Source organism: Jaculus jaculus, chromosome 9 (assembly GCF_020740685.1).
Source record: "Jaculus jaculus isolate mJacJac1 chromosome 9, mJacJac1.mat.Y.cur, whole genome shotgun sequence".
Lineage (NCBI taxonomy): Eukaryota > Metazoa > Chordata > Mammalia > Rodentia > Dipodidae > Jaculus > Jaculus jaculus.
Genome location: NC_059110.1, coordinates 86,868,094 through 86,939,472, shown reverse-complemented (window position 1 = coordinate 86,939,472; position 71,379 = coordinate 86,868,094). Strand labels below are relative to the sequence as shown.

Sequence of the window (71,379 nt, the reverse complement as noted above, 5' to 3'; positions counted from 1 at the left end):
TTCACTATGTAGTCTCAGGGTGGCCTCAAGCTCAAGGTGATCCTCCTACCTCTGCATCCCAAGTGTTGGAATTAAAGGCATGCGCCACCACGCACAGCTTCAAGATTTTTTTTTAATGCAAGAGTGAGGAATTGAGAGAGAGAGAGAAAGAGAGAGAGAGAGAATTGGCATGCCAAGGCAATGGAACTCCAGATGAACCCCTTACGCACATGTGTGACTTTGTGTGCTTGCCTCACTGTGCGTCTGGCTTACATGGGACCTGGAAAGTTAAACATGAGTGCTTAGGCTTCACAGGAAAGCGCCTGAATCGCTAAGCCATCTCTCCAGCCCAAGAGTTTTTTATATCTAGATAATTTATATTAAAATATCAATAAATCAAGCCCAAGGCCTGAATGTACATGATCTTGGGTGAGGTCTCATACCTCTCCCAGACATTTTCTGATAACCTCAAACAATACCATTAACTGTTTTTTTTGTATGGCTTTTTTTTTTTGAGGGGGGGAGCTATGTGTGTATGGTGTGTGTGTGTGTGTGTGTGTGTGTGTGTGTGTGTGTGTGTGTAAGTGTGTATTTGCTATGGCACATATGTGGAGGTCAGAAGACAATTTTCAGGGATCAATCCTCGCCTTCCACTTTGTTTGAGGCAGGGTGTCTCGTTCATTACTATGTTTTCCCAGCTAGTTGGTCAGTGAGCTCCTGGGGCATCTCTTGGCTCCACCTCCCTTCCTGCTATAAGCAGCCATGCTGGGATTATGGAAGCTCACCTTAGCTTCTGGCTCTTTAAAAATGTGGGCCCTCGTATCCAAACTCAGGTACTCCTGCATGAACCTTGATCTTAGCCATGGAGTCATCTCTCCAGCCCCTAACGTGGTCTGCAGTAAAGATGTCCTAAAGCCCTGCATCTCTGGGACCTAGGGTTTGACCTTATCAACTGAAGTCCTCTCAGGTGTGGCTCAGGAGCCAGCCTGGGATCTCATTTATGTTCCTTAGCAGCTCTTTGAAGATAACAGCTTCAAACCCACCACACGGGTGTGTGTGACTATTGTGAACGCAATGAAACCCGACTCTCTTTGAGAAGCTCACACCCAGGCTCTGTGGTGTGTCTTATTTTCTCCCAAGTACCTCTTTTGCTCTTTTTTGCTCTTAACCCTCTTTTTTTTTTTTTAAATTTTATTTATTTATTTATTTGAGAGTGACAGACACAGAGAGAAGGACAGATAGAGGGAGAGAGAGAGAATGGGCACGCCAGGGCCTCCAGCCTCTGCAAACGAACTCCAGACGCGTGCGCCCCCTTGTGCATCTGGCTAACGTGGGACCTGGGGAACCGAGCCTCGAACCGGGGTCCTTAGGCTTCACAGGCAAGCATTTAACCGCTAAGCCATCTCTCCAGTCCTCTTAACCCTCTTTTCATTTCATTTTATTTACTTATTTATTTGAGAGAGAGAGAGAGGGAGAGAAAGAGAGAAAAAGAATGAATGGGTGCTCCAGGGCCTCCAAGACACTGCCAACAAACTCAAGATGCATGTGCCACCTTGTGCACCTGGCTTACATGGGTCCTGGAAAATCAAACCTGGGTCCTGAGGCTTCACAGACAAGTGCCTTAACCACTAAGCCATCTCTCTAGCCCACTGACCTTTTTTTTTTAAATTTTATTTTTTATTTTTTATTTATTTGAGAGAGACAGACACAGAGAGAAAGACAGATAGAGGGGGAGAGAGAGAATGGGCGCGCCAGGGCTTCCAGCCTCTGCAAATGAACTCCAGACGTGTGCGCCCCCTTGTGCATCTGGCTAACGTGGGACCTGGGAAACCGAGCCTCAAACCGGGGTCCTTAGGCTTCACAGGCAAGCGCTTAACCGCTAAGCCATCTCTCCAGCCCCCACTGACCTTTTTAAAATCTATGTTAAACTTTTTCTTGAGATAGGATCTTGGTCTATCCCAGGCTGACCTGAAATTCACTATGTAGCCTCAAACTCAAGTGATCCTCCTACCTCTGCCTCCCAAGTGCTCAGATTAAAAACCTATGCCACCATGCCCAGATGTTTTTGGGTTTTTTGGGGGAGGGGTTGTTGTTTGTTTTGTTTTTTTGAAGTAGGATCTCAGCCTAGCCCAGGCTAATCTGGAACTCACTCTGTAGCCTCAGCCTAGCCTCAAACTAATAGTGATCATTCTATCTCAGCTTCTCCAGTGGGACTAAAGGCATGTGCCACCCACCTACCTTTATATTGAGGTTTTTTTTCATAAATTCCAACACTGTTTATACTGGCTTGTCCAAAATTCTTTATTTTTATTTATTTATTTGAGAGAGGGAAGGAAACACACAGAGAGAATGGTTACACCACAGCTTCCTGCCACTGCAAACAAACTCCAGATGCATGGGCCACTTTGTGCCTGTGGTTTCATGTGGGTACTGGGGAATTGAACCCAAGCTGTCAGGCTTTGCAACCAAGTGCCTTTAATTGCTCAGTCATCTCTCCAGCCCATGTCCAGAATTATTTTGTGTCAAAGCCAGAATCTGTTTTTCTTTGTTGTTGTTGTTGTTGTTATTGTTTTGTTTTTTGAGGTAGGGTCTCACTCTAGCCCAGACTGACCTGGAATTCACTGTGTCGTCTAAGGGTGGCCTCAAACTTACGGCAATCCTCCTACATCTGCCTCCTGAGTGCAAGGATTAAAGGTGTGTGCCACCATGCCCCGCTTGTTTTTTTTTTTTTTAATTTATTACTTTTTATTAACAACTTCCATAATTATAAACAATATCCCATGGTAATGCCCTCCCTCCCCCCACTTTTCCCTTTGAAACTCCATTCTCCATCATATCCCCTCCCCCTCTCAACTCTTATTTGGATGTCATGACCTTTTCCTCCTATTATGATGGTCTTGTGTAGGTAGTGTCAGGGACTGTGAGGTCATGGATATCCAGGCCATTTTGTGTCTGGGGGGAGCACATTGTAAGCAGTCCTACCCTTCCTTTGGCTCTTACATTCTTTCCACCACCTTTTCCGCAGTAGACCCTGAGCCTTGGAAGGTGTGATGGAGAGATATTACAGTACTGAGCAATGTGGTCACTTCTTTCCAGCACCATGATGCCTTCTGAGTCATCCCAAGGTCACTGCCATCTGAAAAGAGAAGATTCTCTACCAAAAGTGAGAGTAGCATTAATATATAGATATGAACATTAAGAGAAGTGCTTACTGGGCAGTTTGTCGAGCATAGTATATACATTTAGCCAGACAGCAGCAGACGTTACACCCCCAGGGCCCATGACCACCCCTGTTTTAGGTTTTCAATATCAGGGATATATTCCCTCCCATGGAGTGGACCTCCAGTCCAATTAGAGGGCAGTTGGTTTCCACCATGACAGATGCGCCACTATTGCACCCATTGGCTCATTTGGCCTGGTTGGCAAAATATAAGGCTTGCAGTGTCCACTGTTGAGTGTCTTCGCTGGTGATTTCTCTTTCTCCCATTGAACTGCATGCAGAATGACTTCTTCCACCTTTCTGTCAGCTGGTCTACATGGAGGAGGTTATCAGTTCAGTTCCAGCAGGGTTTCTCAGTGGCCTTGCAGACCAAGTATGTGGAGTCTTCAGCAATAGGGTCTTACCATCTATTCCTGATGGGAAACCAAGGGCCTCAGCAATGGCCAGTAATGTTTGGGGGGTATGAGGGACCTCCCTGGAAAACAACTCACTGGAAGGTATCCCATCCCTGGCAATGAAAATTTTCTAATAACAATCTGCAGCCCCTGAGTGTTCCATTTTCCAAAAAGTAGGTTTCCATATGATTTATTTATATTTTCTTAGATTTTGATTAGCCCTCTCTCCACCTTTCCTTTACTCAATCTCTTCCCCTGACCTCACTTGGGCCTTTTCACACCCATTAATCTATTCCTCTACTTACATATATACAATACCATCCTACTAAGTACCCCCTCCCTTCCTTTCTCTTCCCTTTATATCTCTTTTCTAGCTTACTGGCCTCTGCTACTGAGTTTTCTTCCTCCTCACACAGAAGTCCAATCATCTGTAGCTAGGATCCACATATGAGAGAGAACATGTGACACTTGGCTTTCTGGGCCTGGGTTACCTCACTTAGTATAATCCTTTCCAGATCCATCCATTTTCCTGCAAATTTCATAACTTCATTTTTCTTTACCACTGAGTAGAACTCCATTGTATAAATGTACTATATCTTCATTATCCACTCATCAGTTGAGGGACATCTAGGCTGGTTCCATTTCCCAGCTATTGTGAATTGAGCAGAAATAAACCTGGTTGAGCATGTATTCCTAAGGTAATGAGATGAGTCCTTAGGATATATGCCAAGGAGTGCTATAGCTGGGTCATATGGTAGATCTATTTTTAGCTGTCTCAGGAACCTCCACACTGATTTCCACAATGGCTGGACCAGATTGCATTCCCACCACAGTGTAGAAGGGTTCCTCTTTTTCTGCATCCTTGCCAGCATTTATGATCATTTGTTTTCATGATGGTAGCCAATCTGACAGGAATGAGATGGAATCTCAACGGAGTTTTAATTGGCATTTCCCTGATGACTAGGGATGTAGAACATTTTTTTTAGATGCTTATATGCTATCCATATTTCTTTTGAGAACTATTTAGTTCCATAGGCCATTTTTTTTTAGTTTTGAAATTAAATTTGTTATAAAATGGTTATATATATATATATATAATTTGTTTTCTTAATACATTCTGAAAATATTTTAAAAGTAAATGGATTTAAAAATTACTTATTTTGTTATATTCTATATTTTCATTCTTTTTTTTTTTCTTTTCGAGGTAGGGTCTCCCTCTAGCCCAGGCTGACCTGGAATTCACTGTGTAGTCTCAGGGTGGCCTCAAACTCACGGCGATCCTCCTACCTCTGCCTCTCAAGTGCTGGGATTAAAGGCGTGCGCCACCATGCCTGACATAGCCCATTTTTTAATTGAGTTGTTTGATTTCTTATTATTTAGTTTTTTGAGTTCTTTGTATATCCTAGATATTAATCCTCTATCAAATGTATAGCTGGAAAAGACATTCTCCCATTCTGTAGGTTGCTTTATTCACAGTGTCCTTTGCCATACAAAACCTTTGTAATTTCATAAGGTCCCAGTGGTGGCGCACGCCTTTAATCCCAGCACTTGAGAGGCAGAGGTAGGAGGATCGCCGTGAGTTCGAGGTCACCCTGAGACTCCATAATGAATTCCAGGTCAGCCTGGGCTAGAGGGAGACCCTACCTTGAAAAACCAAAAAAAAAAAAAAAAAAAAAAGAAGTTCCAATGGTTAATGTGTGGTTTTATTGCCTGAGCAATTGGGATTATATTCAGAAAGTCTTTGCCAAGACCAATATATTGAAGGGTTTTCCCTACTTCTTCCTCTAGCAGTTTCAGAGTTTCAGGTCTGATATCAAGTTCTTTAATCCATTTGGACTTATTTCTTGTTTATGGAGAGAGAGAAGGTTCTATTTTCATCCTTCTACAGATACATATCGTTTCCCAGAACCATTTGCTGAAGAGGCTGACTTTTCTCCAATAAGATCTTTTGGCATTTTTGCTGAATATCAGGTGGCTATAGCTACCCAGACTTACATCTGGGTCCTCTATTCTGTTCCATTGGTCTACATGTCTGCTTTTGTGCCAGTACAATGCTGTTTTTGTTACTATGGTTCTGTAGTATAGTTTAAAATCAGGTATGGTGATACCACCAGCCTTATTTTTGTTGCTCAAAATTGTTTTAGATATTCGAGAATTTTTTTGTGCTTCCAGATGAATTTTTGGATTGTTTTTCTATTTCCATGAAGAATGTCATTGGAATTTTGATGGGGATTGCATTAAATGTGTAGACTGCTTTTGGTAAGATTGCCATTTTGACAATATTGATTCTTCTGATCCAAAAACAAAGGACATTTTTCCATTTCTAAGTGTCTTCTGCGATTTCTCGCTTGAGTGTTTTCAAGTTTGCATTGTAGAGATCCTTCACTTCCTTGGTTTGGTTTATTCCAAGGTACTTTAATTATTTATTCTTGATGCAATTGTGAATGGGAGTGATTCTCTGATTTCATCATCTCTGTGTTTGTTGTTAGCATATAGGAAGGCTACTGATTACTGTGTGCTTATTTTGTATCCTGCTACATGGCTATAGGTGCTTATCAGCTCGAACAGTTTGCTGGTAGAGTCTTTAGGTTCCTTTATGCATAGAATCATGTCATCTGCAAATAACTGAATCTTTTCCTTTCCAGTTTGTATCCCTTTTATGTGCGTCTCTTGCCTTATTGCTATGGCTAAGACTTCCAGTACTATATTAAATAAAAGTGAGGACAGTGTACACCCTTGTCTTGTTCCTGATTTTAGTGGAAATGATTCCAGATTTTCCCCATTTAGTAATATGTTGGCTGTAGGCTTGTCAGAAATAGCCTTTATTATGTTGAGATATGCTCGTTCTATTCCCAGCTTCCTGAAGGGATGTTGGATATGTCAAATGCTTTCTCTGCATCTAATGAGATGATCCTGTGATTTTTGTCCTTCAGTCTATTTATATAATGTATTACATTTATCAATTTGTGTATGTTGAACCATCCCTACATCTCTGGGATAAAGCCTACTTGGTCAGGGCGAATGGTCTTTCTGATATATTCTTGTATTCTGTTTGCCAATATTTTGTTGAGAATTGTTACTTCTATTTTCATGAAGGAGATTGGTCTGTAATTTTCTTTTTTTGTTCTATCTTTGCCTGGTTTTGGTATCAGGGTGATACTGGCTTCATAGAAGGAGTTTGGTAGGATTCCTTCTTTTACTATTTTATAGAAAAGTTTAAGAAGCAATGGTGTTAGTTCTTTCCTGAAGGTCTAGTAAAATTCCCCAGTGAATCCATCTGGGCCTGGACTTTTTTTAATTGGGAGATTTTTTTTTCCCACATTTTACCCACTAAGAAATCAAGCAACTCTAAAATGGAGCAAACATCTCAACACCAAATGCTTTTAACTCATGTACAAGCAAATACACATTTCTCCTCTATCCATCAGACCACCACTTGCCCCAGTCGTTGGCCTGCACCTCCCCACTGGCCTTCTTTGAAACTTGCTCTTTACTTTCTTCGTCAAAACTCTTACAAACGACTTCTCCAATTCCCCCACAACCACCAAATTCCTGTGCCTTTCAGTTCACATGGGCAGATTCCTTGGACAGAAAACAAGACAGACAGGTAGTTTCAATATAGGAAAAGCATTCAGAGATTCCTTGTTAAGCTTTTGTTTTGTTTTGTTTTGTTTTGTTTTTTTGTTTTGTTTTTTCGAGGTAGGGTCTCACTCTGGCTCAGGCTGACCTGGAATTCACTATGTAGTCTCAGGGTGGCCTTGAACTCTCTGAGATCCTCCTACCTCTGCCTCCCGAGTGCTGGGATTAAAGGCATGCTCCACCACGCCCAGCTCTCCTTGTTAAGCTTTTAAAACACAGTTGCACATCCTGAAGCTTAACTTCATCACATAATTAAAATAACTAGGATAAAATAAGGAACATCAACCCAGAGTTCATGCTTCCAAGCAATCTAGAATGCTTCTGGTGACCACAGGTTCACAGCTTGCAAGAGGTCATGTCCCGTGCTCTAACAGAACAAGCTTAGAGTCCCTCACACAGGATACTGCATGATCGGGCCTTGGGAACTACACCTAGAGAGAAAAAGGGAGGACCCTAGTATTATGGGGCATGACGGCTCTCTGAGAAGAGAGGTACACACTGCTCTTTTGTGCAAGGGTCCCAAGCTGTGCCTTCCTGGCAGGGAGCTCTGTGCTTTAACCAGGCTTCCACCCCTCCCTCAGGGCTTCCTCCAGTTTCTGCCCGTGGGCTGCATAGCGCCTCTTCAGGCTCTGCAGCTGTTCATCTTCTTCCTTGTCCAAGATGCGCAAGAAGTTCTGTAGTTCTGGAAGGCTGAAAGCTTTCCACTCTCCAATTTCATGTTCACGAAGAACAAAAGTAAGTTTGTCGGTTCTGGGCCCCGCTACCAAACGCAGGTAGAGTGGCTGAGAGCTTGCAGGCATACACTTGGTCTTCCCTGTGACAACGCTTACAAAGTGCAAACTTGGCTGGGCTCTCGGTCACAAGAAGCTTCTTGAGCAGGGCCTCGATTACTTCTCCCACAGTGTTGGTGCTGCTGATATGAACCTGTTCATACAGCCGTTGCTACTGGGTGCCAGCTTCCCAGGGCTGGTGGAGGTTTGCAGAGCTTCATCTGCACTTTAATGAAGCCAGTGTAAATCCCATTTGAATTCAAGGTCATCTTCAACTTGTCTGTTACAGCTAAATTATATTTATGAACCTTCTCTTTGATTTCTTCTTGGCTGAGGTAATTGTGAGTTTCCTTGTCTTTCTCCACATCTTGCTGGCGGGTGTCCTCCAGGCTGCTGTAGCCGCTGCTGCTCATGCTGCTGGTCCCGTGGCGCGCGGGCGGCTTCCCCCGGGCGCAGGCGGCCAGGCACGGGGGTCCGGAGCACGCCCGCCCCCCGCCGCGAACTCCCCAGGCGCCTTTGGGCCATCGAGATTTTTTTTTTTAATAACTGTTTGGATCTCCATACTTGTTATAGGTCTATTTAAGTGATTAATCTCATCTTGCTTTAATTTTAGGTAGGTCATATAAATCAAGGAAATCATCCATTTCTTTCACATTTTCATACTTAGTAGAATATATGCTTTTATAGTATGTCCCTATGATTTTTTGAATTTCTCTGACATCTGTTGTGATGATGCCTTTTTCATCTCTAATTTTATTAATTTTTGTCTCTTCTCTCTTTCTTTTGGTCACATTTGCTAAGTAAGGGTTTATCAATCTTGTGTATCCTTTCAAAGAACCAACTCTTTGTTTCATTGATTCTTTTTTTATTTATTTTTTATTTTTTGGTTTCTATTTCATTAATTTTTGCCATAATCTTTATTATTTCTTCCCATCTACTGATTTTTGATTTTCGGTTTGCCTTGTTCAAAGGCTTTAAGGTGAAGCTTTATGTCATTTTACTTTAGACCTTTCTAATTTCTTTTCCTTTTCTTTTTTTTTTTTTTTTTTTTTTGTTGTTTTTTTGAGGTAGGGTCTCACACTAGTCCAGGCTGACCTAGAATTCACTATGTAGTCTCAGGGTGGCCTTGAATTCATAGCGATCCTCCTACCTCTGCCTCCTGAGTGCTGAGATTAAAGACATGTTCCACCACACCCGACTTTCTCATTTCTTAACATGGGCACTTAACACTATAAATTTCCCTCTTAGGACTGCCTTCATGTGTCCCAAAGGTTTTAGTATGTTGTGTTCTCATTATCATTTAACTCTGAATTTTTTTTTATTTCCTTCTTGATTTCTTCATTGACCCATTCATCATTTAGTAGTGCAGTTTAGTTTCCATGATTTTATGTATGCTCTATAGCTTTTCTTGCTATTTATTTGTAGTTTGATTCCACTGTGGTCAGATAGTATGCAAGGAATGATTTCAATTTTCCCATATTTGTCAAGAATTGTTTTGTGTTCTAATATATGGTCTATTTTAGAGAACATTCCATGTGCTACTGAAAAGAATGTATATTCTGTAGCATTTGGATGAAATGTCCTGTATATATCTGTTAGGTCCATTTCTTCTATGACCTCATTTAATCCAGATGACTCTCTATTTTTTGCTTGATGACCTGTGAATTGATGAGAGTGGGGTGTTGAAGTGCCTCACTAACACTGTGTTTGGTATAATCTGTGACCTTAGTTCTAATAGTGTTTGCTTGATGCAGTTGGGAGCCCCTGTGTTAGGTGCATATATGTTTAGGATTGTAATGTCCTCTTGTTGGAGTGTGCCTTTAATCAATATAAAGTGACCTCTCTTATCTTTCCTAACTAATGTTGGACTGAAGTCTACCTTGTCGGATGTTAGGATACCAACCCATGCTTGTTTTCTAGGCCCATTTGCTTGAAACATTGTTTTCCAACCTTTTACCCTGAGATAGTATCCATCATTTGTAGAAAGTTGAGTTTCTTGGAGTCAACAAATTGAAGGATCCTGCTATTTAACCCAGTCTTCAAACCTGTGTCTTTTGTTTGTGGCATTGAGGCAGTTGACATTAAGAGATATTATTGAAAGGTGTGTATTTATATTTGCCATTTTTTGTAGTTCTTCCAGTTTTACCTTTGTTCTCTTGTATTAACTAGTATTTGAGTATGGTTTGTTTTTTCCAGGTTCCTTATATGTGTGCTTTTCTTTCTCTTTAGCATGGATGATTCTTTCAAGTATTTTCTGTAGAGCTGGTTTCATCTTCAAATATTCCTTTAGCCTGCTTTTGTCATGGAATGTCCTTATTTCTCTGGCTATTTGAATGGATAACTTTGCAGGATAAAGTAACATTGGTTGAAAGTTGTACCTTTAAGAACTTGGAATATATCACTCCAAGCCCTTCTGGCTTTTGAAATTTGTGTGGAGTAATCTGCTGTGATCCTGATGGGCTTGCCTTTGTATGTGACTTGATTTTTCTGTCTAACTGCTTTCAATATATTTTTCTTGGTTTGTATGCTTGGTAGTTTAATCATAATTTGGTGAGGTGAGGTTCTTTCCAGGTTTTTTCTGGTGTTCTAAAGGCTTCCTGTATCTGCACTGGCACCTCTTTCCCAATTTGGGGGAAGTTTCCTTCTGTGATTTTGTTGAGGACATCTACTATGCCTTTGGAGTGAAATTCTTCTCCCTCTACTATACCCTGAATTCTTATGTTTGATCTTTTCATAGTGTCCCAAATATCTTGAAATTCCCATTCATACTTTCCTATTAGTTTGATTTTCTCTTTGTTGGACTGTATTAGATCTGCCACCTGGTCTTCTAGTTTAGATATTCTGGCCTCTCCTTCATCCATTCTACTGGTGAGCTTTGCTACAGAGATTTTTTTATTTGATTGATTGTATTCTTCATTGCTAGTAATTTTGACTGGTTTTTCTTTATTATTTCTTTTTTTGTTTTTATTTTTATTTTTTAATTTTTATTAACATTTTCCATGATTATAAAATATATCCCATGGTAATTCCCTCCCTCCCCACCCCCACACTTTCCCATTTGAAATTCCATTCTCCATCATATTACCTCCCCATTACAATCATTGTAATTACATATATACAATATCAACCTATTAAGTATCCTCCTCCCTTCCTTTCTCTTCCCTTTATGTCTCCTTTTTAACTTACTGGCCTCTGCTACTAAGTATTTTCACTCTCACGCAGAAGCCCAATCATCTGTAGCTAGGTTCTTTATTATTTCTATTTCCTTATTTATGTCTTGTATTGACCTCTTTATTTCATTAAATTGGTTTCCTATATCTTCCTTGATTCCTTTGATTTCCTCTTTCATTCCTTTGACTTCTTCTTTGACGTCTTTGAGCATATTTATAATCATTCTTTTGAAATCTTTCTCAGGCATTTTCTCTAACTCATTCTCACTGAAGGTTATTTCTGATGAATTTATACTTTTGGTGGATTTATAGTCTTGATTTTTGGTGTTTCTTGTATTATAATGTACATTATTTCCGCATCTTGGATTAATTTAATGCTTGGATTTTCTAGTTAGCTGCAGTATTATTAGATGTATCAATCAATCTGATGTTATATATCTTTAGGGTAGGAGCTTAATGTGCTAGGTGTGGCTCTTACAACTCTCAGAGTATCTACAAAAGTGACCCAGATGTTGGGTTTTCCTGCTATGAGAGTATTCAAGTAGGCTAAGTGGGACAATATACAGGTAGATTCTAAAATTTAAATAAACAATGTATGCATTCAATGAAAAACAGCATAGAGTATTTATACAAGAGTAGGTATTATGACAACCAGATCCTCTAACAAAGTCTCAATCCCTTAGGGTGTGTGTTGCCCCACACCCTTAATCCTGTCAACTAGGAGGTTAATATTTCTGGTCTGTTGAGGGTACCAAGTCAGCTTGTGACCAAGTGAGACCATTCCCTAATGAACAACAGAAGAGGAAACAAAGCCACTATAAATTAGGAAGCAACAAATAACATGCCCAAAATATAGCTTATTTAAGAATGGCAAATCCGACCATCCATCAGATTTAACATACAATTTATCCTGATATGGAAGGTGCAATTAGCAGTTCCAGTTCAAGCCTATGTACCAGGCTTATTTTGGGGTTCTGACCTGGTGTAATCCCAGGCTGGCTGGGTCGCTGGATCATTGCTCTGGTCACTGGTGCTGGATGCTGTGAGCTCCCTTCCCCAGGTCTTCGGTGCTTGCTGGCACTTGTGCTAGCAGTGGGGGAGGGAAGGATGTAGATGGTGGTTCTAGTTCTCCCGCTGGTCCACGTGATCTTCTACCTTGTGATTTGGTCCTCCAATGGTCGCTGCAGTCCTCCCTTCACATTTCTTGAGTTTGCAAGGAGCTCCAGTGTGAGTGGAAAATCCCCTCACCTGGCTTTTCCTGCAGCTCAAACCCAGCTTGCAGTTGTGGACCTTCTGCCATTGCAGACCTGGTGCTGCTGCTTCTGGAGCCGCTTCTGCCCGCCTATGTGGGCTCTGGATGCTCTGGACCTCTCCTACTTCTCTGCTACAGTTGGTAATTTTTTATACCCCCTACTTTTTAGTAGAAGACTGTACTTTGCTGGGGTTTTTTTGTTTGTTTGTTTTGTTTTGTTTTTGGAGGTAGGGTCTCACTCTGGTCATGGCTGACCTAGAATTAACTATGTAGTCTCAGGGTGGCCTTCAACTCACGGCAGTCCTCCTGCCTCTGCCTCCCAAGTGCTGGGATTAAAGGCGCGTGCCACCAAGCCCAGCTTAATCTTAACCAGAAGTCCTAATTATTATTTTTTTTATTTTTTTTGTTTATTTTTATTTATTTGATAGTGACAGAGAGAGAAAGAGGCAGATAGGGAGAGAAGAGAGAGAATGGGCGCGCCAGGGCCTCCAGCCACTGCAAACGAACTCCAGACGCTGCGCCCCCTTGTGCATCTGGCTAACGTGGGACCTGGGGAATCGAGCCTCAAACCGGGATCATTAGGCTTCACAGGCAAGCGCTTAACCGCTAAGCCATCTCTCCAGCCCTAATTATTATTTTTTTAGTGTGAGAACGAGAATTGGCATACCAGGTCCTCCAGCCACTGCAATTGAACTCCAGACCTGTGCACCACCTAGTGCACATGTACGACCTTGTGTACTTGAGTCACCTTGTGTGTCTGGCTTAGGTGGGATCTGGAGAGTCAAACATGGGTCCTTAGCCTTTGCAGGCAAGTGCCAGAACCACTAAGCCATCTCTCCAGCCCCCAAATCTAGTCTAACTTGCATGGAGGTCCCTAAAAGATGAATGCAACTCCTCAGGTTGCTATGGCTGACAATGTGAAGCTGTGTCTCCATCGTTGCCCCTATGGCACCTTGTCTCACCAAGCGATGCACTGTGCGGCCTCAGGACTACAAAGTCACCGCCAGCAAGGAACACCTCACTGAATGTGCCTGCCTGACCTTAAACTTCCCAGTCTTCAGAACCACGAGCGAAGTAAACTGTATGAAGTATTCAGTCTGTGGAATCTGGTTTTAACAACAAAAACAGACTCAAACAGAGACACTGAGGAGCCATGAATGGTGGCACATGCCTATAAATCCCAGCACCCAGGAGGATAAAGCAGAAAGATTGCAAGTTCAAGACTGGCTTTGGCTACATAGTCAGACTATCTTATAAAACCAAAATACAGAGGCTTGGGGAAATGGCTTGGCGGTTAAGGCATTTGCCTGCAAAACTAAAGGACCCTGGTTCAATTCTCCAGGACCCATGTAAACCAGATGCACCGGGGGCACATGCATCTGGAGTTCATTTGCAGTGGCTGGAAGCCCTGGCACGCCCATTCTTGTTCTCCCACTCCCTTTCTCATAAATAAATAAATATATTTTTAAAAAACCAAACTACAAAAACAAGACAAAAAAGCAAAAAGGGGGTGGGTGGGGATGTGGCTCAGCAGTTAAAGGCACTTGCGTGCAAAGCCTGCCAGCTCAGGTGTGATTTCCCCAGTGACCACATAAAGCCAGATGCACAAAGTGGTGCGTGTGTCTGGAGTTTGTGGTGGAAGGAGACCCTTGTGTCCATTCTCTCTCTCAAATAACTAAATAAATTTAATTTTAAAATGTAAAAAAAAATGGGCTGGAAAGATTGTTCAATAGTTAAGATAATAGTTAAGTTAAGCACTTGCTTGCAAAGCCAGATGACCCAGTTTCAATTCTTCAGTACCCACATAAAACCAGATGCACAAAGGGGCATTTTCAGTGGCTGAAGGCCCTGATGTACCCATTCTCTCTGTCTGTTTTCTTCTCTCTATCTTTCTCTACTTGCAAATAAATAAATACATTTTTTAAAAAGACAAAATACAGATGCACAAGGTGGCACGTGCATCTGGAGTTCATTTGCAGTGGCTAGAGGTTCTGATGTTCCCATTCTCTTGCTCCATCTGCCTCCCTCTCTCTCTCTTTCAAAATAAATTAAAAAAAATTAAAGGCAAAAAAAAAAAAAATAGAGAGGGGAAGGCTGGGGATGTATCTCAAGGGTGAAGCATTTGCTTAGCATGCACCAGCCCCTCAATTGAATCCCCAGCACTCAGAAAACAAACAAGCAAAAAACACTCCCGTATGTTGTGGCAGGTTATAGGGGAAAGACTACTTTGAACAGCAAGTGACAAAGGTATTCTGATGTCATGCAAAGAGCTCAGTATTTGGAATTGAGTGATCCTGACACAAAATCACAACTCTGCCATCTACTAGCTATGAAACCTAGGGCAGTTAAATAGGGCTTTAGTTTTCCTGTCTGTAAATTGGAATGGGTGAGGATCTAACTAAATTCCAAAACATTGAAGAGATATGTCTAATAAGAAGCAGTAACTGTTATTATAAAGTGTATGTGGGGACTAAAGACATTGTCATGGAGAATTGCTACTCATTAATTAGTGCATGGATATATTTTTAAAAACTCTTTCTATATCACCATCTTCCTATATACCACCATCAGCTCGTTTGAGGTAGGAAAGTCCAGAGATGGTAAAAAATACTATCCTGCTAGTCATCAGGGAAATGCAGATTAAAACTACATTGCGATTCCATCTCACTCCTGTCAGATTGGCCACCATCATGAAAACAAATGATCATAAATGTTGGCGGGGATGTGGAAAAAAAGGAACCCTTCTGCACTGCTGGTGGGAATGCAATCTGGTCCAGCCGTTGTGGAAAACAGTGTGGAGGTTCCTAAAGCAGCTAGAGATTGATCTACCATATGACCCAGCTATAGCACTCCTAGGCATATATCCAAAGGACTCATCTCATTTCCTTAGAAGTACATGCTCAACCATGTTTATTGCTGCTCAATTTATAATAGCTGGGAAATGGAACCAGCCTAGATGTCCCTCAACAGATGAGTGGATAATGAAGATGTGGTACATTTATACAATGGAGTTCTACTCAGCGGTAAAGAAAAATGAAGTTATGAAATTTGCAGAAAAATGGATGGACCTGGAAAGTATTATACTAAGTCAGGTAACCCAGGCCCAGAAAGCCAAGCGCCACATGTTCTCTCTCATAGGGGGATCCTAGCTACAGATGACTGGGCTTCTGTGTGAGAATGAAAATACTTAGTAGCAGAGGCCAGTAAGTTGAAAAGGAGACATAAAGGGTGGAGAAAGGAAGGGAGGAGGATACTTAATAGGTTGATATTGTATATATGTAATTACAATGATTGTAATGGGGAGGTAATATGATTGAGAATGGAATTTCAAACGGGAAAGTGTGAGGGTGGGGAGGGAGGGAATTACCATGGGATATATTTTATAATCATGGAAAATGTTAATAAAAATTAAAAAAAAAATAAACAAACAAACAAAATACAATTTAAAAACTAAAAAAAAAAAAAAAATACTATCCTGGGGCAATGGTTTAGCAGTTGAGGCGCTTGCCTGCAAAGCCTAAGGACCCAGGTTCGATTCCCAGCTCCCTTGTAAACCAGTGCACATGTTTGCGTCTGGAGTTCGTTTGCAGTGGCTGGACGCCCTGGCATGCCCATTCACTCATTGTCTCATCCTCCCCACCAAATAGTTTAAAAATAATACTGTCCCTAGGGTGATGCATGCGCTTCCCGAGGTTTTCCAGTAGGAGGCGTGAGCTGGACTGGGGTGTGTGGAACGCAGTGCCACAGAGAAGCCTTGCTTGTGCCACACCAGCCCTGTATGTCACCAGTGGTTCTAAGCCTGAGCCCAGAACTGTCCTGCGGCATTCCTGAGGAAAATTAGGTCTCAGTGGCTTGTGTAAAGCAAGGCCATATTTTGCCAGAAGGGCACTGTTCTGGCCCTTGCCATCACTGGTGCCAGCCACCCTTTCCAGCAGGCTTTGGATTTGCCCCCACCTCTCAGCTGCAAGTGGCTGCCAGGGTTCTGGGCCCCAACCTCCCGGTGGAACTGAAGGAAATGGTGGAAAGAATGCTGAGTTGTAGTTGAAGGGTCAGGTCCCCACTTAATAGGGGCGAGACCTGGAACCACTCATTTTCCTTTTCTGAAGGCATGGTGGGCCTCTCTGCTCTGTCATTATGGCCACAAACTGCAGCTGTGTGGAGAGAGTTGAGGGAAATATGGAGAAGGAAGCGGAGAAGGAGGAGGAGGAGGCAGCGGCAGCCACAGGCAGGACACACCCTTGCAGGCTGAACACATAAAGTGAAATAAAGAACCTGGAATTCTAGTCCAGAAACTGCAGCCTTCAGACAGCTCTTCACTTCTCTGAGCCTTAGTTTGCACAGCATGAAATGAGAAAAGTGGCCTGACTGCATTCTAGACTCTTCTACAGATGCACTGTTCCAAAACTAGAACTCTCAGGACATCCCCTGCTTCCTTAAGGGCACCAGCGAGTGTTAACTGTGTGGAGATTGGGGCTAAAACCACAGAGGGAAGATGCTCCTCTGTAAGGGGATCACTTTGACATCTTTTTCAAAAAAACATTTTTGGGCTGGAGGAATGGCTTAGTAGTTAAGGCATTTGCCTGCAAAACCAAAGGAGCCAGGTTCGATTCTCCAGGACCCACATTAGCCAGACACACAAGGTGGCCATGCATCTGGAGTTCGTCTGCAGTGGCTGGAGGCCCTGGTGTGCCCATTCTCCCTCTCTCCCCCTTTTTCTCTCTGTCAAATAAATAAATAAAAATAAAATATTTTAAAAACATTTTTATTTATTTGCAAGGGGGGAGACAGAGAAAGAGAGAGACAGAAGGACTCCAGCCACTGCAAACGAACTCCAGACACATGTGCTACCTTGTGCATCTGGCTTATGTGGGATCTGGAGAATTGAACCTGGGTCCTTAGGCTTTGCAGCCATGCACCTTAAGCACTAAGCCATCACTCCAGCCCCTACTTTAATTAAAAAAAAAAAAAAACAGGGGTTGGAGTGATGGCTTAGTGCTTAAGGTGCATGCCTGAGAAGCCCAAGGACCCAGGTTCGATTCCCCAGTACCCACATAAGCCAGATGCACATGGTGGTGCATGCATCTGGAGTTAGTTTGCCATGGATAGAGGCCATGGTGGACTCATTCTCCCTCTCTCTGTCTCTAATAAATAAATAAACAAAAACAGGGAGGCTGTGAAGATCACTCAGTGGTTAAAGGCACTTGTTTGCAGTCCTGGCAGCATGAGGGTCAATCCCAAACCACCCAAGTAAGCTGGATGGAAAAATAAAAAGTGACACAAGGGTCTGGCATTTGCTTGCAGTGATACATGTACAGAAATAAATAATAAATAAATAAAGCATACTTTTAAATTTTATTTATTTATTTATTTAAGAGACAGAGAATGAGCACGCCAGGGCCTCCAGCCACTGCAAATGAACTCCAGACACATGCGCCACCTTGTGCATCTGGCTAACATGGGTTCTGGGGAATTGAACCTGGGTCCTTTGGCTTTGCAGGCAAACACCTTAACTGCTACGCCATCCCTCCAGGCCCCAAAATTTTTTTTTAAGTATGCTTGGGGCTGGAAGGATGGCTTAGCAGTTAAAGTGTTTGCCTGCAAAGCCAAAGGACCCAGGTTCAATTCCCCAGAACCCACTTAAGCCAGATGCACAAGAAGACACATGCATCTAGAGTCCCTGGTGTGCCTATTCTCTCTCTCTCTCTCTTTCCCTCTGCCTTGTTCTCAAATAAATAAATAAATAAATAAATAAATAAATAAATAAATAAAAATTCTGGTGGTGGTAATAATGGAAACCAGAAGCCATAGATTGTTACTAGAAAATTTTCAGTGCCAGAGATGGGATGCCTTCCAGTGAGTTGTGGCCAGGGAGGTCACTGACACCCCCAAAACATTACAGGCCATTGCTGAGGCACTTGGTTTCCCACAAGGAATAGATGGTACGACCCTATTGTTGAAGACTCCACATACTTGGGCTGCAAGGCCACTGAGAAATCCTGCTGCAGCTGAGCTGAAAACCTCCTCCATGTAGACCAACTGACAGAAAGCTGGGAAAACTACACTGCAAGCAATTCAAAGGGAGAGAGAGAAATCACCAGTGGAGACACTCAACAATGGACACTGCAACCCTTAAATGTGGCCAGCCAGGCCAAATGAGCCAACAGGTGTAATAGGCGCATCTGTTATGGGGGAAACCAACCACCCTCTAATTGGACTGGAGGCCCGCTCCATGGGAGGGAATACATCCCTGATACTAAAAACCTAAAACAAGGATAGTCATGAGCCCTAGGGGTGTAACATCTGCTGCTGTCTGGCTAAATGTATATACTATGCTCAATAAACTGCCCAGTAAGCACTTCTATTAATGTTCATACCCATGTATTAATGGTACTCTCACTTTGGGTTAGAGAACCTTCTCTTTTCAGATGGCATTGACCTTGGGATGACTCAGAAGGCATCACGGTGCTGAGAAGAAGTGACAGAGGAGTGCTCAGCCCTAAAATACACATCTTCCAAGGCTCAGGGTCCATTGCGGAAGAGGTGGCGGAAAGAATTTAAGAGCCAAAGGAAGGGTAGGACTCCTTACAACGTGCTCCTCCAGACACAAAATGGCCTGGATATCCATGACCTCACAGTGCCTGACACTACCTACACAAGACCATCATAAGAAGAGGAAAATATCATGACGTCAAAATAAAAGTGAGACTGATTGAGAGGGGGAAGGGATATGATAGAGAGTATAGTTTCAAAGGGGAAAATCGGAGGGGGGGGGAATTACCATGGGTTATTGTCTACAGTTATGGAAATTGTCAATTAAATAAAAATTTTAAAAGAGCATTAAGTAGAAATTTATATTAAAAAAAGAATAGAAACCAGAACTTCATTCATGCTAGGCAAGCTCTACTACTGAACTGCATATCTGGACCTGCCCTGACATCGTGTTGAAGGAAGTCAGTAGTGTGTGCACATAGTTGTTGTGGAGTACTGGGTGCTATGTGAGGGGTACTGGGTGCTAGGTGAGGGGACCCGGTGGGTCACTGAGCAGAGCTTGGGGCTATAGCACACACTGGGCCACCAGGGAGGGGACTTACATCCCTATTTTGCTCTCCAGGCTCCCCAAATCTAATTGCGGACATGCCCAAGACAAATCTAGCTGTCAAAAGTACAGTTTGTGCCAGAAACCAGAGCAGACTACGTGTACTAAAAGTGGATGTGGGCACAGCGTAGCCAAGACGGGCTGGGACATCAGACAAGAGTGGCAGATGTGGTATGTTGTTGGAGGGAGTGGGGAGAGTTTTCATGGAGTTAAATGCAGGTGGCTTGCAGAAGTTGAAGCTTGGTTCAGCCCAGCAGGAAGCTGCATGAGGAGGCAGAGAGAGGCTGGACCGAAAAGGGGGGTGCACCTGCCAGGAGCTAAGAGGGAAGGGAGGAGGAGGTGGAGAAAACCACCCTTGCCTCAGGACTGACTGTGTGCCAGGTTGCGCTTTATGCCTCAGGACTTACTGTGTGCCTGGTGCACTTCATGCTTCAGGACCTACTGTGTGCCTGGTGCACTTCATGCTTCAGGACCTACTGTGTGCCTGGTGCGCTTCATGCATCCTCCCGCACACAGCATGCCTTCAGTGTATCTTTCTCATGTTCACATTACAAATGAAGCATCTGAGATTCAGGCCTAGAGCAGGTTGTGTAAGGAGTTGATCCAGGATCAGAAGTGGGATCTCCCAGCTTAAATAAATCCCCCATCTCGGATTTATTTGCTTAGAAGCTGCTCCAGGGCTATGAAGACAAGAGGGTTCCTTGGTAGAAGAACCAGGTTCTTCCGAGCAGGTTGCTCCTCCTCTGGGCGGCGTTCCCGGTGTTCTCTCACGCAGAATGCCACAGTCCACACAGCACCATGCCCAGCTCTCTCGGCCTTATCACCGCCCCCACCCAGGACAATCTGATTAAGCCCTGCTGTCATTCGGGGAAAGTCCCTTACCAAAGGCTCTATTCTTCATAAGCACCTGTCCTCAAGGTCAGAACCAATAACAGGAGGGAAACTTTGTCATTATTATCATGGGGAAAAGTCTGGTCAGACGGAATTTTGCTTACATCATCAGCTGCCTTTCCTTGGTGTTGGCCCAGGAAATAACCATTGCTGTCAGTTACTGAGTGTCCCACCCAGGGAGGGTCTTCTATTGTGTAGCTAATTCTTCCAACAATGCTGCAGGACAATTTCAAAGTTTGTTTTTACATATTTTTTAAATTTTTATTTATTTGTTTGGGAGTGACAGACATAGAGAGAGAGAGAGAGAGAGAGAAAATGGGCACACCAGGGCTTCCAGCCACTGCAAACAAACTCCAGACACGTGCGCTCCCTTGTGCATCTGGCTAATGTGAGTTCTGGGGAATCAAGCCTTGAACTGGGGTCCTCAAGCTTCACCGGCAAGCGCTTAACAGCTAAGCTATCCCTCCAGCCCTTAAATTATTTTTCTAAATTATTTTTATTTATTTATTTTTTTATTTATTTATTTATTTATTTTTGGTTTTTCAAGGGAGGGTCTTGCTCTCTAGCCCAGTCCACCCTGGAATTCACCATGTAGTCTCAGGATGTCCTCAAACTCACAACAATCCTCCTACCTTTGTTCCGGAGTGCTGGGATTAAAGGCATGCACCATCACTCCTGACTCTGGTTTATAGTTTTGAGGGGCAGTTTCACCATGGCAAGGAAAGTATGGCAGTAGCAGATAGCTGGACATCAGATCTTAACAGCAGCAGGGAGAAAGTAGAAAGAATGGGCCGAGTGCAGCAAAACAGGCTGGCTTAGAGCGCCTGAAGGCCTCCTCCCAGTGACACACTTCATTCCATCTCCCAAAGGCCCTACAACCTTCTCAAGCAGTGCCACCAACTGAGAAACTCAGTATTCAAACGTGTGAGGCTATGGGGGATAATTTACACTCAAACCACCACACACATCTAAGGAAGCAACCAACCAAGTGAGACTAAGGCCAGGGTGGTGGTCTACACCTATTTTCCCAACACTCAAAAGACTAAGGCAGAAGGATTGTAAATTTGAGTTTCAGCACAGGCTACATAGTAAAACTCCATTGAAAGGAAGAAAAGAAGCAAGGAGGGGAAAAAAAAAAAAAAGAATTTGTTGAGAAAACATAAATATCCAGACTATACAAAGAACTCCTATAACCCAACATCAACAACAACAAATACCTAAATTTTAAAATGGACAATTTGGACTGGAGAGATGGCTTAGTGGTTAAGGCACTTGCCTGCAAAGCCAAAGGACCCAGGTTCAATTCCCCAGGACCCATATAAGCCAGATGCACAAAATGGTGCATGCATCTGAAGTTTGTTTTCAGTGGCTGAATGCCCTGGCACCCCCATTCTCTCTCCCTCTCTCTGCTTCTTTCTCTCTCTCAAATAAATAAATAAAAATAAATTTATTTTTTAAAAAAATGGACAATTTGCAAAGTCTGCTGGCCCTGATTCATTTCCTCAGCTGCCCACATACAGCCAGTCAGACATTCATTTGCAGTGGCAAGAGACCCAGCTGTGCCCATATATGCACATACATACATATGCACAAATACATAAATTTAAAAAAATTTAGGGCTGAGGAGATTGCTCAGTGGCTAAAGGCGCTTGCTCGCAAAGTGTGCCGGCCTGGGTTTGATTTTCCCAGTACCTACATAAAGTCAGATGCACAAAGTGACACGTGTGTCTAGAGTTTGTCTACAGTGGCAGGAGGGCTTGTGTGCCCATGTTCTCTCTCACATGCGCAAATAAATAAATAAATAATATTTTAAAATTCTTAAAAAGGTAATGGACTAAAATAATTATTTCTCCAAGGAAGATATACAAATGCTCAACAAGTATATGAAAATTTGCTCACAAACCAGGTGTGGGGGCACACACCTTTAATCCCAGCACTCGGGAGGCAGAGGTAGGAGGATCGCTGTAAGTTCAAGGCCCCCCTGAGACTACATGGTGAATTCTAGGTCAGCTTGTGCTAGAGTGAGACCTTACCTCAAAAAGAAAGAAAGAAAGAAAGAAAGAAAGAAAGAAAGAAAGAAAGAAAGAAAGAAAGAAAGAAAGAAAGAAAGATTTAAAAAAAGAAAAAGAAAAGTTGCTCGGTACCACTAATCACTAGAGAAATGCAAATCAACAGCACAATGCAGTAGTTCTCTACACACATTAGAATGGCTGCTACTTAAGGATATTAAATAGCAAAGGTGCCGTATTGGTGAGAATGTGGAAAAACTGGCACCTCTGTGTTGCTGGAAGGAATGTAAAATAGTATAGCCACTGTGGAAAACAGTATTGAAAGTTCCTCAAACTATACACACGCACACACACATATACACACAAACATACATACATATACACAAACATACATACATGAGCTGGGAATAGTGGTATACACTTGTAATGCCAGCATTTAAGAAGCTGAGACAGAAGGATTGACAAGAGTTCAAGGTCAGTTTGGCCTGCATAAAAAGTACAATTTCAGCCAGGTTTACATAGCAAGATCCTGTCTCAAAAATAAATAAGCCAGGCGTGGTGGCACACGCCTTTAATCCCAAACCTAGGGAGGCAGAGGTAGGAGGATCACCAGGCCACCCTAAGACTACATAGTGAATTCCAGGTCAGCCTGGGCTAGAATGAAACCCTACCTCAAAAAACTAATAAATAACTCAATAAATAGCTGGGCATGGTGGTGCATGCCTTTAATCCCAACACTAGGGAGGCAGAGGTAGGAGGATCACCATGAGTTCAAGGCCACCCTGAGACTACATAGTGAATTCCAGGTCAGCCTAGGCTAGAGTGAAACCTTACCTCAAAAAACCAAAAAAAAAATATATAAATAAATAAATAAATAAATATAGGGCTGGATAGATGGCTCAGCAATTAAAGGTGCTTGCTTACAAAACCTGACAGCCCAGGTTTGATTCCCCAGTACCCACATAAAGCCAGATGTACAGAGTGGTGCATGCATTTGGAGCTCATTTGCAGGGGCAAGAGGCCCTGGTACAGGGCTGGAGAGATGGCTTAGCGGTTAAGTGCTTGCCTGTGAAGCCTAAGGACCCCGGTTCAAGGCTCGGTTCCCCAGGTCCCATGTTAGCCAGATGCACAAGGGGGCGCACGCGTCTGGAGTTCGTTTGCAGAGGCTGGAGGCCCTGGCGCGCCCATTCTCTCTCTCTCCCTCTATCTGTCTTTCTCTCTGTGTCTGTCGCTCTCAAATAAATAAATAAATAAATAAATAAATAAATAAATAAATAAATAAATAAAAAAGAGGCCCTGGTACATCCATTCTCATTTTCTCTCTCTTTCTGTGCTTGCAAATAAATAATAAATTAAAATATTTTAAAAATAAATATAGGGCTGGAGAAATGGCTTAGTGATTAAGGCATTTGCCTGCAAAGCCAAAGGACCTTAATATGATGCCCCAGGATCCATGTAAGCCAGATGCACAAGGTGGCACATGTGTCTGGAGTTCGTTTGCAGTGGCTGAAGGCCCTGGTGCACCCATTCTCTTTCTCTCTCTCTCTCTCTTTCTCTCTCTCTCTCTCTCTATTGGTCTTTCAAATATATAACTATTTTAAAAAATAAAATATACCAGGTGTGGTGGTGCACGCCTTTAATCCCAGCACTCAGGAGGCAGAAGTAGGAGGATCGCTGTGAGTTTGAGGCCACCCTGAGAATGCAGAGTGAATTCCAGGTCAGCCTGAGCTAGAGTGAGACCCTACCTTGAAAAACCAAAAAATAAAAATAAATAAATAAATAAATAAATAAAATATATAAGTATATAAAATATTAATAATGGTTCTAAGAGTGTACAAAATATGATTTTGCTCCTTAACAAAGTCATAGACTTTATACCCCCCCAAATAAGATACCATACATGACAGAATGGTTTAGTATAACTTCCTTTATACTCATATTGAGTATTTAAATTTTTTTTAAACATTTTATTTATTGGAGACAGACACAGAGAGAGAGAGGTAATGGGTGCATCAGGGCCTCCTGCTATTACAAATACACTCCAGATGCATGTGTCACTTAGTGCACCTAGTTTTATGTGGGTACTGGGGACTAAACTCAGACTATCAGGGTTTACAAGCAAGTGCTCTCAACTGCTGAGCTATCTCTCCAGCCCCCCCCCAAAAATTTAGTTTCTATCTTAGTTTGTATTATTATGCATTTACAATTGATCACAAAAACTAAATAAATGGAAATAGAATTACCATAATATAAACACTAGCACTACTGGAGGATGGATAGATAGATAGATAATCTTAGTTACTTCTCACATCACTGTGACCAAATAAGGTTTTTTTTTTGTTGTTGTTTTTAATTTTTATTTGAGAGCGACAGACAAAGAGAAAGACAGATTGAGGGAGAGAGAGAGAATGGGCGCGCCAGGGCTTCCAGCCTCTGCAAACGAACTCCAGACACGTGCGCCCCCTTGTGCATCTGGCTAACGTGGGACCTGGGGAACCGAGCCTCGAACCGGGGTCCTTAGGCTTCACAGGCAAGCGCTTAACCGCTAAGCCATCTCTCCAGCCCCAAATAAGGTTTTTATGGCTCCTGGCTTGAGGGCACAGTCAGTCATGGTTGGAAAGGCATGGCAGCGGTGTGGCTTATGGCTGTGGTGGCAGGAATGTGGGCTACTTGCTCACATCTCAGTGAAACAGGAAGCCTAGATCTCAGAGCCCAGTTATAACTTTCTTAGGCCCATAGCTACAGTTCTATATCTACCAGATAGGCTCCATGCCCAAAAGGTTCCACAATTTCCCAAAACAGCAGTCCCAGCTGGAGACTTAATGTTCAAACACATGAGCTTGTGGGAGACATTTCACATTCAAACCACAACATTCTGCTCCTGGCCCCCATAAGTTCATGGTCATTTGATAATGCTAAATATATTCAGTCCAACTCCAAAGGCCCCATAGACCTATAATTCCAGCACTGTTAAAGAGTTGTCTCTGAGATGCAAGACAATCTCTTAACTGTGAGCCCCTGAAAAATCAAAAGACAAGTCGTATACTTCCAACATACAATGCCACAGAGTAAATGTTTCCCTTTCAAAAGGCAGGAATGCAAGGATGGCAAGAGAAGACCAGATGAAGCAGAGCAGCCATAAAACCATGCAGCTCCATGTCCTACATCTGTGGCTCACAGTGGCATCATGTGGGCTCCAAAGGCTCAAGTAGCCCCTACAGCTCTGCTGCCTTTGGCCCACACAGCCGCTCTCTTGGGCTGACTCCACTTGATGGCTGGAGCTTTCCTTAGCAGACGGCTTTCCTTGGCATCATTAACATCCTGGCTTGCCGCCCCCTCCGTTACACTTTAGGCTTCATTTTCACATGTATCCCCATCACAGTGCTGGCTTCACATCTCTCTCAGTAGCTCCATGCAAGGAATCTAGCACACTGCCTGGTTCAGTTGCTTTCTGGAGCCTTGGTACAAACAACCATGACCCCACAACTTTTGCATTCTACATTCCTACAAAATTGGCATCATGTGCATAACTCCAAGTTCTGCTGCCAGTTTGAAATATAGCCTTGGACCACTGTTACCATGGCTGCAACAGCTTCCAAGTAGCTGAGGGGCTGAACCTGGGCAGTCATGTTCAAGCAGGGGCTCCTTGTTACAGCACCTTTGGTTTAGTCACTTTAAAAAATATTTCATGGGGGCTGGAAGAATGGTTTATCAGTGAAGCACTTGCCTGTAAAGCCTAAAGACCCCAGTTCAAGGCTTAATTCCCCAGCACCCAAGTAAGCACAAGGTGGCGCATGCATCTGTAGTTCATTTGCAGTGGCTGGAGGCCCTGGCATGCCCATTCTCTCTCTCTCTCTCTCTCTCTCTCTCCCTCTTTCTCTCTGTCTGTCACTCTCAAATAAATAAATAAACAAACAACAAAAAACATTTTATGAAGATGCTCAACAATGGACATTGCAAGTCTTAAATTTTGCCAGCCAGGCCAAATGAGCCAATGGGTGCAATAGTGGCACATCTGTCATGGTGGAAACCAACTGCCCTCTAACTGGACTGGAGGCCTGCTCCATGGGAGGGAATACGTCCCTGATACTGAAAACATAAAACAGAGGTAGTCATGAGCCCTAGGGGTGTAACGTCTGCTGCTGTCTGGTAAATGTATATACTATGCTCATCAAGCTGCCCAGTAAGCCCCTCTCTTAATGTTCATACCTATATATTAATATTACTTTCACTTTTGGTAGAGAATCTTCTCTTTTCAGAAGGCATCATGGGGCTGGAAAGAAGTGACAGGAGTGCTCAGTACTGCAATATCTCTATTAGACCTTCCAAGGCTCAGGGTCTATTGTGGAAGAGGTGGCAGAAAGAATGTAAGAACCAAAGGAAGGGTAGGACTCCTTGCAACGTGCTCCCCACAGACACAAGACACAAAATGGCCTGGATATCCATGACCTCACAGTGCCTAACACTACCTACACAAGACCATCATAATAGGAGGAAAAGATCATCACATAAAAATAAAAGAGAAAGCCGGGCATGGTGGTGCACGCCTTTAATCCCAGCACTCGGGAGGCAGAGGTAGGAGGATCGCCATGACTTCAAGGCCACCCTGAGACTCCTTAGTGAATTCCAGGTCAGCCTGGGCTATGGTGAGACCCTACCTCAAAAAACAAATAAAATGAAGTTATGAAATTTGCAGAAAAATGGATGGACCTGGAAAGGATTATACTAAGTCAGGTAACCCAGGCCCAGAAAGCCAAGCGCCACATGTTCTCTCTCATATGTGGATCCTAGCTACAGATGACTGGGCTTTTGCATGAGAATGAAAATACTTAGTAGCAAAGGCCAGTAAGGTAAAAAGGAGACATAAAGGGTAGAGAAAGGAAGGGAGGAGGATACTTAATAGGTTGATATTGTATATATGTAATTACAATGATTGTAATGGGGAGGTAATATGATGGAGAATGGAATTTCAAATGGGAAAGTGTGGGGGTGGGGAGGGAGGGAATTACCATGGGATATATTTTATAATCATGGAAAATGTTAATAAAAATTAAAAAAAAAACAAATAAAATAAAATAAAAAGAGACTGATTGAGAGGGGGAGGGGATATGATGGCAAATGGAGTTTCAAAGGGGAAAGTGGGGGGAGGGAGGGCATTACCATGGGATGTTTACAATCATGGAAGTTGTTAATAAAAAATAAAATAAAATAAAAATGTTTAAAAAATTATGAGAGAGTGAGGGAGAGAGAGAGAGCAGCTTCACTAGGGCCTCTAACTACTGCAAATATATCTCACATGCATGTGCCACCATGTGCATCTGGCTTACATGGATATTGGGCAATTGAACCCAGATCCTTAGGCTTTTCAATCAAATGCCTTAACCACTGAGCCATCACTCCAGCCCCTAATTACTTTGTTTTAAACATTCTCCATTTACTTATTTACTTATTTGTTTTAAGTTTAAAAAATATTTATTTTTATTTATTTGAGAGAGAGAAAGGGAGGGAGAACAAAAGAGACATAGAGAGAATGGGTGCACCAGGGCCTCTAGCCACTGAAAATGAACTCCAGATGAATGCACCACCATGTGCATCTGGCTTACATGAAACCTGGAGAATCGAACTGAGGTCCTTAGGCTTCATAGGCAAATGCCGTAAGTACTAAGTCATCTCTGCAGACCTCATTTTCCTTTTAAATGAAAGTGTTTCAAATGAGTTTGCATTGTTACATGCTGGAGTTTTCAATTGGTGGGTTCTGCCCTCAAGGTACCTTTCCAGTACAGACTGAGCTCTGTCTCTCTCTGTTTGCCTTTCTGTTTTGATTTTTCAAGTCAGGGTCTTACTCTAGCCCAGGCTAACCTGGAACTCACTTTGTAGCCCCAGGCTGGCCTCAAACTCATGGTGATCCTCCTACCTCTGCCTCCTGAGAGCTGAGATTAAAGGTGTGTGCCAGCATGCCCAGCTGAGGTTTCCCTTTAATGGCACTAATCTCTAACAATTAAAGCCCCTTCTTTGTCCACACACACACCTCATCTAGAACTTTCATCAGAACTCAAAAACCTTTCCTCTCCAAACTGCACATTTCTCATATCTTTCTGCTTCACATCCAGATCTCTCACACTGTAAATCTTGCTAAATACACTGAGCAATAACCATGCCCCAATCCTTAGTACCAATTTTCCATATTAGTTATCTTTCAAGTCACTGTGACTAAATACCCAACAAGAAGAAAGTTAAGAGAGGATCTAGCCGGGTGAGGTGGTTCATGCCTTTAATCCCAATACTTGGGATGTAGAGGTAGGAAGATGTTCGAGGCCAGCCTGAGACTACATAGTGACTTCCAGGTCAGCCTGGGATAGAGCAAGACCTTATTTCAAAAACCAACAACAACAACAAAAAAGAAGATCTGGGCTGGAGAGATGGCTTAGCGGTTAAGGCGCATGTCTGTGAAGCCTAAGGACCCCAGTTCGATTCTCAAGGTCTCAAGGAAGCCAGATGCATATGGTAACATTGCACATGGATGCATCTGGAGTTTATTTGCAGTGGCAAGAGGCCCTGGTGCACCCATTCTCTCTCTCACCCTCCTTCTCTCTGTCTCTAATAAATAAATAAAAATAAAAATCTTAAAAAACAAAAGAGAGAGAGGATCTGTTTCGGCTTGTGTGTTGAGAGGACACAGTTGGCCATATTGGGGAAGGCATGATGGCACGTGGTTTTATGGTGGCAGCATCATGAGTAAGCTTCCTCACATTTCAGTCAGTGAACAAGAAGCAGAGAGTTCAGACAGAAAGGGGCTGGAGAGATGGCTTAGCGGTTAAGCGCTTGCCTGTGAAGCCTAAGGACCCTGGTTCAAGGCTTGGTTCCCCAGGTCCCACGTTAGCCAGATGCACAGGGGGCGCACGCGTCTGGAGTTTGTTTGCAGAGGCTGGAGGCCCTGGCACGCCCATTCTCTCTCTCTCCCTCTATCTGTCTTTCTCTCTGTGTCTGTCGCTCTCAAATAAATAAATTAAAAAAAAAAAAAGAAGGAAAGAAAGAAAGAAAGAAAGAAAGAAAGAAAGAAAGAAAGAAAGAAAGAAAGAAAGAAAGAAGGGCCTGCTTGAGCTTCCCAGTGAGTTCAAGACTAGGCTGGGAAAATTAGTGATATACTAGCTCAAGTAAAATAAGCTGGGCATGGTGGCACACACCTTTAATTCCAGCGCCTGGGAGGGCAAAAGGTCTGCTAGCCTGGGTTCAATTCCCCAGTACCTGCTTAAAGCCAGATGCACAAAGTGGCACATGGGCCTGGAGTTCATTTGCAGCAGTAATAAGCCCTGGCCCATTCTCATTCTCTCTGTCACTCTCTGCTCACAAATAAATAAATAAAAATAAAAACAATCTAAGGTTGACTTTTTTTAAAAAACAACGAGGGCTTGGGATATGCTTGGTTGTAGGGTGCTTGTCTAGCTCACACGAGGCCCTGGGCTTGGTCCTGAGCATCGCAAACCTTCTGGCCTTGTCCCCGCACCTGCACATCTGCCAGCTAGGCCCTGTGTCTAAAGGTTCTACAATGCTCCCCCCACCCACCTGCTAGGGAGCAAGTATCCAAATACGTGAGTCTGTAGAGGCTCTTTCACATTCAAATCATAATGCTTTATATCCTAAAGTATTGAAAGCAAACTCTCAAAGATATGTCTGGGGCTGGAGAGATGGCTTAGCAGCTAAGGCATTTGCCTGCGAAGCCAAAGGACTCATGTTCAACTCTCCAGATTCCACGTAAACCAGAAGCACAAAGGTGAGGCACACTCAAGGGTCATACACACCCATTAGGCGAGGCAAGCATCTGGAGTTCGAATGAAGTGGCCGAGGCCCTGGTGCATCAATTTGCTCTCTCCTCTGTCTCTCTAATTAAAATAAATCCATAAAAAGTGCTTTAAAGGGGCTGGAGAGATGGCTTAGCGGTTAAGCGCTTGCCTGTGAAGCCTAAGGACCCCGGTTCGAGGCTCGGTTCCCCAGGTCCCACGTTAGCCAGATGCACAAGGGGGCGCACGTGTCTGGAGTTCGTTTGCAGAGGCTGGAAGCCCTGGCGCGCCCATTCTCTCTCTCTCCCTCTATCTGTCTTTCTCTCTGTGTCTGTCGCTCTCAAATAAATAAATAAATAAATAAATTCAAATGTTACTTGTATGACCTTTAAAAAAAAAAAAGTGCTTTAAAGATAGGCGTGGACCCTCGTTGTCACAGTAGGTCACAGTAGCGTCATTCACAGTGCCAGAGGTGAAAGCAGCCCAAGCCTGCTGTGACAGAAGACTTGGGGAGCAGACTGTGGTACATGCCTACAGCAAGGCCCTGCGTGGCCTTCAAAAGGAAGGAAAGCCTGACACTCATAACACGGGTGAACCTCGAGGGCCCAATGCCAAGTGCAGTGAGACGGCCGCCAAAAGACAACCCCTGTATGACTTCATTCCTGTGGAGTATTGAGAGTAAACAAACTCTTAGAAACCAAAAGCAAAACGCAGCTGCCAGGGGCTATGGGGAGGAACAAATGGGGAGTTGGCTAGTGAGTGTAGAGTTTCAGTTTTGCAAGATAAGGTTCTGGAATTGTTTCATAACAATCATGAACATGCTTTTAATTCTGAACCAGAAAAATCATTGAGATGGTAAAGTTTATGTCATATCTATTTAATCACAATAAAAATTATTTATTTATTCCTGTGTGTGTGTGTGTGTGTGTGTGTGTGTGTGTGTGTGTATGTGTGTGCACCAGAGCTTCTTGCAGCTGCAAATGAACCAAACACTTGTACCACTTTTTGCATCTGGTTTACGTGGGTGGCTTGGCAATTGAACCAAGGCCAGCAGGCTTTGAAAGCAAGCACCTTTAATCACTGAGCCGTCTTCCTAGCCCCTCCAGCACTGTTTTGTTGTTGTTGTTTTGAGGTAGGGTCTCACTCTAGCCCAGGCTGATCTGGTATTCCCTCTGCAGTCTCGGATTGGCCTCAGACTCACAGCAATCCTCCGACCTCTGCCTCCTGAGTGCTGGGATTAAAGGTGTGCGCCACCACACCTGGCCCCATCACAATTTTTAAAGAGCTGGTCATAGCTGAGCCTAGTGGTGCAAACCTGTAATTCCAACTACTCAGGAAGTTGAGGCAGGAGTCGTAATATAGCACAAGTTCAAGGCTGCCTAGGCAACTTAGTGAGACCTTGTATCAAATTTTTTTAAAAAAGGAAAATGAAGGCTAGAGTATAACTCAGTAGTGAAGCACTTGCCTAGCAAATGTGAGGCCCTGGACTTGATCCCCAGTATGAAGGGGGATGATGTGAACCACACTTGGGAGGTAGAAGAAAAAGGAGCTGGAGGGCTAGAAAGATGTCTCAGTGGTTAAGGCGTTTGCCTGCAGAGCCTAACGACATAGGTTTGATTCCCCAGTATCCATGTAAGGCCAAAAGCACAATGTAATGCATACATCTGGAGTACTTTGTTGTGGCTGGAGGCCATCCAGCACCCATTCTCTCTGTCTGTCTCTCTTCTCTCTCTCTCTCTCTCTGCTTGCAAATTATATATATATAATTTATATATATATAATATATATATAATATATATATATTATTATATATAATTATATATTATATATTATATTATTATATTAATTATTATATTAATTATATATTAATATATTATATATTATATATAATATAATATATAATATATAATATAATTATATATTATATATATTATATAATATATAATAATATATATAAATATATAATTTATATATATATATATATATATATATAATAAAAAAAATTTTTTTTTAAAGGATCTGGGCATGGAGGTTTAAACAAGCCATGAGGCTTGCTGCCTGGTGATGCAGGGAGATGGTTCTCTGGCCAACTATATATAAATGAGCCTCAGGTCCATTTTAGGGTTAAGGTTTTCTCAGCATCACTCCCTGACTTTCAGCAGCCAGAGTGGTGGGTACATTCCATGGGAATCTTGATAGAGGTTAAAAAGTGCATTCACTTTTTTGCCTTGTTATATTACCAGTAGCCCTCATCTATCCTAGCGGAAGCTCAGGAAAATACTGGAAGGACTATGTTTCCCACCTTAAACCTTAGGAATCATCTTAGGTATCCTATCTACCCATCCACCCACCCATTCATTCAATACATTTTGCTGCATATCATCTGCACATACAGTCCCTGCCTGATCGAGCAAACCATCTGGTGGGGGCTTCTCATGAGGTATAAGAGAACGTGGTTCAGTGTGAGATGTACTGGGATAGGACTGTCTCGGGCACCAAGCAGGGGACCTGATCCAGTCTGTGATGACAGTTCACAAAGTTAGTCAGGTCTTTCCCTGATATTTGAAAGATCAACAAGACTGAGCTAGTAAAGCAGGGAGGAGGAGGTAGGGACAATGTGCCTCAGAGACATGAGAGCATGGGAACTCCCCAATTGACCCAAGGAGATGCAGAGCCCAACCAGGAATCTGGAAACAGAATGGAGTTTATTGCTAAGCAAGAGGCAGGAGTGGTGAGAACTGATGCAAAGGAGGAGAGCAAGGACCTGCTCTTGTAGGGCCAGGAAAGGACTTTCTGAGCTGCTTGTCAGGTGTGGGGGAGGGAGAATATGAACAATAAAGCAAGTGTGGGCCCAGGGCTGGAGAGATGGCTCAATGGTTAAGGCCGCTTCCTTGCAAAGCCTGATGACCTAGATTCAATTCCCAGTACCTACACAAAGTCCGATACACAAAGTGATGCGTGTGTCTGGAGTTCATTTGCAGTGGCAGGAGGTCCTAGTGGGCCCATTCACTCTCTCTCTCTTCCCCTCTGCCTATAAGCAAATAATTTTAAAATATTTTTATTTATTTGCAAGCAGAGATGATAGATGATAGATAGATAGATAGATAGATAGATAGATAGATAGATAGATAGATAGATAGGGAGAATGGATGTGCCAGGGCCTCTAGCCACTGCAAATGAACTCCAGATGCATGCACTATCTTGTGCATCTGGCTTTATGTGGGTACTGGGGAATTGAATCTAGGTCATTAGGCTTTCTGACAATCTCCTTAACTGCAGGGCCATTTCTCAAGCCCAAATAATGTTTTGATAGTGTAGGCCCAATTGGAGGGGCAGCAAAACTGAGACAGCAATAGAGGCACCTGGAGTCAATTCTTCTTTTTTTTTTTTCCCAAGGTAGGGTCTCAATCCAGTCCAGGCTGACCTGGAATTCACTATATAGTCTCAGAGTGGCCTTGAACTCATGGCAATCCACCTACCTCTGCCTCCCGAGCGCTGGGATTAAAGGTGTGCCACACACCTGGCTTGGAATCAATTCTTAAGCAAGAGGCCTAACTCCCTGCTTGCCTCTCCCTACATCTCAAGGCAGCTGGTCGCCAGGAGAGCACTTCTGATGGAAGGAATGTCATTTTCTTGGAAACAGGCCAGAGCGCCTCTCCAGCCCTAGACGTTCAGCAGTCTCTGACGGCCGCTCCAGGAAGGTCAGTGGGCAAAGGGTGAATGAGGTGCTGCTTGGTTCTGATTTCCCCGCGAGACAGAAAGCAGAGATGTCCCAGGCAGGGCCCCAGCAAATCCGGAAGAAGGCTAGCCATGCACCTGCACAAGCTTCTCACAGTCTGTCAGCAGCCTTGGAGAAGCACACTTATTTTCAGTATTTATTGAAAGAGGATTTGGGGAATTGAAAACTTGAACAAGGTCTGGCAGAATGAAGCTCTGGTGGTGGTTGCTAGGCAAGGGATAAGTTCCTACAATGTATGTGACAGCTGCAGGATTCCCAGTGGCCTTGACTTTGAGATGAATTAATTAATCATGACATTAATTAATCATGAGGGGGTTGGCTACTGATGATTCAATACTGTTCTGACCCTGAACTTCAAAAGAATATCAGCAAAGATACCTCCCCACACACACACACACCAAGCCCAGAACTTTGAAGAGGACTTTGAAGAAGTCATAAGTGTCAGGAAAACAGTAGCCAATTCACTCAAAAATGCAGTTTTGTCCTGGCTTGATCACAGGAGCCCAGAGCACTGGCAATTAAGCCAAACGGTGTCATGAACAGACCTGGAAAGGAGCCTGGGTTCTCTCTCACTTACCCACATGCTCTGTGATCCTGGACAAGTAACTTCACTGCTCTGAGCCTACACAGGCTGGTTTGGAGAGGCGAGTGAATTGGGATATAGATATTTACAAGTCATGAATGTTGTTCCTGAGGGATGGAGCCCAGCTTGGTGGCTCCCTGGGAGCCTTGGGCCATAGGAGAGGCCTCCTCCTAAGAAAAACAAGGTATTGTCCTGTGTGTCTGAACCCCTTTGTCTCTTCCTACACATCCGGGCTCTTGCTCGCTTTGCCTGTGCAGGTAGCAGACCGGCTCTGTGGGAGTGAACAGGGCTGGAAAGTGGCTGCTCTGTCTGCTACCGTAATGTCCCACCCAGTCTGGCCCAGCCCAAGGAACCCTGTGACCTGGCTCCATCCACACCTCTCTGGTCATCCTGCAAGGCATTGGAGGTGTCTTTGACACAGACCCCAAACAGTCTGGAAATGTTATCAGATCTCAGGCCTCCCCCCCCCCCCCCGGCACCCCTCCCCAGATACACATTCCAACCACAGAGCCCTTCGAACTCTGCAGGCTGCTGCATCTTGGCTGGACTGTGTTGGCCCGCCTCGAACATCCTCCCTGACACCTTGCCTTCTCTCCCTGGCATCCACAGATCACCACACAGCAGTGATCCTCAGAGACGTGACACAAACACCTATTGTGTGTAGTATAGGTCAGGGCCGGAAGTTCTAGCCCGACGCTCCACATTGCAACCTGCTCCTCCAAACTCACACGCCAGCACACTGGCCACCCTCCAGGCCTTGCTTCACCTGTCCTCAGCTGTGACCTGTGCCCCGTCTCATTGTGCCTCAGTGACCCCACTCTGGAGCCCACACCTGGTTATCCCCCAGTACCTGTCTTTCCCCTAGAGCCCCTCACTGGGTTAGAACTCCTTCTGGGCATTCATAAAGCATGTCTGAGTCCTGTCTGGCACCAGATCTTTGGGCCTCGGTTTCCCATCTATACAATGGGACAGTGACACCTCAGCTTTTGTATAGTCGTCACAAAAGCACATTAACTAACCTGGACTAAACGCTGAAACTGTGTTAGCTATTACCCCCACAACCACATGCAGCGCTTGAATCTCTGGAGCCTTAGCCCTGAACACAGGCCCGAGTGCATGGAGGTGCCAAATACCTGTGGGCTGGATGAATGGGAAGGACAAACAGCATATGAAGCAATTTTTGCTGGTTTCCCATAGCAGGGGAGTATGGAGGAGGAGCGGGAAGATCCTGAAAGAAACTAATCTTTATTGTCCACACAATATACATAAATTGGCTAATTGGAGCCGCACAGGAGGAACATATGACTGCAGAATGAGGAAGTGGCTACTCCGAAAGGCCAAATCAGTGAACCAGCATACGCGGTGGGTGTGAGGTTGTCAGAGCAGGTGACTTGGACAGTTTCCTTCATACCTAGAAGGAGGGGTGCTCACCCCAGGCCTTACTGTCCTAATCTTAGATTGGGAAACTCCTGGAGGGCAGGATGCCTTGGTAGGTAGGGCAGGGGTACCGCCCCCCTCCCTGGGTGAGGTGTCAAGTGTTCAGCCAAGAGCCTGGCCTTGGGGGAATCAAAGACAAGAGATGGGCTGAGCTGGGAGGAAGGTGTAGAGCTTCTTCCCCTTAGGACCTGGCTGGAGGCTCTCCAAGAACAGCCCTCAAGTACCCTCCACGCAAAGAAGGAGTTAACTGTGGGCTGACTTCTCGGAGCAACCTGAAGCTTTTATTCCTTGGTCTTTCCCCTCCCTTTCTGCAAAGTCTTCCTGATCTTTACTCCTCCTGAAGTCCCTCCTCCTCACTCCCACCTCCTGACTCCAAAAACAGTCTGATTGCCAGGGTGGGTCAATGGTTAACACTCTGTGGCTTTATATAAGCTGCTCAGGCCACCAGCCTCACACTGCCTCTTCAGCTCTTTACTTCCGTGGCGTGGAGACGGTGGCTCCGGCAGCCCCGGTTGGCTGGTCCACACCATGGCCACCTGTTGGCAGGGCCTATGGGCCTATCGCTCCTACCTGATTGTGCTATGTCTGCCCATTTTCCTGTTGCCTTTGCCCATCCTTGTTCACAGAAAGGTAAGGACTTGTGTTTCTGAGCACAGGTGACTCTAGGGATGGTGGCAGGAGAAAAACCATCTGGGTCAGGGTGGGGTATTCTTAGTGCCCACTCCTTACCTCCCATTGTTTGGTCTCCTGGGGAGAGGGGCAGAGAGGGTTTCTGCTGACACTCAGCAGTAGCAGCCATGGGAACTGCTTGGAGACTGAAAACCAACTCCATAAAGGAGCTACAGGAGGGCACAGATGAGTTGCCCTGCCTATCATGAGTGCACCCAGCCCTGGTCCGGGCTCAGTGCCAGGGAGAGACAGGTGGGTGGCCAGGTTTGGGGAGACAGGAAAGTTGGCCTCGGGCTGTTGTGCCTTCCTGGGTATAAGCACAAAAAGGAGCTCACTTGTGATGTCAAAGGCAGATCTGCTGAGGGGGACCGTGGGCAGTGTACCTAGCTAGAATGCAGCCCCTGCCCCCTCTCCCGTCCTAGGAAGTCACACCACCAGCTCTCGTTCATCTGAACCCCCCACTGCCTGCCCTGCGCTGTGCATCTACGAAACAGGTCCCAGAGTCGCATTTTGTAGATTTTGTTGATGGGGAAAGTGAAGATAAGTTATTCAAAGTCCCAGGAGTGACCCTGCTTTCATAGAGCTTGGTTCATATATCTCTTTAGGTGCCTCAGTAAGAAAATGGACACAAAAATAATGAATCTAAAATTAGCCTGGGGCTTGGAGATGTAGCCCAATGGTAGAGCACTTGTTTGACATAGTAAGGCCTTGGGTTCAATCCTCTATACTGCAAACACACACACACACACACACACACACACACCCTGGGGCTTTGGAAAGGGCAGCCCACGGAGGGACTGCCGCTCAAGGGGGCAGAGCTGGGGTGTGGTCTGGCTCCAAAGCTGAAATCAAATCATAGCCCTGCCCTACCACACACCTCTAGAACTACCCAATGAGCCACTGCTCTTTGCTGCAGATAGGGAAATCAGGGAAGACTCTTGTTTGTGGAGTCCTCAAGAGAAGAGGGTAAGTGATAACACCCATCTGACCTTTGGATGACTGTCTTCTTAAGCCAAAGCCCAGGTAGTCTCTGTACAGGAGATCTATCAGATAGGTTGCTGGAACAAGTGTAATAACACCATTTCCACCATCACCCTGGGAGGAGCAGACATAGCCCAGAAAGATTCAGTAACTTGCCCAGAATCCCACCAGAAAACCTGAGGCATGGGGCTGGAGAGATGGCTTAGTGGTTAAGGCATTTGTCTGCGAAAACTAAGGACCCAGGTCCAATTCCTCAGAACCCAAGTAAACCAGATGCACAAGGGGACATATGTATCTGGAATTCGTTTGCAGTGGCTAGAGTCCCTGGCATGACCATTCTCTCTATCTGCCTCTCTCTCTCTCCTCTCTCTCTCTCTCAATTAAGTAATTAATTAATTAAATTTAGAAAAAAGAGCTGGGCGTGGTGGCGCACACCTTTAATCCCAGCACTTGGGAGGCAGAGGTAGGAGAATCACAGTGAGTTTGAGGCCACCCTGAGACTACATCATGAATTCCAGGTCAGCCTGGGCTAGAGCGAGACCCTACCTGAAAGAAAGAAAGAAAGAAAGAAAGAAAGAAAGAAAGAAAGAAAGAAAGAGAGAGAGAGAGAGAGAGAGAGAGAGAGAGAGAGAGAGAGAGAGGGAGAGGGAGAGGGAGAGGGAGAGGGAGAGGGAGAGGGAGGGAGGGAGGGAGGGAGGGAGGGAGGGAGGAAGGAAGGAAGGAAGGAAGGAAGGAAGGAAGGAAGGAAGGAAGGAAGGAAGGAGAAAAACCTGAGGGGCAGCACCTTGCCACTTGGTGAGAGTTTGATGCATTAAGAGACCCAGACTTTGGTCTTCTGTAGCTGGCCATGCCACCTTCTCTAGCCTGTAGTCACTGCCTGTCCTGTCCTGATTCCACAAACCATTCTGGGGAAAAAAAGCCTCTCCTCTGGACTCCTTGCAAGAACTCTGCTTCTGCATAATCAATGTCTCCTTCTCTGCCTGACGCAGCCCATCGATGTATAAAGGCACCATTCTACTTCTCATCTTAAACAAGGCTTCTTTCAGCCCATAGTCCCTGCACACATGCCTTCTCTGCATTCTCTTCCAACAGCAAGACTCCAAGTGTTTGCACTAATATGGGCTCTCTCCTCCATCGGCCCCGTCTCTCTGTGACTCAAATTCCCAAGAGCTTCTATGATGCCAACCTGGTGGCCCATTCTCACTTTCCTTAATCCTGCAATAGCATTTGTCCCAGCTGACCAGCTCTCTTTGCCACAGTCTTCTCTTGACTTTACTAACATCTGGTTTCCTCCTACCTTTCCCAGCTCCCCCTCCATCTGACTCTATTGGTTTCCCATGGTCCCTCCTGGCCCTTCCTCCTGATAATCTTATGTTATCTCATGCTTTATAAAGCATCTCTGTGGCCAGGCATGGTGGCACACATCTCTAATCCTAGCACTAAGGAGAAAATCTGGGCTACATAGCAAGTTCTAGGCCAGCCTGAGTTAAATAGTGAGACTTTGAACAAAAAAAATAATAATAATAATAATAAGCAGGGCTGGAGAGATGGCTCAGAGGTTAAAGTTGCTTTGTGTGTAAAGCCTGGAATCAATTCCCTAGAACCCATGTAAAACCAGACACATAAAGTGACAATGCATCTGGAGGTCTTTTGCAGCCCCTGTCATGCCCATACTCTCTCTCTCTCTCTCTCTCTCTCTCTCTCTCTCTCTCTCTCTCTCTCTCTCTCTTTCTCCCCCCCCCCAAATAAATAAATTTTAAAAAACCTGCTGGGCATGGTGGCACATGCCTTTAATCCCAGCACTTGGGAGGTAGAGGTAGGAGGATTGCCATGAGTTCAAGGACACCCTGAGACTACATAGTGAATTCCAGGTCAGCCTGAGCTAGAGTGAAAGCCTACCTCAAAATATCAAACCAAACCAAACCAAAAAACAATTGTTGGACATGGTGGTGCACACCTTTAATCCCAGCACTTGGGGAGGCAGAGGTAGGAAGATCACTGTGAGTTTGTGGCCAACCTGACACTCTATAGCAAATTCCAGGTCAGCCTGGGCTAGAGTGAGACCCTACCTCAAAAAAAAAAAAAAAAAAAAGCACAGAAAGTCCAAACCTATGGGCTGGAGAGATGGCTCAGCAGTTCACATGTATCTGGAGTTTGTTTGCAGTGGTTAAAGGGACTGGTGCACACCCATTCTCTCTCTTTCTCTCCCTCCGGTTCTCTCCCTCTCTCCCTTTCTCCCTCACTCTCTCTGCGGAGGTAGAAGGATTACTGTGAGTTTGAGGCCAGCCTGAGGCTACATAGTGAATTGCAGGTCAGCCTGGGCCAGAGCAAGATCCTACCTTGAAAAAAAAAAAGAAAAACACAACATGCCCACAAGTCCAGAGTCTATAGCACCGACCCTAGCTTTATGTTTGTAATAACCAGCTAGCCCTGGACATCTTGTCCACTTGAATATTGACTTGTCCACACTTCTTTCCGTCCAAGTCAAAGCCCTGAAAACCCCAAAAGTCAGGATTCGGGATTGCTGGCTTTCCTTCATCTACATACGCGCCAGCCAGTCTTGGCACTGCTGTGCTGAAAACAGACACGCCTGACTGGTGGTGAGGCCGCATCCCAATCGACTCGCTCTTAACTGAGACTATAGTAAGTGGAAAATGCATTGAATACACCTGCAACTGCTGGCCTACCAACGCAGCACAAAGCAAGACATGGGTTGTTTACCTTTCTTTTCCCAGCCTGTGCCTAAAGGCTGACCAAAGAGCCATGCACCACTGCCCGCTGTCACCAGGGAGGATCTTACCACAAGTCACCCAACTGAGGAAAGATCAAAATGCAGAATCTGTAGCCTGTAACTTTTGCACCATCATAAATTCAAAAAAAAAAAAATTGTCTTCAACTGGAGACGTCTGTGCTCTCTAAATGGAATCAGGCTCACTTGGGGACTGTCCGACCCTATTCTTACCACTTCCCAGACCACTCTCTACCCAACAGTCAGGATGATGGTTTCAAAACCTAAGATCAGAGCCTGGCGAGGTGGCGCACGCCTTTAATCCCAGCAGAGGTAGGAGGATCGCTGTGAGTTCGAGGCCATCCTGAGAATACAGAGTGAATTCCAGGCCAGCCTGCGCTAGTGAGACTCTACCTCGAAAAAATAACCCTAAGATCACATCACTACCCTGCTTCCAACCCCACACTGACCTCTTAGAGGAGTTACTAAGGCGCCATCATGTCAGGCCCCATCCTCAGCAGCCCACAGCCTTCTCTCTGCTCCTCCAACAGCTCAGCCCCTGCTCAGCTTCCCCTCTTCTCAGACGCTTCCTCCTCATTGCTTTTTATTTATTTATTTATTTTGTTCATTTTTATTTATTTACTTGAGAATGACAGAGAGAGAAAGAGGCAGATAGAGAGAGACAGAGAGAATGGGTGTGCCAGGGCCTCCAGCCACTGTGAACAAACTCCAGATGTGTGCTCCCCCTTGTGCATCTGGCATCTTGGGTCCTGGGGAATGAGCCTAGAACCAGGGTCCTTAGGCTTCACAGGCAAGCGCTTAACCACTAAGCCATCTCTCCAGCCCTTCCTCCTCATTCTTTAAACCATCCCAGAAAGCCCTCTGTCACAGAGCCATCACAGTGCCCTGTCATTTTATTTTACTATGTAAAAGTATATATCTGTTTGCTTTCTTCTTATTCCGACTCCCTTCTCAAGAAGCTAGGCACCTTTGGTGACTTTGCTTGCTTTACGCCTAATCCACAGCCTGCTCCGGTACAAATGAAGGAATGTTGGCAAAGAAGACCTTTCCCTGAATTCCTGTTGAGTCTTCTTTCTGTAGTCAGCACCCCCCCGCGCCCCCAGGCTTAGCGCCCTGACCCTGGTCCCTAACATGGGAAGGGGAGCCCCAGCCAAGGCTCAGCCCTGAGCAATAAAATCGTTGACATTTATTGAATGTTATTTTATGTGCTCAGCACTAAGCCAAACACCTCAAGGCATTAGCTCACTTGTTTCTCACAAAAGCCTCTGTGTTGCCATGAAGTTATCTCCATTTCACAGACATGTAAACTAAGGCCCAGAGTGATGATGTAATTTGCTTATAGTTCCATCTAGAAAAAAAAAAAAAAAAAGCTGAGGCTGGAACTTGGTCTTGAAGTCTCTACCTGAGGCTTCCAGGGAAGAGAGGTGACCTTATAGTAGCTCCTCTCAAGACTTCCTCCTTCCTTCCATCCTGGATATCTATAGAATTCGTGTTATTTCCCAGCGGGGTCACTGGACAGAATACAGATGTTCTGTCCTTAAGCTGGTGATGGGTCAGCAGGGGCGACAGGTATTTATGTCACACGGATCCAGCAAGAAGGCTGCAGCAGTAAGAGGAGGAGGTCTTGCCTTCCAAGGAGTCAAAAGAGACTTGGAAGCAGGTGGACTGAGTAGCTTTGAAGGCCGGGTGACATGGCACCAGGCAGAGGCACCCGCAGAGGACAGAGGACAGGCCGGGGGGGGGGGGGAGCGCAGCGCCAGCAAGAGCAGCGTCAGTGTGAGGCAAGGCAATGGGCACCTCGAAGTGCTGGGCACCTGCGGCTCTCGACACACAGAGTGCTCCCTCTCCGGCCCTGCAGCCAGAGGCGCCTTAGTATGCCAGAACCCTTATATCTGCCCGTTCACGCTCTCATCCCTTCATGTGCACAAGGACCCCAGACTTAAAACTATGTGGCAGGAACCATTTAGATGAAGAGAGGACGGAGGATCAGATGGGGCGACACACAAAATTGACACGGTGCAAGCCGTAGGAAGCAACGTGACATGTGTGGCCATGGCCTAGGCAGGAGCCGCCCTCGGCGCCAGGCTCGGGACAGGCCTCCTGGGGAGTGGACAGTTACCCTAAGACCTGGGTGGCAGGTAAGAGCCAGTCAGGCCCAGCTTGGGATGAAGAGCTGTCCAGGCAGAACATGCAGCAGGTGCAAAGGGCCGAGCACAGGGCTGAGGTTGGCAAGCTGACGGGACAAACAACCATGTTGCTTTAGGCGCCCCAGGTGAAAACAACTTTACTTAAGTTCAGAGGGAAGGGGAGAGGGCAGCCAGTTCCAAGCCAGTGAGGCCAGGGACAGGAGTGAGGATTTATGCTGTGAGCGATGAAGGGTAACTAACACATTCAAATGACTAATAAGTTACAATCAAATGGCTAGTAAGTTACAGTCATAAAATACCTCAGGAGAGAGATGGCTCAGCAATTAAGGCGCTTGCCAGCAAACCTAACATCACAGGTTCGATTCCCCACTAGCCACACAAAAGTCAGATGCATAAATTCCTCCCCGGGGACACAAAAGGATCAGCTGTAAAAACAATCTTTCAGTGGCTCCATGTTGGCCAGCACAGAGATCTGCTGCGAGAAATTGTTGGGTTTATAGTAGGAACAGGAGGTGGCAGAATTTTGAGCCCAGCATTGCCTGCACTCCTAGAAGGCACTGTCAGTTCATACGTACTTTAGAATCTGTGATAAACATACGCTGTACAAGCTATTCCCACAGCCCGATGGCAGAGGATGGCCCTGTGACTAACTGTGGACAGAAGACTGTATGAGGAGTTTGTACCCTCCTCTAGCTTCTGAGACTTCCTGGTTTCCAGTTGCGAAAGCAGAGTCCAGCAAACAGAACGTGGCTTTCGGAGCAGTACAGATGTGGGTTCTCATCCATTCTGGATCATGAGACTTTTCCAAACCCTCTGATCGCATCGCCAAGGGCTGTTGTGAGGATGAAAGGAAACAGCCCTGAACCATCATGTTCCCCCTACCCCTGGGGGATCCAGATGGCCTTGGGCCCTGTGTAAGTGCCTCACTTCTCGACAGCTCTTTTTCACATTGCCTTTTGGCCGCTGAGGGCCTCAGATGTTTCTGAATGAAACACGAAGGTGTGTCTTGTCACCCCCCCTCCCCCACCAAGGAGAGAGCTTGGTGCTGTGTGAGCCAGATGGCTGTGCCTGGGATGTGTGAGACAAATGTCCCAGCCTCAGGGCGCCTGGGAGGAAGATGTGAAGGAGGAAGACCCAGCCTCCAAGGCCAGGGGATCCCCAGAATAGAAAGGACATGGACTTGAACATGACATGGACTTCACCCCCTCTGGGTGTTATCAGCACCTCCTGGGTAAAGACCAAGAATGGGAAAAGCAGTCTTCCACAGCAAAATCTCCCAGATATATAATCCACAGCAAGGCTCTGTGCCACCATGAAATTAAATCCAAAGAGGATTGTGGGAAGGCCACGTTCATGTCACTCAGCCTTAAATGGCATTTGCTCTCTGGTTTGGGTCCAAACTGTGATGTAAGGACTCTTCCCTCAACCTCAGTTTTCTCTGACACTGAGAATCCATTGTCTCAGCCAGGTGCATCTGTAGTCCCAACAACTTGGGAGAGACTGAAGCAGGAGAATTCCTTGCAGCCAGGAGTTCAATGCCAACTTGAGCAAACACAGTGAAACCTGGAGTTACAGAGGGAGAAAGGGAGAGAGATCTGTCGAAAGTGCAATCTGTGAGGAAGACTTTGCAGCGATTTACTAGAATTCTGTGATTGTTGAGAGTTGGAATGTTGCAGATCAAGAGCCAGGTTACTACCTACCTCTGTATCTGACCTAACATCTTTGTGATCTCTACGTAAGATTGATGGAATGTACAGCTAAACATAGCCGCCCGCTAGCCTCCACCAAGCCCAGAGCTGAGCGCAGCACCAGAGAGCATCTGAGATCTGTTGAGCAGAATTCCCAGCTCAGCTGTAACCCACTGCCTGCCGTCCCCACCAATGTATGTGGAAAATTGCATTGAGTTTGATTTATGACCTTCTATTGTTTGGTAACTATAGAAGTTCATGAAGCCATGGAGCCTCTTCCCTGGTAGAACATGTCACTTGGAGTAACCTGAACCAGTGTTCCCAATCACTCATGTATGGCTTAATAAATTAAGTCAGGCATGGTGGATGAATTATCTCTTACTCCCTTTGGAGCAAGAGCTTCAGGTTTTTTTTTAAGTTTGTTTTTTTATTAATATTTTACTTTATTTATCTATTAGAGAGAGAAAGAGGCAGAAAGGGAGAGAGAGATAATGGGTGCAGGGCCTCCAGCCACTGCAAACGAACTCCAGATGCATGTGCCACCTTGTGCATCTGGCTTATGTGGGTACTGGGGAATTGAACCTAGGTTCTTAGGCTTTGCAGGCAAGCGCCTTAACCACTAAGCTATCTCTTTAGTCCAAGAGCTTTGTTTTTGCATTGAAAGAGAAGTGGGGAGAGAGAGAGAGGAAAGAACAAAGGAAGAAAGGGAGAGAGGGAAGGCAGGGGGAAAGGAAGGAAGGAAGGAATGGAGGAAAGGAGGAAGGAAGGAAGGAAGGTCGGTTCTTCCTTGGGTCTTGGAGCTGAAGCCATGAAGCCATTAACATTAAGAATGGAAATAAGGGGCTGCAGGGATTGCTTAGTGGTTAAGGGGCTTGCCTGCAAAGCCAAAGGACCCAGGTTCAATTCCCCAGGACTCGCGTTAGCCAGATGCACAAAAGGTGCACACTTCTGAAGTTCGTTTTCAGTGGCTGGAGGCCCTGGAACGTCCGTTCTCTCTTTCTCTGTCAAATAAATAAATAAATAATACTTTTTTAAAGAAAGAATGGAAATAAGCTGGGTGTGGTGGCACATGCCTTTAATCCCAGCACTCCAGAGGCAGAGGCAGGAGGACCACTGTGAGTTCAAGGCCACCCTGAGACTACATAGTGAATTCCAGGTCAGCCTGGGCTAGAGTGAGACCCTGCCTCAAAAAAAAAAAAAAAAAAAAAAAAAAAAAAAGAATGGAAATAAACAAAGTTCACCCAAGTGAAAACAAAACAGGACAAAAGCTCTGCGTTTGGCAGGGATGGGAAGGCCTTGGAGTGGGTGTGCCTGACTGGAGGCTGTTGGCACGGAGAGGCTGTAGACAGGCACTGGAAGTAGGGTACACCGTGTCATTGCTTGGGGGACAGGTGTATTCGGCTTCCTCTAGTGGGTTCTGAGTTGGAAGTGGGAGAAGAAAGTGGGGGGCAAAAGCAAGGGAGATTGCAGTCAAAACAGATCACGCCTGCTCCGCGGCAGCGGCCTCTGAGCTGATGCAGCAGACGCTGGGATATATTTTCTTAGAGGAACCAGCGGGGTACCCTTTGTGCATTCAGTCCTCAAAGGCATAAACATTTCACATGTGTCTTTATCCTCTCTCTCTCTCTCTCTCCCTCTCTCTCTCTCACACACACACACACACACACACACACACACACACACACAGATAATTTTTCTCTTTTCTTCTGTAGTCTTAAGGACTGAACTGAAAGCTTCATACGTGCTACTGCTGACATTTTAATAACTTAATTTTAACATAACTGGTTTTCTTTGCAGTCATGTTTTTTCTTCACTTGCTTCATCCTAAAAAAAAAAAAAAAAAGCTTATTCTAAGGAAATAGAAGTCTTCATGGGATACCTAAGGGTTCCTGATACCAAAACTAGGGTATGAGCCCTCAATCAAAGGTTTTCTTAAGTATATACAAATGCTCTCACACATATCTTTAAAAACTTTGGGGGGCACTGGCGAGATGGCTTAGCGGTTAAGGCGCTTGCCTGCAAAGCCGAAGGACCCAGGCTTGATTCCCCAGGACCCATGGAGTTCGTTTGCAGTGGCTGGAGGCCTTGAAATGCCCATTCTCTCTCTCTGTGTGTCTCTCTTCCTCTTTCTCCCTCTCAAATAAATAAATAAAATACATTGAGAAAAATATTTATTGAGGGCTGGAAAGATTGCTTAGTGGTTAAGGCACTTGCCTGCAAAGCCTAAGGACCCAGATTCAATTCCCCAGTACCCACGTAAGCCAGGTGCACAAGGTGGCCCATGCATCTGGAGTTCCTTTGCAGTGGCTGGAGGCCCTGGCATGCCATTCTTTTTCTATCTACCACTCTCTCTCTAATAAATAAAAATATTTTAAAACATTTTTATTGGGCTGGAGGGATGGCTTACCGGTTAAGGCACTTGCTTGCAAAGCCAAAGGACCCAGGTTTGATTCCTCAGTACCCATGTAAGCCAGATGAACAAGGTGCTACATGCTTCTGGGCTTCAGTTACAGTGGCTGGAGGCCCTGGCATGCCCATTCTTTCTATCTGCTTCTTTCTCTCTCAAATAACTAACATAAATATATTTTTTTAAAAAAAGAGAAAAAACACTTTTTATTGACAACTTCCATAAATATAGACAATATACCATGATTATGATGCCCTTCCAATACTCTCCTTTTTCTTCTCCCAAAACTCCCCTCCACTGAATCCCTTCTTCTGAGCTAATCTCTCTTCTACTTTCTTGTTTTGTTTTTTCATTTTTCATTTTTTTTTTTAATTATCTGCAGTTATTTGAGAGAGAGAGAGAGAAAGAGAAAGAAAGAAAAACAGGCAAAGGGAGAGAAACAGAATGGGCATACCAGGACCCTCACCTGCTACAAACAAACTCCAGATGCATGCTCCACAATGTGCATCTGGCTTATGTGGGTCCTGGGGAATTGAACCTGGGTCCTTTGGCTTTGCAGGAAAGCGCCTTAACCACTAAACCATCTCTCTATCCCTGTTTTTACATTTTTCCAGGTAGGGTCTCATTCTAGCCCAGACTGATCTGGCACATATTCTGAAGTCCCAGGCTGTCCTTGAACTTACAATGATCCGCCTACCTCTGCCTCCTGAGTGCTGGGAATAAAGGTGTGTGTAAGTACAACTGGCTCTCTTCTGTTCTTTTTTAATTAATTATTTTATTTTATTTAGTTGAGAGAGAAAGCGATAGAAAAAGGGGGAGGGAGAGAGAGAAAAAAAATGGGGCTTTCAGCCACTGTAAACGAACTCCAGATGCATATGTCACCTTGTGCATCTGGATTACATGCGTCCTGGGGAATCGAACCTGGGCCCCTTGGCTTGGCAGGCAAGGGCCTTAACTAGTAATCCATCTCTCCAGCCCCTCTCTTCCATTTTTATGCCATCATTTTTTTCCCTCTTATTATGCAGGTCTTGTGCAGGTAGCATCGCCCACTGTGAAGTCGTGCATATCAAGGCTGTTTTGTGTCTGGGCGACACCACTGCACTATTCTTTCTGCCTCATCTTATGCAGTGGCCCCTGAGCCTTGGAGGGTCACACAGTTTTTAAGTCACTTATGATAGCATCAGTGCCGCCTTCCTCATTCTGTTCTTCTTCCTCATCTTCCTCCTGCTCCTCTTCATCTTTGTCATCTTCTATTTCTTTTCTCTCTTTCTTTTATTTTTTTCAAGGCAGGGTCTCACTCTAGCTCAGGCTGACCTGGAATTCACTATGTAGTCTCAGTGTGACCTCGAACTCACGGCAATCCTCCTACCTCTGCCTCCTGAGTGCTGGGATTAAAGGCGTGCGTCACCACACCCAGCTTCTTCCTTTTCTTTCTTTCTTTCTTTCTTTTTTTTTTTTTAGAAATTATTTGCAAGCTGGGGGGGGGGGGGAGAGAATGACCATACCAGAGACTCTTGCCACTGCAAATGGATTCGAGATGCCTGTGCCACTCTGCATCTGGCTTTACATGGGTACTGGGGAATCGAATCCAGGCTGTCAGGTTTTGCAAGCAAATACCTTTAACCACTGAGCCATTTCTCCAAGCCAGTCTTCTGTATACTATTTTGCTGAGGGCAAAATCCAGGGCCTCTCACACACTCAACTACTGAGCTGCACCCTAGCCCAATGTAATCATTTAGTAAAACACCAGCCTGACCACTTCACTCTCTCTGTCTGCTTAAAACCCTTCAAAGCCTCCCACTTCTGTCTTCTGGATAAAGTTCTACATCCCACAGAGCAGACAAGAACACACCTTTTCTGCCTCATCTTCATCCCTCTGTACCCGCTCCCTCAGCCCATCCCTTTTTTGCTCCAACTGAATTCCTACTCATCCCTCAGCACAAACTGGGCAGCTCTCTTCTGGAAGTCCCCCTCCAGGGTCATTCGCCTTTTCTCTTCTCCTCAAGGCTCTTGCTTTTCTGATCTCTCCCTGAGAAGGCTCCTTGCCAGCTGCGTTGCTTGCTGGGGAGGGGGGAGAGTGGTCTGTTGTGTGCCAACCCATCTCCACCCTGGGTTAACCTTCAGTCACGGGGAGGAATAAGCTGGGACACTTTTGGGATTCCTGCCTAACACGGCTGTGGGCTGTGCTGTGTCCGTAACGGGTAAAGGCCATGACGTCCACAGACCTAGGTTTCCCCCACCTCTACCACTGACCAGGGTCCAGAGTCTGTCCTGAATTCTCTAGCACCTTCATTTCCATCAGAGCCTCTCTGTCTGCCTGGTTCCCTAGAAGTCCAAGGGTACTTTGCTCTCCCTGTAACAGCCCTGGCTCCAGCTCCCAGGCTGCAATTAGCCTGACCCCTTTTTATCCTAACCTAGCCAGGGGAAGCTTTCTCTTTTCCCTGTTTTTATATAAGCAAACTGCATAAAGGAAATACATTTGTGGACAGCCTGAAATGCTATGTGCTTTTTGTTCTGTTTCGTTTTGTTTTTCGAGGTAAGGTTTCACTCTAGCTCAGGCTGGCCTGGAATTCATTATGTAGCCATGTAGTCTCAGGGTGGCCTTGAACTCATGGTGATCTTCCTACCTCTGCCTCCAGAGTACTGGGATTAAAGGCGTGCACCACCACACCCAGCTTTTTATTCTTTCTTTTAAAAAAGTATTTATTTATTGTTTATCTATTTGTAGGTGGGGAAAGGAGAAAGAGAGAGTAAGGGTGGCCAGGACCTCTTACCAGTGCAAATAAATTCCAGATGCATGCACCACTGTGTGCATCTGGTTGACATGGGCACTGAGGAATCGAACCCAGGCTAGCAGGCTTTGCAAGCAAGTGCCTTTAACCACTGAGCCATCTCTCCAGCCCACTACATGTTTCTTAGGAGAGGAAAACTAAAATCAAGAGAGGTTAAATGACTTGTCCAAGGACACACGGCAGTAAAGCTGGCGGAACTTCCTCTCAGATGTGTGCTTTTTAAAATTTTTACTGGTGTGTGTGGCAGAGGTGGGGAGTCTCTTGCCGCACATGAACTCCAGCCACTGTGTATCTGGCTTTATGTGGATGTTGGGGAATTGACCCGGGACTACCCGTCTTTACAAGCAATCACCTTTAACCACTGAGCCATCTCCCAGTCCATATGTGTGTTTTCCATTGCAAAAGAAGCAAGCTGCCAACTTTAGGATGGGAAAGCCCTCTGAGGGTTTCTCTTTTTTGTCCACTGCTGATTTTCCAGAAGAACCCACACAATAAGCCTGCCCAGACATTGGTACTCCCTGAGGACAGAGCTGGACCCCACTCATGTCCTTCAAGGCCATGCATTTGTTCATTCATCATTCATTCATTGGGGATGTCAGCTTGATTGTAATGACACCAGGCTCCCTGCTGAGATGAGCAGAGACTGACCTGGACACAGCTGCCCGGGGAGTGTCTGCTGACGGCAGAGACTGGTCTCAATATCAGATTAACAAAACTAACTGTTGCCAGGTGTGGTGGTGCACACCTGTAATCCCAGGACTCAGGCAGGAGAGACAGAAGGATCTGGTGTCTTGTACCATTGTGAGGTACGTGGTGAGACTGTCTCAAAAAAGAAAAGAAAAGAAAGGAGGAAAGAGAGGGTGTAGAGATGGCTCAATGATTAAAGCACTTGCCTGCAAAGTCTAAGGACCCAGGTTTGATTCTCCACTACCCACATAAAATCAGATGCACAAAGTGGTACATGCATCTGGAGTTCATTTGCAGTGGCTGGAGACCCTGGTGCGCCCATCCTCTCTCTATCTGCCTCTCTTTCTTTACCTCAAATAAATAAATAAAAATAAAATATTTAAAAAGATAGAGCAGAGGGGCTGGAGAGATGGTTTAGCAGTTAAGGCGTTAGCTTGCTAAGCCAAAGGATCCCAGTTCTATTCTCCAGGACCCATGTAAGTCAGATGCACAAGGGGGCCCATGTGTCTGGAGTTCATCTGCAGTGGCTGGAGGCCCTGGCGCACCCATTCTCTCTCTCTCTCTGCCTTTTTCTCTCTCTCAAATAAACTAACTAACTAACTAACTAAATATACATATACATATACATATACATATACATATACATATACATATATATACACATACACACACATATACACACACACATATATATACACACACACATATATATATTATATATGTATATGTATATATTAGAGACCCAGGCGTGGTGGTTCACACCTTTAATCCCAGCACCCGGGAGGCAGAGGTAGGAGGATCACTATGAGTTCGAGGCCACCTTGGCTACATATTTAATTCCCAGGTCAGCCTGTACCAGAGTGAGAGCCTACCTCAAAAAAAAAAAAAAGGAAGAGCAGAGACAGCAAAGGGGACAGTATTAAGGCACAACGTGACTCAGTAATAGAGTGTGTGCACATAGCGTGCACCAGGACCTGGGTTCAGTCCCCAGCACCAAACCCCAAAACAACAGCAAACAAACCAAAGGAAGAATAAATGTGTCCATGCCACAGCAAAAGTCAGAGGTGGGCAAAGCTCTCCCGGCCTAGGGAAGGAGGAGCAGGAAGAAGAGTGTGAGCCACAGGCTAGAAGAAAGCTCTATCCCCTGCTGAGTTCTGAAGGCTCTGCCCTCACTCCAAATGGGACCTATACCACTGGACCTGTGCCACATAGCTGCTGTGGGGAACTGTCAGAGGCCAGCGTGGGAGCCATCAGGGTCTTATGCCCCGTGGGCTGCCAGCTCACCCAAGTCCATGGAGCTGAGCTGCAAGGCGCGCAGTCCTTAGGTGGCCTCAAAGGACAAGCCCAATCCCTGAGTCTCCACTTCTCGAGCTGGGGGTGCTGACCTGTCACCAGAGCTTCCTGAGATGTCGAGGAGAAAGGGTCTCCAGCACCCTGCTTTCTGGCAGGCACCTGATCCAGAAGCTTCTCAGAACACTGGCATCTCCCCAACTCAAAGCCAGCCCCTGCCTGGTTTCAACAAATGTCAACAAACTGCTGCCGGGCTTCCTTGAATCTCAGTTTCCATCCCTCTCGGAATATTGCTTTGAAATGCACAAAATAAACAACAAAGAATTACAAGTAGCTGGGCGTGGCGGCGCACACCTTTAATCCCAGTACTTGGGAGGCAGTGATAGGGGGATTGCTGTGAGTTCGAGGCCACCCCGAGACTCCATAGTGAGTTCCAGGTCAGCCTGGGCTGGAGTGAGACCAGCTAATACAAGCTAATCCAGTTATTGTAAGGTTCAGTTGCCAAAATATAGAAAGCACATTGCAATTCAGAAATGTATGTGCTTCCTCGTTAGTGCACTAGGAAGACTTGACATTGGCACAGAAGCCACTGTAATCTCCACGCCGTGATCAGTGTAAACGGTGAGCTGAGATATATCCCGAGATAGCTGCAATAACCGAGGTGGGCAGGTGTCCAGTACCTGATAGCCACAATCAAATATTTGTAATGGAGCCAGGCCTGCTGGCTCAGCTGTAGTCCCAGCTACTCAGGAGGCTAAAGTGAGAGGGTCACTTGAGCAGAGGAGCTTGGCACCAACATGGGCAACATAGTGACACCCTCTCAAAAACAAACAAAATCTGTAACAAAGACATCAATAGTATTGACAGCAGAGGTGCACTCAATTTATGATGGGATTGGATTCCGATAAACCCAGTGGATGGAGAGATATCATGTCAAAACTGAGTTCAGCCTCATTCCCTTAATCATCCTCAGAGTATGTAATCAGCTGACATTGGGGCAAAAATCACTCCACGTAAACCTACTTTTGTTTGCCCTCGGTGTGTGTGTGCACACGTGTGCAGAGGCCGGAGGTCAACATCACACGTCCCCTTCAAGCTCTCTCCACCTCATTTTTTTTGTTTGTTTGTTTGGTTTGGTTTTTCGAGGGAGGGTCTCACTCTAGCCCAGGCTGACCTGGAATTCACTATGGAATCTCATGGTGGCCTCGAACTCATGGCAATCCTTCTGCCTCTGCATTCCAAGTGCTGGGATTAAAGGCATGTGCCACCACATCCGGCTCCACCTCATTTTTGTGAGGCAAGGCCTCTCACTGAACCTGGCCCTTACCTATTTGGCTAGACTAGCTAGTCGGCAGGCCGGCAGCCCCCAGGGATCCTCCTGTCTCTGTCTTCCCAGCATTGGGATTACAGGCACACACTTGTGGCTGGCTTTTTAATATATATTTATTTTTTTATTTGGGGCTGGATAGATGGCTTAGCAGTTAAGGTGCTTGCCTGCAAAGCTTAAGGACCTTGGTTCAAGTCCCCAGGACCCACGTAAGCCAGATGCACAAGGTTGTGCATGCGTCTGAAGTTCGTCTGCAGTGTCTGGAAGCCCTGAAGCACCCATTCTCTCTCTCTCTCTTTCTCTCTCTCTTGCTCTGCCTCTTTCCCTCTCTCAAATAAATAAATAAATAATATTTTATTTTATTTCAAAGCAGAGAGAGAGAAGAGAGACAGAGAAAGAGAGAACAAATGGGCACACTAGGGCCTCTAGCCACTGCAAACAAAATTTAGACACATATGCCACTATGTGTGTCTGGCTTTACATGGATACTGGGGAACTGAACCCAGGTCGTTAGGCTTTGCAGGCAAGCGCCTTAACCACTGAGCCATTTCTCCAGCCCATACCTGGCTTTTATATAGGTTCTGGGAATCCAAACTCAGATCCCTATGTTTACACAGCAGCCACCTTATCAACTGAGACATCTTCCCAGTCCCAGTATTTTTGGAGACAAGATCTCGTGCAGCTCAGACTGCCCTGGAACACCCTATGTAGCCACACTCCTAATCATTCTGCCAAGTGCTAGGGCCTGGCATTCCCTAATCCTCCTGCCACATGCTGGGGTTTATGGGCATGTGCCACCACATCGGGCATAAAGTCTACCTTATAATAAAGAGTTGAATATCTCTTGTCATCTATTGAATACTGTGCTGAAAGTGACAAGCACAATGACTAAACATGGGTGATAAAAGGGATGTCAACACGGCTTTCTACTGAAGGCTTATCCCTTTGCACATCCTGTAGTCGAACAGTCATAGCTGGGACCACGTGTGAGCTGGGGAAGTCTGGACTCTGGTGTTCCTACACTCATAGCCTTCGTTAGATGCTAGTGAGAAGATGGCTTGGTCTTCCCAGCTCACTTCATAGGTCCTCATCAGTACTCCATGTCCCGGCTGAAAATTCATGATCCAGGAAAAACAAGTTAGCAGGTTATGCCTGACAGACTGCTTGCGTGGGTGGGTGGGGAGAATAGAATGGAGACACAGACCCAAAGCCATCAGGGTCAAAGAAGGCCTTTCTTTTTTCATCTGTGAACAAGGAACCATATTTAGCACCTCGCAAAGCAACAGAATGTGAGCTTAAAAACCATTCAAGGGCTGGAGAGATGGCTTAGTGGTTAAGGTACTTGCCTGCAAAGCCTAAGGACCCATGTTTGATTCTCCAGGTCCCATATAAGCCAGACACACAAAGGAGTGCATGCATCTGGAGATCGTGTACAGTGGCTGGGAGCCCTGATGTGCCTATTCTTTCACTTTATCTGCCTCTCTGTGTCTATCTATCTCTCAAAAAAATAAACAAATAAAAAATATATTTAAAAAGCACTCAAGGGCTGGAGAGATGCCTTAGTGGCTGAGGTGCTTGCATAGGAAGCCTAAGGACTCAGGTTTGATTCCCCAGGACCCACATAAGGCAGATGCACAAGGTGGTGCATGTGTCTGGAGTTCATTTGCAGTGGCTAGAGATTTGGCATACCCATTCTCATTCTCTCTCTCTCTCTCTCTCTCTCTCTCCCTCCCTCCCTCCATTTTTCCCTCCATTAAATAAATGACAAATAAAAACATATGAAGCACTCAAAGCTGGTATGGAGTAGTCTTAGCAAAGCTGTCTTTTTTTTTAATTTTTAAATTTTTATTAACATTTTCCATGATTATAAAAAAAAAACTATCCCATGGTAATTCCCTCCCTCCCCCCTGACACTTTCCCCTTTGAAATTCCATTCTCCATCATATTACCTCCCCATGTCTTTTTTTTTCCATGAGGTAGGGTCTTACTCTAGCCCAGGCTGACCTGAAATTCACTATGGAGTCTCAGGGTGACCTTGAACTCACAGCGATCCTCCTACCTCTGCCTCCCGAGTGCTGGGATTAAAGGCGCGAGCCACCATGCCCGGCGTTAAAGCTGTCTTTTTGAATCAGCATAGGGACTATTCACCCAAGCCTCCCTCCTGGCTCTGGCCAGAGAGAATCCTAGGGTGAGGGGGACGCCGGGGTCTAGAGGGGCTGACCTGCCCTTAGTCCAAGCTGTGCTTAAGGCAACTGACTACCTATTCTGACAGGTAAGGAAGGGAGGAAAGAAACAGCAGCATCAGCAGAACGGCGCTGGGGGAGGAGGAGAGTGGATCTCTGGCCGAGGGTCACGGGTCCCCACCCTGGAGCTGACGAGTTCATGTCCACGGTGAAAAGGGGCAGAGGTGAAGCAGACGGAGAGCTTGCCCCAGGACAGTCAGTTCAAGTTGCATACTGCGCAACTCTAGGGACACTCTCCGTCAAATACAAGGGAGTGTTCCTGGGAGACCTTGACACTGGGCAATCCCGCGGGCCTTGCTGCGTGCCCGTCCTGGCTCTGCCACTCCCTAGTTCTACTGAGACCTTGAGCAGGCCACTTGTTCTTGGGGCATATCCATAAAGTGGGACCACCACACCCACCTTAATGACTCTGATGTTTTCAATACAGAGCTTCTAAAAGTTGCTCAATAAAAATCAGTTCCTTCCTCTTCCCGCAGGCCTCCCATCCTCCCGCCCCAAGGGACTCTCCCCCAGCTTCAGGGCACTAAGGGTGTGGGGGTACTAAGGTGAGTCCATCCCACGCCCAGTGTCAGGAGAAGGACAGGTAATTGAACAGGTAATAGAGAAAAATCTTAGCCCATATCTACCCAATTCTTGCCTGCCAACCCTTCTTCTGGCAAACAGGCTGGGCAGATGCCCCTGCCCTGGGACCCCCCCTTCTGGCTAATCATTCCTCAGCTCTGGGAGAGGCCCTGTCAAGGTTGGACCCCTGAAGTCTAGGGCCCATTATCTGACCTCCATCCGTTCCCTAGTCTAGGCTTAAGACCAAGCTTGTCTGGACTTGGGGACCCTGTGAGGGGCAAAGTGGGGACTCCAGGTACCTAAGGTCTGCGCCTAAGGTTGCCCCATGATTCCCTGCACAACGTAAGGACGATAAACCTCTCATGTAGTCCATAGAGACAAACGGTGCACTGAGTGTTGACGTAGCAGCCATCGCAAGGAACGAGACCTCCGCCTCCCACACGGCTCCCAGGGGCATCTGCTTTCCAACAAGGCTTTCTCCCCAGCCACTGGGTCTTGGGCTCCAAGAATCCAGATGCCACAAAATGACTTTGCTGTCATTGAGCGGACTTCTGAGCGAGAAAACAGATCTTAAGCAGTCATTCAAATAATCACATCCTGGGCTGGGAATGTAGTTTGGTGGTAGAGTGCTTGCCTGACATCTACAAGTCCCTGTGTTCAAACCCCGGCACCACCAAATAGACAATCATATTTCTCATGGGTCGCGGGAAGAGCCAGGGAAGGCCAGGATGCTAGGCAGGGAATGTCGCTCTCTGGCGGCCTCCATCTCATCTCAGTACGCTCGCATGGGCCCCCTACATTCCCCTGCAACCTCCACTGGGCCTGATAGCCAACTTCAGACTGTCCAGTGTGGCTGGACTATGTCCGAACCCCCAAGATCAAAGACAGGTGATGCCTTGCTTTGATCTGTTCTGGTATTGCGACAGGGTCTTGTGTATTACAAGCTGGCTTCAAACTCTCCATGTAGCCAAGGACGACCTTGAACTTCTGATCCTACTGCCTCCAGCCCCCGAGTGCTACTGTATGCAGTGCTGGGGTTGGAACCCAGGACTCTGTGCATGCTAGACAAGAACTCTACCAACAGAGCTACATCCATAGCCCTGCTTTGCTTTCTACTTCCATTTTTTTAAATATGTATTTATTTGAGAGAGAGAGAGAATGGTAATGTCAGTATCTCTAGCCACTGCAAACAAACTCTAGACACATGCACCACCCTGTGCATCTGGCTTTACGTGGTCAGTGGGGAATCGAACCTGGGTCATTAGGCTTCGCGGGCAAGCGCCTTCACTGCTGAGCCAGCTCTCCAGCCCTCTATTTCCATTTTGAGATGGGACCTTAGACTTAGGAATCAACGACTGGGTTTACGGACTCTCCCACTCTCTGTCACCAATGGCTTGGTTTCTCTTGGAAGCAGGAGGGGACAAGACTCTGGGATGCACCTGCCCCTTCCCACAGCTCTGCTGTCCCCTCCCATCCACAGGAAGCCTACTGCGCCTATGCCATCATCCTCATGGCTCTCTACTGGTGCACGGAGGCCCTGCCCCTTGCTGTCACTGCCCTCCTCCCCATCATCCTCTTTCCCCTGATGGGCATCATGGACGCTTCTGAGGTGAGCAACCCCATCCAAAGAAGGATGGACTGCAGGGAGGGGATCTTCCTTAGTACCCTGCTGACCAGGGAAGCCTCCTTATAGGTGGGGTGCACAGAAGAGGTCAGAATGACATGACAGAGGATGAGCCGGGGGGCAGGGAAAGGATGTTCTAGAAACCTGTGTGGCTGCTGTTGAGAATTCATTCATAGTGGCAACGGTTAGCCTTACCAGGGAAGTCCAAGGGCCTTGAAAGCCAGCTCATTTAATAACTAACCCCAATGGCGCACGCCTGGGCCTTGGGAGGCTGAGACAGAAGAATCCTAAGTTCAAGGCCAGCCTGAGCTACATAGCCAGAACCTATCTTTAAACGGGCATGGCGGGGGGAGAGGGTCCAGCAAAGACAAGCAGCTCAGCCTGGTTTACATAGTGAGCTGAAGACAACCAGACTCTATCTCAAAAAAAAAAAAAAAAAAATGTGGGGGGGTGGCAAGGTGACTTAGCGGTTAAGGCACTTGCCTGCAAAGCCTAAGGACCCATGTTCAGCTCTCCAGGTCCCACATAAGCCAGATGCACAAGGTGACACAAGTGAGCAAGGTCACACATGCGTACAAGGTAGCTTAGTATCTAGAGTTCGGTTACAGTGGCTGGAGGTCCTGGCACACCAATTCTCTCACTCTCTCACATTAAAAAAAGGCCTCCAAAAAAACAAAGGCGAGTGTCTATACACAGTCATCTCTTTGTAGCCACAGATCTACAGAGGTTGGTTCTAAGATAACCTTTTGGAGGCCAAAATCCCAGGATGTTCAAGTCTCCTATATAAAATGAAATATTATTTGCCTCTAGCCTTTCACAATCTCCTCAAGCCTTCCATCACCTCTAGATTCCTCACAAGATCTAATGTGATATAAGTAATTGCTCTAATGTATTGCTTATGAAACACTGATGAGGGAAGCCTATGTGTGTTTGGTATAGATGCAGCTCTTTGTCTGAATATTTTCCACCCAACATTGGTCGTAGTATCTGTGGCCATAGATCTCAACCAGACACAAGCCCTGCAGAAGCCTGGCTGTGTGCTTCTATCTAACTCAGCGGCTCCCAAACTCTGAGCACTAGTCACCTGGAGGGCAGGATAAACACAGACAGCTGGGCCCACCCCTGGTTTCTGATGATTCAGTCCATCTAAAAATGGGGTTTTCATCTCTTGCTCCTTTGTTTGAAGACGGAGGGGGTCTGGCTGTGTAGCTCAAGCTGGCTCCGTGATCTTCCTGCCTCGGCCTCCCCGGTACTGGAATTTCAGTAGCATACCACCACGCCTGCCTAAGCGTCTCATTTGTGACACATTTCAGGTGATGGTAATGATCCTGGACCAGGGACCACGTTTACTTTCCAGAGCGATCAGGAAATGATCCGTGTCTGGGTTCGTGGCTTGAAGTGTGAATGAAATCAGGCTAGTGTCTCCCAGTTATCCTGAGGGGGAAGAAAAGCATTTGACAAGACCCTGTTTCTATCAAGCGGGCCATTTCCATTTAGTTCTGAGGAGCCAGGGGAATGCCTGTTTGTGGGAAATATCACCACTGAATCTTGTAAGCCCAGGTGTAGTGGGGGAGAACCTCCCCCACCCCCAAGGGTCTCAGTAACAGCCCTGCCCACCAGGTCTGCATTGAGTACTTCAAGGACACCAACATCCTGTTTGTCGGGGGACTCCTGGTGGCCATCACCGTGGAGCACTGGAACCTGCACAAGCGCATCGCCCTCCGCGTGCTCCTCATCATTGGCGTGAGGCCTGCCCTGTGAGTCCCCGCTGAGCCAGGCCGGGAGAACTGGGGCAGGCGACGCTCAGGGCATCCTGTGCACACAAGGAAGCAGAGCGTCAGTGTGTCTGTCCGTCTGCCTGTCCCTAGGCTGATCCTGGGCTTCATGTTGGTCACAGCCTTCCTCTCCATGTGGATCAGCAACACAGCCACGACGGCCATGATGGTGCCCATCGCGCACGCTGTCTTGGAGCAGCTGCACGGTACTGAAAAGGATGTCGAGGAAGGCACTGACAACCCCTCGTTTGAGCTTCAGGAAACAAGTTCCCAGAAGGAGGTGGCTAAGCTTGGTAAGAGAAATGACCTGACCCAGCCCCGTGGTTCTTCGGACAGATGTGACGTGTCTTCCATCACCATGGGGAGAGGAGAGGACGGCAAGTGACCAACTTGTCCTGGGCTGCCCGAGATTTTGCTGATTTTAAAATGCCAAGATCCAGGCTGGAGAGATGGCTTAGCAGTTAAGGTGCTTGCCTGCGAAGCCTAAGGACCCAGGGTCCATTCCCCAGTACCCACATAAGCCAGATGCATGAGGTGGTTCGTGCATCTGGAGTTTGCAGTGGCTAGAGGCTCTCACCTTCCCATACTCTCTCCCTCTGTGTACCTCTTTCGTTCTCCCTCTCTCTCTCTCTGTCTCAAAAATGCCAAGACCCATGGGCTAGGGACACAGCTCAGTGTGCTTGCCTTGCTTATGTGAGGCCCTGAGTTCCATCCTCAGCACCATATAATGGTAATTAATAATAATAATAATAGGGAAGGGGATTGCTCAGTGGGTAGACTACTTGCCCAGCATACCCAAAGCCCTAGTTGGATCCCCAGCCCTACATGAACCAGGCATGGTGGCACACACCTGTAATCCCCGCACTCAGGAGGTGGAGGCAGGAGGATCAGGTATTCAAGGTCATCCTTAGTTAAAGAGAATTCAAGGCCAGCTTAGGAAACATGAGACCATGTCTCTGGTGATAATGATAACGAAAGTAATAATAATGCCAAGACTCATATGTTAGGAAATCCTTCAGTCCTGGCATCCCAAGAGGCTGGGCAGAAGTAAGGTGGAGTCTAGGTGGACTATTGGGGCTCTGGGTTCTATTCTTCTTCCTGCTATGTCTCCTTCTCTCTCTGTCGTGTGTGTGCATAGGAACACGGTGCGTGGATGTGTGAGCCTCGTGCACACGCATGCGGACGCATGGGGTGGGGGGATGTTGGGTACCTCCTCTGTTGCTCTTCTGTTTTATCTCCCTAACCCTGAGCTCACTGATTTTTTCGGTTAGACTGGCAGACCAGAGAATCTCAGCAATCCTCCTGGCTCTGTCTCCCTCAGCACTTGGGTGACAGGCATACCTAGCTTTTTATTTTTTTATTTGAAGTAGGGTCTTGTTCTATAGCTCAGGTTGACCTGGAATTCTCTATGTAGTCTCAGGATGATCTCAAACTCAGTGATTCTTCTACCTCTGCCTCCCAAGTGCTGGGATTAAAGGTGTGCACCACCACGCCTGGCCCTAGTTGTGCGTGTGTGTGTGTGTGTGTGTGTGTGTGTGTGTTTAATGTGGGTGACGGGGATTAAATTCAGATGGTCATGCTCACACAGCAAGCACTCTTACCTGCTGAGCCAAACCCCCAGGTCCCCACCTCTTCCCCTCTATCCCTCAGTTTCCCTCTCTGAAGAGATTGGGCTAGACTGTGTCTGAGGATACTCCCAGCTAAGGCCGCAAGGAATTCTCGGTCCATTCAGACCTGGGGACAGCTTCTGTCCTCCCCACAGCCCAGGTTTGGGTTGTTTGTTCCCTGAGTGAGGGCCCTAGAATCCACAAAGCCCTGGCCATGTCCCCCAGTTCCAGTCTTGCACCTGTGCCTACATGAGCTCCCCCTTGTTTCCAGATAACGGGCAGGTGGCTCCTGCTTCTTCGGAACTTCTGGCACAGAGGAACAAGGAGCAGCTCCGCTTCAGACAGGGCATGAGCCTGTGTGTCTGCTACTCAGCCAGCATAGGGGGCATCGCCACACTGACTGGCACGACGCCCAACCTCGTGCTGCAAGGCCAGGTGGACTCGTGAGTGGCCGGGGGATGTGGCAGGGGCTGGGGGCGGGGGTGTGAACTCTTGCTTGGAGACAAATGGGGCCGGGCAGCTGCTAGGTTCACGTCCCACCACAGCCCCTGCTTGTCCCTCCATCAGGCTCTTCCCCAAAAACGGCAACGTGGTGAATTTTGCCTCCTGGTTCGGCTTTGCCTTTCCCACCATGATCATCTTGTTGCTGCTGGCGTGGGTGTGGCTGCAAGTCTTCTTCCTGGGTTTCAAGTAAGTGGTGCAATAAGTAATAAAAGCCAGCTCCCCACCTGCACCCTTGGGAGCTTCCTCTCCAAGCCCCTCTGGGTGCCTGACCTCCCATGTGAGGGACGTACTGGATGGAGAAGGCAGAAGTGGTCATAGCCAGATTTGTGAATGCTGGAACTGGAACTGATGCTAGGTCAGGCCCCTTCCCGTAATGCTCCACAGTCCTTGAATACGCACTTGGGGACCCCACACAGAAAAGCATCTGCCCCGCGTTCCTTCTGTTCATCTGGTCACGTGCTAGACAGCGAGACTCCTGGAAGACCTTAGGCCAAGTCTCTGTCCTTAGCGCTCTCCATCTGATGGGTGAAGGATAGTATGGTGGGGGCTGCGAGAGAAGGGGAGGAGCACACATAGTGAGGATTCCAGAAGGCCCCCGGAGATGATGTCTGAGCTGACTCTTGGAGGGTTGGAGGTCAGGCAGGTTGAGAAGTGGGTAAAGACGTCCAGGCGGCAGAGCTTGCACAAAGCTCAGGGGTAAGGAAAAAACAAACAAACAAATGTGTTGGGGGAACTCTGATGCTGGAGGTTGAAACACAAAGAGAAGAAGGGAGAGGAGAGGCAGCCAGAGGACAGACACAATGCCTTCCTGTGTCACATAGCATCAGGACCTTATCTTTGAGGCCAAGAGAGTAGGTAAATGCCATTCTTACTCGCATCCCTGAATTACCTGTTTGGAACTTAGTGTTGACAAAAAAAGTCCGTTGACAAAAAAAGTCCATGGAGAGCCCAGGCACGGTGGTGCATACCTTTAACCCCAACATTCTAGAGGCAGATGTAGCAGGATTGCTGTGTGTTCAAAGCCAGCCTGGGACTACAGAATGAGTTCTAGGTCAACTTGGGCTATAGTAATACCGTACCTCAAAAAAAAAAGAAAAAGAAAGAAAGAAAGAAAATGATTTTTCAGATAAATAAATAAAAATATAAAAAGAAAATCAGGGGCTGGAAAGATGGCTTAGTGGTTAAGGCACTTGCCTGCAAAACCTAAGAATACATGTTCGAGCCCCCAGGTCCTATATAGCCAGATACAGTGACACAAGTGTGCCATGTCACACATGCACACAAGAGGGCGCACACATCTGGAGTTCATTCACAGTGGCTAAAAGGCCCTAGTGCACCCATTCATTCTCTTTCTTTCTCTCTCTCTCTCTCTCTCTCTCTCTCTCTCTCTTCCTCTTTCTCTCTGTCTCTCACACAAAAATAAAATTTTTAAAAATTTAAAAAAGAAGCTGGGCACAGTGGCACACACCTTTAATCCCAGCACTCAGAAGGCACAGGTAGGAAGATCACTGTGAGTTTGAGCTACCCTGAAACTACATAGTGAATTCCAGGTCAGCCTGAGCTACAGCAAGAACCTACCTTGAAAAACCAAAAAATAAAAAATAATAATAAGAGCTGGGCATGGTGGTGCATGCCTTGGGAGGGAGAGGTAGGTGAATCGCCGTGAGTTTGAGGCCACCCTGAGACTACATAGTGAATTCCAGGTCAGCCTGAACTAGAGTGAGACCCTACCTCAAAAAAAAAAAAAAAAAGAAGAACCAAATAAATAAATAATAAAATGAAAATCAGGCTGGAGAGATGTCTCAGCAGTTAAAGCACTTGCCCATGAAGCCTAAGGACCTGGGTTTGATTCCCCAGTACCCATGTAAACCAGATGCACAAGGTGGCACATGCATCTGGAGTTCGTTTGCAGTGGCTGAAGGCCCTGGTGTGCCTATTTTCTCTCTCTCTGAAATAAATAAAAATAAAATAAAATAAATGCTTTTTTAAAAAGAAAATCAGGGCTTGGTATGGTGGCACACGCCTTTTTAATCCCAGCACTCGGGGGGCAGAAGTAGGAGGATCACCGTGAGTTCAAGGCCACCCTGAGACTACAATGTTAATTCCAGGTCAGCCTGGGCCAGAGTGAGACCCTTCCTCAAAAAACCAAAAGTAAATAAATAAATAAGGGCTGGAGAGATGGTTACTGGTTAAGGTGCTTGCTTACGAAGCCTAAGGACCCATGTTTGACTCTCCAGATCCCATGTAAGTCAGACACACCAAGGTGATGCAAGCGCATGGTTGCACATGCCCACTAGGTGGCACAAGCATCTAGCATTCGATTGCTGTTGCTGAGGCCCTGGTGTGCCAATTCTTTCTTTCTCTCTCTGTCTCACTCGGTCTAAAAATAAAAATTAAAAAAAAAAATGTATGGCTGGAGAGATGGTTTAGCAGTTAAAGGTGCTTGCCTGCGAAGCCTAAGGACACAGGTTTGATTCCTCAGTATCTATGTAAAGCCAGATGCACAAGGTGGTGCATGCATCTGAAGTTTGTTTACAGTGGGTGGAGGCCCTGGCATGCCCATTCTCTCTCTTCTTCCCTCTCTCCCTCCCTCTCTCTCAAATAAATAAAATAAAAACCCCAAAGTGGCCTGGTGTGGTGGCATACACCTTTAATCCCAGCACTCAGGAAGCAGAGCTAGGAGGATCACTGTGAGTTCAAGGCCACTCTGAGACAACATGGTGAATTCCAGGTCAGCCTGCGCTAGAGTGAGACCTTACCTTGAAAAAAAAAAAATCCCAAAGTGGACAAAAAGAAGAAGAACCGCAATGTCCCTCTGAGACTTGGACTCTTCACGGGTGGGTGCGGCAGGGCTTTGAGAGCCGGATGCCGCGGTGACCTCTGCGGGTCACAGCCCTCCCATCGGGTGCACCCAGTTCCTCAGACCCCTCACCCACTGCCCCTGCTCTCTACCTGCAGCTTCCGGAAGAACTTTGGCCTCGAGAAAGAGCAGCATGATCAAAAGCAGGCAGCCTTTCAGGTCATCAAGACCCAGCACAAGCAGCTGGGTCCCATGAGCTTTGCAGAAAAAGCTGTCACTACCCTCTTCGTGGCCCTGGTGGTACTCTGGTTCACCCGAGAGCCAGGTTTCTTCCAAGGCTGGGGTAACCTCGCTTTTGCCAATGAAAAGGGACAAAGGTGAGAGCTGCTAGGCCAGAGAAGGGGGAGCAGACCTGGAGTTCGGGGCTGGGTTGGATGAGGGAGCCAGTGTGGAACAGGAGATCCCTCTTGGGGGAACCCACCAGGCATGTCTGTGGGAGGGACTCATCTCCATCCACCATCTACCCAGTGGCCCTGAGCATCCTGTCCTCCCTGCCCCTTCCACAGCATGGCATCGGACGGGACAGTAGCCATCTTCATCAGCATGATTATGTTCATGATGCCCTCCAAGATCCCAGGGCTGACCCAGGACCCAGGTAAGCACCTGGCCTGGGTTGAGGAAGGGTCTCTGAGTAGCCTCTGCCTTCAGGCACGAAGCCTACCACTTTTCTTATATATAAACTTTTATTGAAAGGCAGAGAGAGAGAGAGAGAATGGGTGTGCCAGGGCCTCCAGCCACTACAAATGAACTCCAGATGCGTGTACTCCCTTGTGCATCTGACTTTACGTGGGTACTGGGGAATTGAACCTGTGTCCTTTGGCTTTGCAGACAAGCACCTTGACAGCTAAACCATCTCTCCAGCCCAAGCCTACCACTTTTGACCACATTGGCAGGAGTCAACAAAGCCCAAAGATTGGGGTGTCCTGCTAAGAGCACAGAGGCAAAGCTGGGGTGTCACACAACCAATGTACCCCCTCCTGCCTGTGTCACACCCTGATGAGGACCCACTCAGGGAGGCCCAAAGTGGAGGAGCTTTTGATGACCTGTCCCTCTGTGCTTGGGGGGGAGGTAGAAAATCCAGAGAAGCTGAAGGCCCCTCCTGCCCTGCTCACCTGGAAGACAGTGAATGAGAAGATGCCCTGGAATATCGTGTTCTTGCTGGGTGGTGGCTTTGCCCTGGCCAAAGGCAGTGAGGTGAGACCATTTGAGGAAACCCTGTGCTTGGCCCCACACCAGCCCCAGGACCTTCTCCCCAGTGGCATTCTCAGAGTCAAAAGGATGGCAAGCCTTTCTATGGGAGGAGCCTCCTCTCAGCAAGGAACCCCAGCCCACATCAAGCCCCTTACCCCAATTGCCGAATGAAGCAAGCTTGTGGCTCTGATGGGACTGATGCAGTGCCTTCGGCAGCCTCCAGGAGGCGCCATGACCACAGCCTGCCAGGCTCTGGCAACCAGAACATCTTTCTCCAGAGCCTTCGTCTAAAAAAGCAAAATCTCTCACTCAGCAGTCCTGGGCCTCGTGTCCTAGCTGAACTCAAGTCACTGGTACAGACCGGTGGTAATTGCTTGGGTCAGGGGTCATCACGGGAGACTCCTGCGTCTGACCAGGGCAAGCAAGTCCCTTGCTTGATGCTGACAGCATGAACGGACGTGGGAATCCAGCTTGCCAGGGACCACATAGCATTAATAGCCAGTTGGGGGCAATTCCTGACATGCAGCCCACCGACAGGACCAGATGTTGGAGTCCTACCCTGTGATTGCCTGTCCTCCTGAAGCATCTGCCCAGCCCCTTTAAGGCTCTGCCCCATACCCCCTCCATGCTAGGAGCAAGCCCCCCACTCCCCCAGCCCCAACTAGGGGCAAAGAGATGACTCAACTGGTCTGGAAACTTTTTTTTTTCTTTTCTATTTTTTTTTTTTAATCTTTTAATGGATGCCCAGGACCTCTAACCACTGGAAACAAACTCCAGATGCATGTGCCACTTTGTGCATCTGGCTTACGTGGGTACTGGGGAAATGGACCTGGGTCCTTAGGCTTCACAAGCAAATGCCTTAACTGGTTGCTAAGCCATATCTCCAGCCCCCACAAACTTTTGTTGTTGTTGTTGTTGTTTGAGGTAGGGTCTCACTCTAGCTCAGGCTGACCTGGAATTCACTATGTAGTCTCAGGGTGGCCTCAAACTCACGGCAATCCTCCTACCTCTCCCTCCTGAGAGCTGGGATTAAAGATGTGTGCCACCACGCCTGGCTCCCCGGATAGTTTTTGAGAGGAGTCAGGAAGGCAGGGGTAAATGGAGTCAAAAGTTATCACTCTCACCAGGCCCCAGATTTCCCCTCAGAGCCTTCTCTCCTCACCAGCCCCCCAAGAATAAGAGGCCCTCCTGGGTCCTAGCTCGGTGCTGTCTTGCTTCAGAGCTGTGTTTGATTTGAAGGCTGCCAAGATACTAGCAGAAGCAGGGACTCCCAGAACCCCAACAGAGGACTCGGGGACCTCAGTCAGCTCTCATATGCACCATCTTCTTCTGCCCTCAGAAGTCGGGCCTGTCAGCATGGCTGGGGGACAAACTGACCCCTCTGCAGCACGTGCCACCTCCAGCCACTGCCATCATCCTCTGCCTGCTGGTGGCCACCTTCACTGAGTGCACTAGCAACGTGGCCACCACCACACTCTTCCTGCCCATCTTGGCCTCCATGGTGAGTTGGCCCAGGCCAAGCAGTCCTCTTGACCGACCCCCCCCCCCCCCACACACACACACACACGAGGCAGAGCGGCCACTCTGCACTGTCTCTCCTGGCTAGAGAGAGCCCTCTGAGAATTCCCTTTTGTCCAGGTCCTTGAGCTCTTGGGCCCCAAGGTCTTCTGGCCCCTGAGTCACTCATGCCTGGTGACATCACCCCTTGAGTATCCCAATGGGGCTGGCTGGAAGCCTCACCCACCTCCCTGCCCCAGCACCTGTTCTGGTCATTCCAGAGGTGATGGGGTAAAATTGCTCCCTGGAGCGTCCCCAGCCCCTTGCTCCTCGGGTGTGTTCCCGCAGCCTTTGATGACACCACCAGAGCCCCTTTGAGATCCGTTTTATGGGTCCCTCCCCTCACTACACCCCACAGGGCAGGGCTGCACACTCATCCCTTGCAGAGGTCAAGGGGCCCTTCCCAGGTCACCCAAGGCACTCTGACAGGGGGCAGGTTCAGGACTGGAGGGCAAGGGGGCAGCAGGGGCAGTCTCTCAAAGAGTGGAGGCAGGAGAATTGGGGTCTGGACCATGCCCAGCTCTAGCTACTCCCCCCCCCCCTCCAGGCTCAGGCCATCTGCCTCCACCCCCTCTACGTCATGCTCCCCTGCACCCTGGCTGCCTCTCTGGCCTTTATGCTGCCAGTGGCCACCCCGCCCAATGCCATCGTCTTCTCTTTTGGGGGCCTCAAGGTGTCTGATATGGTGAGTGGAGAGGAGGCACAAATGCCTTAGCCCTTTGCCTGTCGAAATCCTGGGACTACAAAGTGGCTGAAAGACGCAGTTTTCAGAGCAGACGGGGTGCCGTGTGAGGGAACGTGGGGTGAGGGTGAGAGATGAGGACATCTTTATATTCCGCAGGCGGGGGGGGGGGGGGTCCCACGAGTGGGAGAGACATGAGTAAGGTCTAGGGAGCGTAGAAACCTCACTCAGGGAGATGGTCTCAGAGAAAAACAAGCCCCAGGGTTCTCAGAAGCTCAAGAAGAGCCCTCACCTTCCCTGGTATTGCCGACAAGACTGGGTGTTTGGGTGCTCTTCCCCCCCCCCACACACACACACCCCAGCACCCCTGATAGCTAGCTCCTCAGTCACACTGGCTCTCCTCACCCCAGGCCCGAGCGGGATTTCTGCTCAACATCATCGGGGTGTTGGTCATCACACTGGCCATCAACAGCTGGAGTATCCCTATCTTCAAGCTAAACACGTTCCCCCACTGGGCCCAATCCAACACCACCCAGTGCCTGTCCAACTCCTCGGTGCTCGGCCCCTAGACCCACGTGCAGCCCGGCCACGCCGAGGACAGACAACCCACCCGGCAGCATCCCACTCCCCGGGGCCGGGAGGGGGCGCCCCCGAGCGCCCTGGACCAAAGGTGGGGGGGGGGAGGCGGGCCCGCGCACGCGCAGTCGGGTGCCCGAGCGTCTGCACCGGCCGTGTGCGCGGCTCGCTCTCCCGTAGTGTGCGCAGGGAAGTGCGCACGTCTGCGTGTGCGTGGCACGTGCGCGCGCGCGTCTGTTTTGGTCTGAGGGTGTCGGAGCTGCTGTGTGCATGGGGAACGGTGCACGCGTTTGCGTCCACGAAATGCAACCCGCCCCTTGTCTCCCAGCTGAGCTTCCAGACCCCTTTGCACTGTATTTATTGACCCTCAACCTGTGAGTGTGCCCACGTGGACACAGCCTCGGGAGCTGCCCGGCACCCTGGTCCCCCCAGCCCCGGGACTTGGGGAAGGCTCGAATGTTCATTAAAGCTTTTTTCAGTAGTATGTGGCTGTCCTTCCCGGCGCTCGAGCCAGTAGGCAGCCGGTAGGAGCGACCCGACCTCGGCCCTGCGCGGCGGCCCCCCAGGTACCCCTCTGCGCCCAGGGCACCCATGCCAGGCCGTTCGGAGTGGGCGCAGCCACCCAGGAAAGCAGCCAGTGACATCACCAGCGGCTAATTGGGATCTGCCAGTCTCTGCGTGCCTTTGGGAAAACCGGCCTCCCGGTTCCCAGAGCACTCCCTGGACATTTACATAAAACCCTCAGCCCCTGCCAATTCCTCACCGACCCTTCCTCCAGCTGGAAAAACCGGTCCCACCAGACCAGAGGAGGCAGGCTGACCCATGCCAGGCGCCAGAAAGATGGACGGACCCTCTGTCCAAAAATGGCAGCCCGGCAGCAAGAATGATGGAGGTTGGTTAGCCTCATGGGAACAGGTTCCAGCCTGTCACGGCCCAGAGTTCACAATCAGACAAACTTTGGAGGGTTCTGCCTCCTTACCCCACCTTTGCCTCTCACCTGTAACCCCCACCTGACATCCTGCTAGGTGGAAGTGGAGGTGGGGAAGGATTGTATTCGATCACTATTCCAGGATCAACACCTCTTCCTGGATAGAAGTCCATCTTTGTGTCTATCCTAAGCCTCTGGCTAAGGATGGAGGCGTGAAAGCATGTATTTCATTTAGATGGAAGTTTCCTAGCGCCTCAGCCAGTTCCCTTCTGCTGCAGAGGGAGCAAAAAGGTACTTACCTTGCGTTCAAATGAAAAGGGGTGCTGAGCTGTGAAGAGGGGAGAGACTTCCTTCTGACGCTCCTGGCTGGGCTCAGCTCACTCCTTGAGGGAGGGGGGGCTGCAGGGAGTGCAGCCAGGAGGGGAGTACATGGCTGTCCCCAGGGGACAGGGAATCTTGACAAGACATGCCAGACATGGGGGAGGGGGTGAGGCATGTCAGGCTGGTAGCTCTGCTCCCACCCCTGCCCCCCAGGCTGGCATTCCTCACATATGAAGCACAGCTGTAAATCACCAATCCCACCCAGACCCTCATGAGGATCCCCTCAAGGCACCAAGGGACAGTTCCCCCACACTGGGAGTGGGTCAGCATCAGCTGGTAGGGTTCCCCTCAATGGCTTTCCCACAATGCAGTAGGTTTGGGGGACAGTAAGGAGGGGCCCCCTTCCTTCTGGATCCCAAGGGCACCTACATCTGGGTGCTGGCCTCCTTTGCAGAGCACACACACATGCCCGTTGTCACTTGCTTATTCCGAGACAGGGTCTCACTGGGCTACTCAGGCTGTCTTTGAACTCACTCAGTAGCCCAAACTGGCCTCCAACTCATGACAATCCTCCTGTCTCAGCCTCCTGAGTGCCAGGATTACAGGCATGAGCCACCACATTGGGCTCATATTTACTCTGCTCAAGTCCACATCGCCTACCCATGGGACAGGTGTAGACCGAGGCCATGCTTATGCCAGGCTTGAGGACAGACAAGCCATGCCTTTCTGGGACAGGTGAATACCAGCCAGCTCAGGCCCAGAAGCTGGCCTCGCGGGTGCGTGTGCAGGGCTGGGAGGCTGAGCCTCCCCCGCAAGCTCCGAAAGCACCCTCCCCAGCAGGCCCAGGATGGCAGGGCAGGCGGCCGGCCAGGAAGAAGGTGGCACCTGTTGGCCTAATCACCGTCATTAGCTGGGCAATAAAGCGGCACGGACCTGGCCTGGCCAGCCTTTGAAGGAAGGGCCCATCAGCCTGGGTCAGGCCCAAACAGGCAACCTGGCCACTTGGTCCTTTGCCCACACTGGACCACAGCTGGACCAGCTCCCCAACCTCTATGCCAAGTGCCCACAACCCATCTCTGCTGGCTTCCAGGAAGTAGCAAGGGGCTTTGGGTGTCTCTGCTGCCTAATATGTGCACCACTGGAGCCAAAAAAAAAACCCTTCTGAAGCCTTCTGAAGTATAGAGCTCCTCATTTCTCGAGAAAATCAAGAAGGCTAGAAATGCAAAGAACTCAGAGACAGCCTGCCTGATACAGCCATGTCCATACTTCCTTCACACACAGAGCCTGGCCCGGGAATATCATATGAAAGCTGCTTGTGCCCAAAGCAAGAGGAGCTTTCACCCCCTGGCAGGCAGCCTTTCTTTGCTGGCTGGGCCAAGGTCCCTTTAGGCCTAGCAGAGAGGCTCAGATTTCGGAGACAACTCTTGCTGTTTCCCCTGCCTCTGTGCCCTAAGGCATAGAATCCTGGGTCCACACAGAACCCCCCCCCCCCCACACACACACACAGACACCTGTGCCCACACAGTCACTCACACACTCCTATACACGGGCTTTCACAACGTTTCAGACACCCAGAATCACTCACAGGGGCTCAAGCAGTCACAGACATCAGCACATGGTGTACTCGGGCCCCTCGGTACAGGGCATTAGACTAGGGTGTTCTCACAAGTTCCAACGGCACACACACACACACTTGCACACAGCTCCACCCAGGCACTATAGCTTCACCCCCCCGCCACAGTGATGGGTGAGCATGAGAACAGAACACTTGCACGTTCACGTTCAGGGGTACACACGCGGTACTTATACAGACACCGACACGTCACCCCACCTCCTTCAAGCCTCCCCTGGAGGGAGGGGTCAGGGCAGGAGGGTAGCAGGACTCTGCCTGGGAGTTCCTCCCACCAAGCCTGGAAACTCCCTGGACTTCCCAGGGGGTCAGCCAACCAGAACAAGCTCAGACCCACCTGCCCAGCTCCCCACACCTCTGGCCGCAGCTGCTCTATCACTCAGCCAAGGAGCCTCCCCTCCCCTCCACACACACACCATGGTGAGCAGATCCCTCCAGATCATCTCTGACATGGGTCCTGGACCTCAGCGTCTCACGCTGGCTGTGGGTGGATGTGGTCCTCTGCAAATGCCATATATATAGGTATATGTATATATATGGTCTGCTGTTTGTGTTTTGTTTTGTTTTTCGAGGTAGGGTCTTACTCTAGCTCAGGCTGACCTGGAATTCACTATGTAGTCTCAGG

At 47.1% G+C, this 71,379-nt stretch overlaps 1 protein-coding gene and 1 pseudogene across 1 annotated transcript; one reads left to right on the top strand and one right to left on the bottom strand.

Moving 5' to 3' along the window:
* Positions 1–7,753: 7,753 nt before the first annotated feature.
* Positions 7,754–8,416, bottom strand: LOC123463537 (annotated as a pseudogene).
* Positions 8,417–36,420: 28,004 nt separating this feature from the next.
* Slc13a2 (solute carrier family 13 member 2) lies at positions 36,421–68,356 on the top strand. The gene is made up of 12 exons (XM_012950159.2): positions 36,421–36,588; positions 56,980–57,108; positions 58,744–58,880; positions 58,992–59,191; positions 60,777–60,948; positions 61,073–61,195; positions 63,968–64,186; positions 64,376–64,464; positions 64,942–65,063; positions 66,400–66,561; positions 67,165–67,302; positions 67,710–68,356. Exons 1-12 carry the CDS (start codon positions 36,487–36,489, stop codon positions 67,866–67,868), a joined length of 1,752 nt encoding a protein of 583 aa, XP_012805613.2. The 5' UTR covers positions 36,421–36,486; the 3' UTR covers positions 67,869–68,356.
* The last annotated feature ends 3,023 nt before the right edge of the window (positions 68,357–71,379 follow it).

Bases quoted from the DNA above. Each gene is read 5' to 3' on its own strand.
- Slc13a2 (XM_012950159.2), top strand. From the start codon at position 36,487: ATGGCCACCTGTTGGCAGGGCCTATGGGCCTATCGCTCCTACCTGATT. The intron at 59,192-60,776 runs GTAAGAGAAATG...CCTTGTTTCCAG, and splicing joins GAAGGAGGTGGCTAAGCTTG to ATAACGGGCAGGTGGCTCCT. The intron at 65,064-66,399 runs GTGAGACCATTT...TTCTGCCCTCAG, and splicing joins CCCTGGCCAAAGGCAGTGAG to AAGTCGGGCCTGTCAGCATG.